The 59,360-nt window shown below is 42.4% G+C and overlaps 2 protein-coding genes across 4 annotated transcripts in view; both read right to left on the reverse strand.

The window, feature by feature from the left end:
* Positions 1-684: 684 nt before the first annotated feature.
* On the reverse strand, positions 685-29,717 carry SLC26A4 (solute carrier family 26 member 4). Of its 2 annotated transcripts, XM_048836320.2 has the most exons (20): positions 29,439-29,716; positions 27,538-27,677; positions 24,812-24,922; positions 24,171-24,355; positions 22,848-23,012; positions 22,503-22,655; positions 22,319-22,401; positions 20,318-20,465; positions 17,349-17,462; positions 16,645-16,722; positions 16,318-16,413; positions 14,623-14,729; positions 13,486-13,555; positions 13,017-13,109; positions 12,805-12,900; positions 7,470-7,697; positions 5,805-5,859; positions 5,315-5,460; positions 2,776-2,859; positions 685-1,943 (listed from the first exon to the last, which is right to left on the reverse strand). In XM_048836320.2, exons 1-20 carry the CDS (start codon positions 29,591-29,593, stop codon positions 1,920-1,922), a joined length of 2,331 nt encoding a protein of 776 aa, XP_048692277.1. In that variant the 5' UTR covers positions 29,594-29,716; the 3' UTR covers positions 685-1,919. The 2 variants fall into 2 exon arrangements, with proteins under 2 accessions (XP_048692277.1, XP_048692278.1); XM_048836321.2 differs by lacking the exon at positions 22,848-23,012 and having other exon boundaries at positions 29,439-29,717.
* An 8,078-nt stretch (positions 29,718-37,795) lies between these two features.
* LOC125630423 (B-cell receptor-associated protein 29) overlaps positions 37,796-59,360 on the reverse strand; it is a 56,031-nt gene continuing 34,466 nt past the window's right edge. For both annotated transcript variants that reach the window (XM_075124495.1, XM_048836346.2), the window contains exons 7-8: positions 43,241-43,341; positions 37,796-38,835 (exon numbers count right to left, since the gene is read on the reverse strand). In XM_075124495.1, coding sequence (XP_074980596.1) covers positions 38,797-38,835; positions 43,241-43,341 — 140 coding nt within the window. In that variant the 3' untranslated portion in view covers positions 37,796-38,796. The remainder of the gene's footprint in view (positions 38,836-43,240; positions 43,342-59,360) is intronic.

Genomic DNA, 59,360 nt, shown 5'->3' on the forward strand with positions numbered 1-59,360 from the left:
TCAACACCTTGCAGGACTGAGCCCTTTGTACTTTTGAAAGTAGTAGCCTATTTGACTGCCCTGAAAACCCCTTATTTATCCATAGGTTAAGTACAGCATCACACTGTTACACCAGTGTTTCAGCTCTGCCAGAAAAAGGGCCATCTCTGGGTAAAGGCCCAGTCCAACTGTCGGTGAAGTCACTGCGGATCTATCAACTGACTTTAATGGAGGTTCAATGCGGTTCTTAGAGATATAATCTCTTAGTGCTTGGCTTCCCATCTGAGTCTGCCAATTAATGCCAGTTGTGATGGTGGTAATATTCTGTGTGCAATGTGTGTGTGGTTGGTCCCAGTTGAAATTTTGTCTGATACAGTGAAATAAAATTTGTAATTAAAGTAATTTTAAATATAGAATCATAGAATATCAGGGTTGGAAGGGACCTCAGGAGGTCATCTAGTCCAACCCCCTGCTCAAAGCAGGAAATATGAGAAGATACTAAAATGATCACAAAGTTTAGACCATAAATGTGATGTAATCTAGAAACCTATGGTTTGTAAGGACTACGTATGGTTTTTATTGCATGTTTTTTCAACATTGTATATTGGTAGTTGCCACAAGGAATTTCAGTTTTAAAAACTAATTTATTTACAATTTAATTTAATTTTTAATGTAACAATTTGTGTAATTCTTCATCTAAACATATATTCATTACATGGGAACAATCATTTCTTACATAGCCAATATAAAGCCTTAAAAACCAAAGTTAAAATGTTTTCTTGTAATCCTAAATTTTGTGTAAATTATTGCACTGGGGATTGTAGCATAACTTTTAAAAGTCCACATTTTTTAGAAGAATAGAAGCAGTTTGTAGAGTATTAAAAGAATGAAACAGTTTATGCAGCTAATTCTTCATTAAACCAATGATACTGTTACATCCCATTTCAAAAACCAAACTAGATATTAAGTCAGATCTTTACTCCAGTTTTATAGCAGCCTATTCCACAAATTCCGTGAACTTCAATGGGACTATTTGTAGAGTAAGGGAGTGTTCAGTCTATCCATGTTTAATTTCAGTAATGATTATTAACCAGGAGTGCATGAGTTACTAAAAATAGCACTAATGAACCAAGACTCTTAAGTAATAATCCTTCTTACTGAGCCTTATCCATGTATATGATTAACATTTTATAGCAATATAGTAAACAATTTTGAGTGAATAAATTTCATCTGTACTCCATTTCTGTTATATAAGGGATTTTTTATATTGAGACTGTAATGCTGCAACAAACCCAGGAATTATTTTGAATGACTAATAGATAGATTTTAAAGACGTGTGTTGTTGAATGCAGCAGTGTTAACATCCTGGGAAACTAATTAAATGGGATTGCAGATCCTTTTGCAGGTCAGGGCCTAGGGCTACCATTGCCTATTGTTTCTCTTTTGTGAGGAATTTATTATTTGTATTACAGTAGCACCTTGAGGCCTACCATCAGGGTTGGAGCTCCATTGTGCTAGGCAGAATACAAACACATAAGAGACAGTTCCTGCCCTCAAGAAGAGTTTACAATCTCCTCAACCCCTGGGACTGGGTTACCATAAAGTAGCTATTTTTTCCTATATGCATTGATTATATGGGTTATATACACAGACCGACAAACCCTAAAGCTGGTTGCAATTTCTGTAATAGTTCTGATGATCTGCCTCCCATATCTTGCCAACATTGATACTATGAACAAATTTTTCTGATCAGACTTGACTATTTTAAGGATTACATGTCAACAGACAAAACTTGGAGATTTATAGAGCTCTGTAGAGTTCAGACAAAGAAATTAGTGTTTTCTTCAAGTGCAAAGACAAGTCCCAGTGCAGAAAATGCTTATATAGTATTGGTGCCTGAATATTGCCAGGGAGTCCAAGATATCCATAATAGTTTTCCTTCATGAAGCGAGTCTGCGCATGGCCTAATGAAATAAGTTTTGAAAGATGGGGAATTGTGAGAGGGAAATAGGTGATTAGTTCTGTGTACACACCATATTAAAAAAACAACAACAAATTTTGCATATATATTACTATACAACCAAGGGGTTCAGTCCTGGCTGACTGAGTCTGCCAGGAAATAATTTTAAAAGGCTGTAACCTGAAGCCATCTCTCTGGTTGGCAGCTTCATCACAGAAGTCAATCAGGGAGATGAAGTGAGCTTTGAGACCTGGAGATTACCACCTACACCCAGTAAACACTGGCTATCAAGCAGCTGGTTGAACCCTCACAAAACAGTCAGTCTTGAGTCAGGCTGTTTCTTTTTCAGTCCCTGAGGTAGCTTGAAAACGTTAGGGGTAAATTATGGCTTTTAAAACTGGCTGGTGCTTGGTGGATGGGGAGAGCAGTTTCAGGTAAAAGCATTAAGCCTTTGTAGGGTAGAAGCAGGCATAAAACCTTGAGGGTGCTGGAGGTAGGAATGTGTGAATACATGTGGCACCTGCTACACCTTCAAAAAAGATTCATTGTGACTTCCCTCACTAGCATTGACTGTTAGGTGCATAAGGAGGGCAGACTTTTGGCATCCCTCAACCCACTCTTTGGGTGTGCCACAGTCAATATTTTCCCTGGATCAGCCAGTCAGCTGCCAAAGGCTGTAGAGCTCACAAGGCTGTGGTGTTTTGGGTTTTTTTATATTTTTTTTATTTTTTCTTGGTTGGCCCCATATATCAGCACCACTCATATTGCTATAGTTCCGATAAAACAGCATACATCATAGACACATGCTTTATTTAATTAAAAGGATAGCTCCATACCTCCTCCTGAACATCAAGTTCATCATCAAGATTTCCTGTTTCTGTAAAATCTATTGGTTCCTTAGATTCCTGCATCAGTGAAATCTTAACAGAGAAGGTTAACAAGTATTGTGAACAAAATGAATGTTGCAACCATACCAATAAAGTTACTTGTAATTAACAAAATTATTCTTTTAGCTGTTGGGGTAGAGGCTTTTTATTTTGATGCTGAAGGCCCTTGGTTGTAATCCTGATGATGACTCACTGTCTATATATAGGTTTCAGAGTAACAGCCATGTTAGTCTGTATTCGCAAAAAGAAAAGGAGTACTTGTGGCACCTTAGAGACTAACCAATTTATTTGAGCATGAGCTTTCATGAGCTACAGCTCACTTCATCGGATGCATACCGTGGAAACTGCAGCAGACATTATCCATGTCCAGCACAAATCCAGGCTTTCTCACCCCCCCCCTTTTTTTTTTCCCGGGGACACACACACATACACAAACTCACTCTCCTGCTGGCAATAGCTCATCCAAACTGACCACTCTCCAAGTTTAAATCCAAGTTTAACCAAGAACGTCTGGGGGGGGGTTAGGAAAAAACAAGGGGAAATAGGCTACCTTGCATAATGACTTAGCCACTCCCAGTCTCTATTTAAGCCTAAATTAATAGTATCCAATTTGCAAATGAATTCCAATTCAGCAGTTTCTCGCTGGAGTCTGGATTTGAAGTTTTTTTGTTTTAAGATAGCGACCTTCAGGTCTGTGATTGCGTGACCAGAGAGATTGAAGTGTTCTCCGACTGGTTTATGAATGTTATAATTCTTGACATCTGATTTGTGTCCATTTATTCTTTTACGTAGAGACTGTCCAGTTTGACCAATGTACATGGCAGAGGGGCATTGCTGGCACATGATGGCATATATCACATTGGTGGATGTGCAGGTGAATGAGCCTCTGATAGTGTGGCTGATGTTATTAGGCCCTGTGATGGTGTCCCCTGAATAGATGTGTGGGCACAGTTGGCAACGGGCTTTGTTGCAAGGATAAGTTCCTGGGTTAGTGGTTCTGTTGTGTGGTATGTGGTTGTTGGTGAGTATTTGCTTCAGGTTGCGGGGCTGTCTGTAGGCAAGGACTGGCATCAAGGCAAGCCTGGATTTGTGCTGGACATGGCCCACCTTGATTACCATGCACATTGTAGGGAGAGTGGTCACTTTGGATGAGCTATTACCAACAGGAGAGTGAGTTTGTGTGTGTGGTTTTTGGAGGGGGGTGAGGGAGTGAGAGAACCTGGATTTATGCAGGAAATGGCCCACCTTGATTATCATGCACATTGTGTAGAGAGTTGTCACTTTGGATGGGCTACTATCAGCAGGAGAGTGAGTTTGTGGGGGGGGAGGGGGGAGGGTGAGAAAACCTGGATTTGTGCTGGAAATGGCCCAACTTGATGATCACTTTAGATAAGCTATTAGCAGCAGGACAGTGGGGTGGGAGGAGGTATTGTTTCATGATCTCTGTGTGTATATAATGTCTGCTGCAGTTTCCACGGTATGCATCCGATGAAGTGAGCTGTAGCTCATGAAAGCTCATGCTCAAATAAATTGGTTAGTCTCTAAGGTGCCACAAGTACTCCTTTTCTTTTTGTCTATATATATGCAGCCATAGGTTAGTTAAAATGGTATGAAGTCTTTTTTAAATACTGCAGAGTAACTCCTCCAGAATCTGATATGACCAGCAAAAATGACCAAAAATTCAGGGCCCCATACTGCTGTATTTGTGAGGAGAGTCACAAAATTTGAAGGCCCCCGGTGGAGTGTATGGCCAATCAAGGCTGCATATTTAAGATGGATGTAGGCAGAGCCGGTGCTAGGCATAAGCAGACTAAGCAATTGCTTAGGGCCCTGAGCAGCTCAAGGGGGGGCCCCCAATTAATTATTAGTGTGTTTAGGGGGGCCCAAAATATTCCTTCTTAGAGCCCCCAATGGGCTGGCACTGGATGGAGGTAGAGTTAGAACTTTAGGGCTTCCTTGTAATGTGTGGAGGATTTGAATCAATCTGTTCAGTGTTCTGAAGTTTCTCTTAGGAATTGCAGGGACCACTGGTTCACTATATGTTTGTGTTGTTGCAGAGGCGATGTGGGGCAGGGGCATGGGCATGTGGGGTCATATCACCCACACCCCCAATTTGTTGCTTGGTTGGACTGAGCATGCTCACATGGGCTGCTGAACCCAGTTGCCCTCACTCTGCCCCCCTCTGCCCCCACATCGGTAGGCACAGATCATCTCTGGCTGGGCCTAGCACAATGGGACCTCAACCTGCACTACTGCCATATAAATGATACATAGTAATTAATACTCCTCTAAACAGTTAGAAAAGATCTGCAGGCCATCAAATATATAACACAAGCTGTCCAGTTTATAAGCACCTTGTGTGAACATTTTTTGCTTTTTTTAAACAACTCTTCAACTAGTTCCTAAAGCTTTTTCCCTTTATCACAAATGGTGAAAACTATTTACAGCTAGTGTATGATGCAGAAAAATAATGATATATGGTCCTCACCTTTTCAAAAATAGGATCCTGGATGTCTCTGTGCATCATTTCATGCTGTATGTAAAGCACAGCATCATGGACAGTCAGGAAGAATATGTCTTTTCTGATGTTATCATCAAAGAAGCCACATTGTTCCAGCTTTGTTATAATGTTGTCTGAACAAAAAAACAAAGTTATAAAAGACTGATAAATTTGAAAATAATTGAAAAAATAAGTGTCAAAATAGAGATTAACAATTACCAACAATAAAATGTATAGACCTATAATTCTATCATAGTGGGTTCTCTCTACGTTAATTTCATTTCTCCCCAAGACTCCTTTGTATGCCTGCAGACATAGCCAGATGCAGTTTAACTATTTATTTGTTTAAAAGAGCAGTTCAGTTCACTTTTAACTCTATTCACTAAAAAAGTACTTCCACAGATACAATCCACAGATCCTTTATTATTTTTATTCTATCCTTCTTGGGGTGTATTAGTGATAATAGATATATGGTTACCTTGATGTGATGCAATGTATACAGTCACATCAATTCTCTCGAACTCTTTAACTATCTGGAAAAAAAAGGGGGTGGTTTGCAATAAACATTTTCTTATACACACACATTTAAGAAACAGTATTTGTATTCACAAAGATTAGTTACATTTTTCATTTTCCTTTAAGTATTTGCATCACAATCCCAAATCATGTGTTCTTTTATTCATAGGAACATAGGAATTGCCAGACCCAAATTCCATCTACTCCAGGATGCTGTCTGTCAGTGGCCAGACTTTGATTATGAAAGGCAAAGCTGACAGTGCCATCTATGATTATAGTTGCATGACACTATGGACATGCTCTGAGAATGAATTGGGGTTGTGCAGTACAGATGGTTGTCTGTGGCAGTGGTTCTCAAACAGAGGTCCGGGGCCCCTTGGAGGGGGCCATGAGAGGGATTCAGGGAGTCTGTCAAGCAGGGCCAGCATTGGACTCATTGGGGCCCAGAACAGAAAGCCGAAGCCCCACTGCATGGGTCTGAAGCCTGGAGCCCTGAGCCCTGTCATCCAGGGTTGAAGTCAAAGCCTGAGCAATAGTTTCATGGGGGGCCCCTGTCATGTGGGCCCCAGGCAATTGTCGTGTTTGCAACCCCCAATGCTGGTGTTGGCTTTTATATGCAGAAAAAACAGTTGTTGTGGCACACATGGGTCATGGAGTTTTTATAGCATACTGAGGGGGGCCTCAGAAAGAAAAAGGTCGAGAAGCTATGGTCTGTGGGACCCCTCCCTCATTTGTTGCAGAAGTTGAAAGATGCAGAGTGAATAAGGCAGAGGATTACCGGAGCAGAAAAGAATTTTTTGCGGGTAGTTACTAACTGTTTGTTCCTCATTTGCTGGATGTCCAACTTAATAACCTGGAATCTGAATTGCAGAAGTGCTGACCACTCAGGAACTGCAGTTGAAGTCAATGCTTCGAACATACCCAGTGCTATATAATGCTACATTCTCTGAAAAATCAGGTCCTATGTGTCACATATTGGTCACCCACAATTAGTGGATACTTTTCATCTTAATCTCTCTGTGCCTCAGCTCCCCATCTGTAAAATGGAGATAATACCCCTCATCTCACAGGGGTGTTGTGAACGTACATTGATTAACATTAGTGTACTCAGATACTATAGTAATGAGTGCTAAAGAAAAGTCCATGAGGAAGTTAATAATTTTGTCTTCATGGCAAGGTCTGAATAGTGTGCAGTAAATAAGGCATGAGGCCACACATTGAACAATGAGAATAAAACAAATTATTGAATAGCTTCTCTTTAAGTGAGCGCTGGGCATCCTGTGCACTGATTGAAGCAAGGGTCCCATGGAAAAATATTTGATCATGTAAATTAAAGATAGTAACAATGCATAGGCACCAGGAGGCCAAATTAAGGTTGCACAGGCATTCTAATGCTGGCATTTTCTAATATTTAAGTGCTTGTCTTTACAATCTTAATAATGTTTTTATTATAGTTTTTTTGTATCTAATTTATAAATAGACCAAAATCTACCTGTTGTTACAGAAATATTAAAGATATGTCACAAACCAACATACACTGGGAAACTCAAAGTTAATTTCAGCCAACCTGTCCCTAATTAACATACCAATGACTAATACTGGACAGGAAAAAAATAAAAAGACTTACCATTTTCATTGTTCTCACAGCTACAACATCCAAGAATGATACACCTCCAAAGTCAAAAATTAAACTGTGGATAGGCACTCTGGGGACATTCACTTTGACTGGGAGTTCTGAATTCCAGTCCACGTGGATCTCTACTTCTTTGGTTGGAATGTTAAGATCTTCAGGATCATCAAGATCTTCATCAGACTCAAAAGCTTCATTGGTAGCCCCAGAATCACTGATGCCATTCTAATCAGAACAGATAATATAAGAAATATATAACTTAATCGGGGACAAAGATTTTGGAATTTTTCCATATTAGCTTGTTTAAGCAATAATGGTAGAAGCATTTTTTCCTCATTTCTTCACATATGACTGATCCTGCACTAAATGACTTAAATGGAAACAAGATTGAGCCAATAATTAGCACTTCTCCCTGCATGCAGTGTATTTTCTTTCCTGTTTTGTTGTTGTTCATTAAGGGAGGAGAGCCATATGGGAAAACCACTGTCCAGAAAACAACTCATAGACTTTAAGGTCAGAAGGGACCATTATGATCATCTAGTCTGACCTCCTGCACAATGCAGGCCACAGAATCTCACCCACCCACTCCTGTAACAAACTCCTGACCTATGTCTGAACTATTGAAGTCCTCAACTCATGGTTTAAAGACTTCAAGGTGCAGAGAATCCTCCAGCAAGTGACCCCTGCCCCACACTGCAAAGGAAGGCAACCCCCCCCGCCCCAGGGCCTCTGCCAATCTGCCCTGGAGGAAAATTCCTTCCCGACCCCAAATATGGCGATCAGCTAAATCCTGAGCATGTGGGCAAGACTCACCAGCCACACACCCAGGAAAGAATTCTCTGTAGTAACTCAGATCCCAACACATCGAGTGTCCCATCACAGGCCATTGGGCATATTTACCGCTAACAGTCAAAGATCAATTAATTGCCAAAATTAGGCCATCCCATCATTCCATCCGCTCCATAAACTTATCAAGCTTAGTCTTGAAGCCAGATATGTCTTTTGCCTCCACTGCTCCCATTGGAAGGCTATTCCAGAACTTCACTCCTCTGTGGGTTGGAAACCTTCGTCTAATTTCAAGTCTAAACTTCCTGATGGCCAGTTTATATTCATATGATGGCCAGTTTATATCCAAGCTTCCACTTGAGAACCTCACCCTATAGAATCTTTAGGGTTGTTGTTTTTATTTTTGAATTATATTTATTACATTTGTTGCAATAACAATCCAAGGGTCAAGAGTTATTGTCACTTAACTGAACATTTCATCATATAAACTTGAAAGAAAACAAAAATCTAGCATCCTGCAGTATAATATCTGGCAAAAATTGACACTTAGTCCTAACCTTCAAATGTGGGGACTTCAATAGGACATCTACAGTCCACATTTGGACACTCATATAAGCACTTAATGATATAAATGGCTATTTTACACATAGCGTGATAAATGTTGCCCCATTTAAGCAGCTGTGGAATGCCCTGTTGGCAGGAAAACCAATGCAATTCTTCTGCATATAGGAGGCAAGATATAAGGAGCCTGTGTAAGGGATTTGCATTCTCGGTGCACCAGAATGCAGCTCTGAAGGGACTGCCAGTCTCTAACTTCGTAAAACAGGTGTAGGGATGAGAAGGAGGAGTAAAGGAAGGACCAGGTAATCCACTGCGTCCAGATCCACTGGCCTTTCTCTCCCCTCCCCAACATACTGTGGGCACAGCTGCCAATGGTCACTCCAACCTCAAGGCTACAGTAGCAGCCATGGAGGAGTTCTACTGTTGCCTGCATGCTGGAGGGAAAGGATTTCTTTTCCCCAGGCCCTGAAAATACTCAAGGGTAGAGTTCACTAGATGGGTCAAGTTCTGAAGACGAGGTTCAAACTGACACCTCATATTTGTGATTTGATTATCCTCTTCAGGTGCCCATGTTTGAACATACTGCCCGTTATCAGGAGAATTGTCCAGTGAGTTAAACATGTTATCAGCAGTTAATGGCTCCCCTCCCTAATGTGTACTAATTAGATGCATTTTGACTCTGAAGCAGCCATGATGTTCTATAAACGTTCCATGTTGCAATGGTTTATTATGGAGCATTGATCTTTATTGCACCTTGATACACCTCAAAGCATTTAGATGCAGCACTGGATGGTTACGGCTCTCTGTGGACCAAGAGGATCTCCTCTCCCTAGTGATCGTAGGTGTACATCCACTTACCAGACTTAACACTATGTGTACATTGCCCTTTCTGTGTAATCCTGGATCTCTCACACATTCACATCCCAGTGCCAGGGACTTCCCCTTCCCAGAATATCACCAAAAAGAGAGGTGAGTGAACAATACAGTCATATCACAGTGAATGATATCAGAGTGCACTATGCTACACAATTGTGCACCTTGAGCTTCTCAGTGATTATCTGAGGCTGGTGAATGGATACATATTCACAGGTCCTTTCCTACACCCACCTATATTTCACCCAAACATAGAGATTTCCAACTCTGTGGCATATGGTACCTGGTGCACAGCTCAAATAGTTTTTCTGAATGTGGAAGTATCTGGGCAACATAGGCTGGAAAAAGAATCTCCACTCTCCATTTCAGTATGTATCACAAACTAAATGATTACATCAAAACAAAGGGTCGAGCTTCTTGCCACTTGCATTATAATAAGAACATAAGCATTGCCATACTGGGTCAGACCAATGGTCCATCCAGCCCAGTATCCTGTCTTCCAACAGCGGCCAATGGCAGGTGCTTCAGAGGGAATGAACAGAAGAGATAATCATCAAGTCATCTATCCCCTGTCACCCATTCCCAGCTTCTGACAAACAGAGGCTAAGGACACTTCAGAGCAAGGTTTTGCATCCCTGTCCATCTGGGATAATAGTCACTGATGGACCTATCCTCCATGAATTTATCTAGTTCTTTTTTAACGCTGCTATAAGTCTTGGCCTTCACAAACATACTCTGGCAAAGAGTTCCACAGGTTGACTATGCATTGTGTGAAGAAATACTTCTTTTTCTTTGTTTTAAACCTGCTGCCTATTAATTTCATTTGCTGACTCCTAGTTCTCGTGTTATAAGGAGTAAATAACACTTCCTTATCTACTTTCTCCATACCAGTTATGATTTCTATAATTTATCATATGCCCCCGTAGTTGTCTCTTTTCAAGGGTGAAAAGTCCCAGTCTTAGTCATCTCTTCTCGTATATAAGCTGTTCCATACCCCTAATCAGTTTTGTTGCTCTTTTCTGTACCTTTTCCAATTCCAATATACCATTTTTGAGATGGGGCAACCAGACCTACATGTAGTATTCAAGATGTGGGCGTACCATGGATTTATATAGAGGCAATATGATAATTTCTGTCTTATTATCTATTCCTTTCTTAATGATTCCCACCATTCTGCAGAATTATTTTGTTTTGAACTGCTATTACAGCCAGAAGGTAGGGGGAGCTGCCTCCCTATGACTCACAGCCAGAGGGCTGCACCCCATGCTCCAAATCAGCAATACAGCAATGCCTACAGCGAGAGAAGGATATCTGGGACAAGAGAGGTGCCCACCCTTGCCCTAAGGGTGCATCTTAGAAGTACAATCAATGACATGGTGGAGAATGCAAGCATTCACTTCCTAAATCTGACACAAGGGTAAACTGGGGAAGATTGAAAGCCCATGCATGTTAGCTTTTTAGACTGCCACTGCACATTGAGTGGATGTTTTTATAGAACTATCCACAATGACTACAAGATCTCTCTCTTGAGTGGTAAGAGCTAATTTAGACCACATCATTTTATGTGTATAGTTGGGATTATGTTTTCCAGTGTGCATTACTTTGCATTTATCAACATTGAATTTCATCTGCCATTTTGTTGCCCAGTCACCCAGTTTTGTGAGATCCTTTTGTAACTCTTCGCAGTCCACTTTGGACTTAACTATCTTGAGTAGTTTTGTATCATCTGCAAATTTTATCACCTCACTGTTTACCCCTTTTTCCAGATCATTTATGAATACGTTGAATAGGACTGGTCCCAGTATAGACCCCTGGGGGACACTATAATTTATCTGTCTCCATTCTGAAAACTGACCATTTATTCCTACCCTTTGTTTCCTATCTTTCAACCAGTTACTGATCCATGAGAGGATCTTCCTCTTATCCCGTGACAGCTTACCTTGCTTAAGAGCCTTTCATAAGGGACCTTATCAAAGGTTTTCTGAAAATCTAAGTACACTATATCCACTGGATCACCCTTGTCCACAAGATTGTTGACCCCGTCAAAGAATTCTAGTAGATTGGTGAGGCATGATTTCCCTTTACAAAAACCATGTTGACTCTTCCCCAACAACTTCTGTTCATCTATGTGTCTGACAATTTTGTTCTTTACTATTGTTTCAACCAGTTTACCCGTACTGAAGTCAGGCTAACCGGCCTGTAATTGCCAGGATCACCTCTGAAGCCCTTTTTAAAAATTGGCATCACATTAGCTATCCTCCAGTCATTTGGTACAGAAGCTGATTTAAATGATAGATTACAAACTACAGTTAGTAATTTTGCAATTTCACATTTGAGTTCCTTCAGAACTTTTGGGTGAATACCATCTGGTCCTGGTGACTTATCACTGTTTAGTTTATCAATTTGTTCCAAAACCTCTTCTAATGACACCTCAATCAGGGACAGTTCCTCAGATTTGTCACCAAAAAAGAATGGCTTAGGTTTGGGAATCTCCCTCACATCCTCAGCCATGAAGACTGATGCAAGAATTCATTTAGTTTCTCCACAATGGCCTTATCTTCCTTGAGTGCTCTGTTTGCATCTCAATCATCCAGTGGCCCCACTGGCTGTTTAGCAGGCTTCTTGCTTCTGATGTACTTAAAAAAAATTTGCTGTTACTTTTTGAGTCTTTGGCTAGCTGGTCTTCAGATTCTTTTTTGACTTTCCTAATTATATTTTTATGCTATAGGGAGTCCATTAAGAAATATATCCACCTAGCCTTCTGAACATCTAACACAACCCAGTCTGCTGTCTTTTGGGTGAATGTTGCCACCTTCTGGGAACACAGCTAAACATTCTCTTTGCTACACCAGCATAGATTACCACTAAGTCTAGTTGCCTCCAGTGGCCTGATGCATGGTTTTCACCCCTACCTTCCCAAGTCCCATGTAGGGTCCATACTTCCTATAACAGTGATCTGTCAAAACTATCTCTTTTTTATTTTAAAAATAAAATACATGGAAGCTTATATCACATCACTGTGAACCAAAACAAAGCCAGCTTGCCTTATATAGACCTATTAGCCATGACAGTAACCCTTTAGCAAAGAGCAGAATAAAAAATTAAACTTTACCTTAGTTGCTTTTAATTTTCCCTTCTTGATCAGTTTCTGTATCATCCTCAGTGCTTTGAGCCTCTTGTTATGCACGCGAACTGCATCAAACCCCACCTATAGAAACCAGGACCAAGTTATCAAAATTATTTTTGTTTTATCTAGGCAAACAGCTGTAGAAATTCCAAAGCCAATTAAATAGCAAACCTCCAAAATCATCGTAGACTACTTACAGTGGATTTCAGGCTGCTTTTCAATCCATCTATATTAGCATAAAAAATAGGACTGGAAAATCTGAGAATCTTCACTCCTTCTGGTTCAACAACCTGTTGTCAAAATAATTTCAAGGTCAAGCATGTATATTACATTTATCTAATTAACAGCAGCACCCAAACTTAGCCTACTAGAGCATCAGTTTGATAACTTGCCAAGAATCCAAGTAGGCACTAATTTATATAAAAATGAGCTGATTGCTAGCTATCTTCACTTTTAATATAAAGTTTTAGCTCCCAGAAACTATAGTTCCCAGCATGCAATGTGGTCTGACCACTTGGCTCCAGATGGAAGTTTTTACGCCGAGACCCATTATCTTCAGGAGCTGTGCTTCCATATTAAACGTGAGAGCAGCTGCAAGGTAGAACTCTGTACTTCACTTTGGATTGCAGGCTGCCATTAGGAAAATAACCAGTCAGAAACACTTACCATTTTGTAGTCCTTGACGTTCTTGTAGAGGTCTGTGCCAGGAACGTTCCCAAGGCCACCCCAGGAGGGACTAACAGAAACAAAAACAAAACATGGTGTCAAATTAACATCCAGTTGAGGAACTTATAACATGGGATGACTTGTTACATATAACCTTTTACAGAATGGTGAGAATCAGCAAACTGAATAGCCCCAGCAGGAGGTTGCACAGGGAATTCCCTTGGATATAGCAGGTCCTTGCTTGGATGTGATGCACTTTGGTCTATGGTGGCTCAAGCAGTCAGTATGATATCATACTGACTGCACCACTTTTAACCACTTCCTGACAGCAAAGCTATGGACTGGCTTTGATGTCAGCTTTGCTTTCTGGATTCCAGGCAGAAGGAAAGGTGTTATCTTGTATATTCAGCCAGAAAACTGGGAGAGAGTTATGAGATGGCTGAGCAGTGGAGCAACATCCTGTGAAAGTCACCCATCACCTCTATTCAGTCTCACTTATTCATCCACATGTTTGCTCTCATCCATGCTAGGCAGTGAGGGGAACACCAGAGCCGTAGTCAACAGCTAAAATGTGAACCTTGGAATAGAATCTTAAAGCAGCAATAAAGTGGGGGCAGGGGGAATAGTCACACAGCACACATATGTCTGCACATGTCTTCTACTCTACAGATGCCTTATAATGACATCCAGAATAAGTAGCTGCTGAGAATGTTACTTGCCAAAATGTTGTCTGTCTCAACATGTGTCTGTCTCCCTCCCCACAATGTTCTATACTCAGTGAATAGTAATTGATAAAGTATAGCTACTCGTATAACTTCTTATACTTTATTTTGAATGCTTCCATCCCTTTTAAGATCTCTTATGGGTACCTAAATGACAGATGGCCAGGTAAAAAACAGAGTAGATCAATCACAAAAATGATGCATGCCTCGTTTACATCAATGTGACTACAACACAGTACCTTCTGGCTTTGGAATCTATGAACACTCTCATAGAAACAGAAGGGTAGATTTTCTTTCACTTCAAAATCATGGTCAATATGATTGATTTTCAGACATAAATTCTCTCCTTTTCTCTAAATTCCCTTACTTTTCATGGTATAGCACTGACAGGTCTTGCTGTTTCTGTGTTACTTACAACTGAACTCTCACCACAACTGTCAGTAATCCGAATACAAGGCCAGCAAGTAATCCCAAATCAAGACCCAGAATGATGGATGCCACACATGTGAAAATCCAGATCATCTAGAGAGGAAAGAACAAACACAGTGTCTCTGAATTAAAAAAGAAAATAGCTTCTGATCACAGAAGAAAATCACTGCACCAAATCACTGCACCAAATAATAACAGCAACAAAAGAATTTAAGCTTGAAGATGGTCAAAATACCCAAATTATGTGCTGACTTCTATATTAAACTCTTCCTTTATTTCCAAACTAGCTTTGCCCATCTTTGCTTCGTTTATTATTCGTATTTGGTGTTCAGGCAATAAATTATCAAGCTATTCTAATGTAATGAAGTCTAGCAGAAACTCAGTTATCCCTTGTACAGTTAAAGAGGATGCAGTTTCCCATTGTCTTTATTTCTCTCCAACAGCAGCTATTTTTGTTATTTTTACTCCAGGAATTTGAAGCAATGTATTTCCCCAAGAACCTAATTTGTTGTAGGAAGACAGTCTGCCCTCAGATGTGTAGTGGCAAAGGAGGGGTCCCACTTATTTCTGGGAGAAGGATCTGTACCACAAATGGGTAGTATTTCACATAAACCGGGTGGGGAAGGCGGGGGGACAAACATTTTGAAGTCTGTGCTGCCTACTTGAGCTAATTCCTGAACTCTTTACTCAGTCATAGCTCAGAAACTCCCATTGGACCCAACCCTGTGAGGTGCTGAGCACCATCAGCTCCCATTGAAGTCAATGAGGTTTTTACCCAAGAAAAGGACTAAGTAAAAATTGAGTAAGGACTTTGGGATTTGGCTACAGACAGGGCACTGTTCATAGGCATTCATGAGAAAATCTTTGCATATCAGAGATTATGTGCAGTTTGTGGCCTGCTCCACAGAAACTCCAATAAGAAATATGAGGGGTGCCTTGGGATGAGATTATAGGGGTCTGAGGGCACAGTCTAGATGTAATTGTGCATACGTCCCTTGACACACCAAGGGCCCCTATGCACACATTCCAGCACAGATAATTGCTGCTCCAAGCAAGAAAAAACATTTATTTGGTGAGGACTGTGATGCTATTGGTCCAGGCATGGTCCACACTAATGTTGTTGTTGCAGGCTATATGGGAACATTTGGGGACTGGTTATGCATTGGTTCAGAATCTGAATATAAGGGGCCAGATTCTCTCATTCAGCCAAACTGTGCTCAGCAAAAGACGAGAGTGGGGTGGTAAAAGTGACTTCAGGCTGTCTTAACATTAATCTGCAGCTCAGCTGAATGAACTAGAAGGCAGCTGTAAACTTTGCTAGTTGTTAACAGGAAGGGATGGCCAATACACAGAGATACCTGATCAAGCCCCCTTTCCTCTAGACACACCCCTTCCAATGGGAGACTCGGAATGAATGTGATAAAGAAGCTGCCACAAGTGCCTCCTATACGGGAGGAAATTTTCACTGGCTCGATCTGGTGGCTTTAGGGCAGTTTTGTGTTGGGAAACTAACACAAAACTGCGTTAATGGACCAGATAATCTGTCTTAAAGTCTTTTGGTGTTAACAACACAAAATTCTGTTTCTGTTAACAAACTGTGGAAGTTATGAGTAAATTGGGTGGGGTTAAAACAAAAAGACAACTAGACCCAAAACATGTAGGAAAAAAGTAAATGACTTACAGCATCAGCCTTATTCTGCCTCCACAGACGAGGAACATCAAACACCTGCATGAACATCCCTTTCAAGTTGGCAATGACAACAGCTGCCAACACAGACTGCAAAAAGAGATTGTGAAAACTGGGTTGTTCAGAAGAGAGAACACATTGTATGTTTTCGGTCTAGTTTTCTGGTTATTAAGTAAATTAAAATTGTACACTATGAGCCAGATAGTCCTCTGGTATAAATCAGCACAGTTCCACATGGAGCTGCTACTCCAATTTATACCAGCTGAGCATATGGCCTAAATGGTGCAGTGGTAAGAGTGCTAGATAGGAGAAGCATCATACCTTCTGTAAGGGCTCTAGCAGTTTCCCCAGAGCCACAATGGCAATCAGTACAATCCCTGCTGAGATTATGCTAGCAACCTGCAAAGAAGACAGTAGTGTTGATATGAAACAAGTATTTTTAGACTCTCTGCTATGTTTTCAAACTCACTGTGAATAATGCATATGTTGGTATATTTTATATTTCTTTGTAAACAAGGAGACCTGTTAAAATATTTATTATGTTTAAGCATACACGGCCAAATCCAGAAACAATTCAACTATATAAGGTGATTAAGTCTCATCGGTCCATGTAAATCACCACACACAAATTAGTACCTTGGGAAAGGTTGACTTTGTGTAAGGGAAGAGGGGAAAATCCACACCAGTTCCATATTTCTACCTGCTACTTGCCCTCTGAATGGCCCTACTATTAAATAAATAGTGTATAGTTGTTATGTAAAGTGTAACCCATACTAGGAAAGTCTTTGTGTCCCTCTAGTGGCTGGTCCACATAAGAAGTTTGTGAGTGTTACAGGTTCCGTTTGCAGTATTCCAGCCTTTAGCTTCATGTGTTTAGCACTACACAGCCTGCGTTCAAATCCCACTGTCAGTCCAACCAGGGTCATACACACAAGCATATTGGAGTTAACCCTATGTGAAGTCTGTGCCCTATGCAATATTAAACTGAAATATCTTTAAAATTAATAGTAAAATAAACCCATTACCTGGGTTTTCCCACCAGTGCTTTCCTGGACAGCAGTACGTGACAGAGCGGTGGTAGCAACAAAACAAGAGAAAGCTCCTGCAAACACATTGCTGATTCCATAGGCAATAAATTCCTAGAACAAGATTAGATGATGATGTAAATGTAGATTTGGAACTAGGGGTGCTGAGGTAGCAACAGCCCCTGGTTTGAAGTGGTTTCCATCATATACAGGGTTTAGAGTTTGGTTCAATGCCTCTCAGCACCCCTACTATAAAAGTTGTTCCAGCACCCCTGTTTGCACAGCAAAGATAATACTTCCTTATAGGAGCCTGTAAAGTGAGAAGTACAGTAGGCATGCAGAAAATACTGGATTCGTTACAACAGTTGCTGTTAAGTATTTTAGAGCTGATCTGCACACAGTTTTTTTTTACTGATTTAACTACATCATCTTAAAAACCAATATAGTTAAATTGGTGCAATCCCCTAGTGTGGACACAGTTGTACCAGTATAAAGATGCCTATGATGGTATAGCTTAATTCCATAAATTTACCAATATAAGCTATCTAAATATAAGCATTTTATACCAGTATAACGGCATCCATACATGGGGGTTGTACAGATTTAAATATATCAGTTTCTAAACCAATATAGTTACACTGGTACAAAAACTGTTTAGATGAGCCCTTAGTTTATGTAAAAGGTTTTGCTACCAGGGTAGGATCTTGAAGCCAGATCCTTAAATAGAACAGACCTAGATGATCCACATAGATTTCGACACAACTTTGCTCTGGAAGAAGATGCTAGAGATAGATCAGTGACTGTTACTATTGTTAAGTTTGAAAATCTATGAGTCTATTAAAACAAATTATCACTAGCCCTACCAAATTCACAGTCCATTTTGGTCAATTTCATGGCCATAGGATTTTAAAAATCATAAATTTCATGAGTTCAGCTATTTAAATAGGAAATTTCAGAGTGTTGTAATTGTAGGGGTCATGACCCAAGAAGGAGTTGGGGGGGTCACAAGGTTATTGTAGGGGGGGGTTACGGTGCTGCTACCCTTACTTCTGCACTATTGCTAGCAATGGCGCTGCCTTCAGAGCTGGGCAGCTGGAGAGCGGCGGCTGCTGGCCGGGAGCCCAGCTCTGAAGGCAGAGCCACCGCCAGCACCAGCGCAGAAGTAAGGATGGCATGGTTTGGTTTGGCCACCCTTACTTCTGCATTGCTGCTGGCAGGGCGCTGCCTTCAGAGCTGGGCACCTGGCCAACAGCCACCATTCTCTGGCCACCCAGCTCTGAAAGCAGCACAGAAGTAAGGTTGGCAATACTGCAACCCCCCTAAAATAACTTTGTGACCCCCCCCTGCAACTCCCTTTTGGGTCAGGACCCCCAATTTGAGAAACACTGGTCTCCCCTGTGAAATCTGTATAGTATAGGGTAAAAGCACACAAAACACCAAATTTCTCAGGGGGAGACCAGATTTCACAGTCCATTATGAGTTTTTCATGGCCATGAATTTGGTAAGGCCCTAATTATCACAGATGAAAGAAGGTAACTAATCCTCCCTCAAACCTTGTTTCATTGCCTGTTTTTATGCTGTTATTATTTTTCACTCATCTAATTTAAGTAGACTAGTAATCTAGCTTTCTTTCTAGGACTTTCTGTTGTTGAATGTTTGCCAGGTATAGTATTAGGACTAGAAGGAATATAATTTTGTTTGATTACCAATCATTCAGCTACTGTAATCGCTACCTAATGTCTTCTGGAACAGGGCAGTGCAGGTAGAATGTTGAAAACAGTACATGCAGCTGCACTACCCACTTAGCCTTATTAAACTGCAAGTGAGGACATGTTAGGCAACCATCATTTAAAGTGTTTCCCAATGTGAACATTGTGTATTATAGCTTCACGATACACAGTGTCCAACATAGAGAAGTCTCCTCTCATAATTCACATGCTTAGAGGGCCAATTTGGTTACTTAATAAATAAAAATATTTCTAAAATCAGATATATTGTAATTAGGGCATTATTCATTAGTTGTAAAGGACAGAGAGACCAGTTAAACAACATGCTTGGTTCATTTTTTGTAGCAAATATATTTTTCCCACATATTCAAAGGATGCAGTACATGTTCAGCATGGATAGAGGAGACAAAGGTAGCTCTAAGCCATTTCTTCATCTCCCTTGATCCTAGGAATAGAGACAGTTTGAGAAACCACAGGGTTTGTCTACACAGTTTGTATGACACTATAACTAACTTGGTTTAGAAATGGCTATAGTTAAAGCAATACAACCCCAACGTCGTAGTATGGATGAAGTTATAGTGGTATAAACTAGCACAGCTTACACCCATACATTTACAGGAGTAAGCTGTACGGACATAAGCACATTAATACCAGTATAACTGTGTCTACACTAAGGGATGTGCCAATTTAATAATACAGGCATAAAATCATACTCCCAACAGAAAGAGTTAAATTGGTACAAAAACTAAATGTAGGCCACGCCTAACTTATGCTGACTGGAGTGGTCTTCCAGGTACTGATTCACCAGCCCAGCATTGCCCCTCCCTACCACCAGCCACCTCAGAACACTCTCTATGCAGAGAAGTGGAAGCAGGCCACATAAAGTCAGTTATTCCAGCTTTACATTACCACAGAATTCCCCTACGTAATGGTTATCACAGCTGCCTCTTGAGAGCAGTTTTCAGTGCCTTGATGTCACTGGAACAACACAGAGGAGATTAACTAGGACTGAGGCTCTGGTTCAGTATCTTGGGTAGCTCACACCACTCTCATCTCTATGTATCACTGTATCACAGGACCATATCTTATCTGCTTTTTCAAATAGTTTAATTAATTTCACATAGGAGAGTTTCACTTGTGTCTGATAAATCTGTATAATTTCTTTTCCAGTTTGGACATATAAGCATCCTTCATGCCCAAATTACATTTAATTAGTTTTTAAATTAATTGGGTTTCATATACCTGGTTTCCATCAATAGAATAGTCATGTTTCGTTGCATAGACTTTTGCCACAGACACAGCAATAGCATAAGCGACCACAGCAATGGAAAATGCGGCTGCTATCATTTCTGAAAACATACTGACAGCTGGAGGCTCAGGAGGCAAAAACCTAATATTTAGGAAAATATATTTACATTATCAATTTTGATCAAATTCTGTGTTTACTAGATTTGTGAAGAAGCTTCAAAGCAGCAGGACATGTACACTACTGATAACGTGAACAATATTTCAAAAAACAAAAAGCTGGGAACACTTGCAAACCATACAACAAGGTTACCTTGTTCAATATGGCCCAAATCCTGATCCTATTGACAGGGCCAGCCTGAGGAAAAATGGCACGCCGGACGAACTTGTATTTTGGCGCCATTTTCCCTTAGGCATGGGGGTTGGTCAGACGGTGGAGCAGCTACCCATACTGTGACCCCTCCCCCATGTCTGGGGAGCTTTGGGGGCAGGAAGCAGGGGGCAGAGGTGCAGAGCTTCCTGCAGCTGTGGGAGGTTTCCAGAGATAGGTCTGACCTGGCTCAGAGAGAGGCCTGTGCAGAGGAAGAGGAAGTCTCCTCCCTCCACATCCTGGCCGAGACTAGCAACTGGAGTCCGGCACACAGTAAGAGTCCCCCGCTGGAGCACCCCCAGCCCTGCCCCTCCCCAGCTCTAGCCCCAGCACTCTGGGTTTAAAGGGGCCTTGGGATGGCTGGGGTATGTGGGGGGGGACTGACCACAGTGCCCCCTGACCACGGCGTCCTGGGCAGTCGCCCACAGTGTCATAGAATCATAGAATATTAGGGTTGGAAGAGACCTCAGGAAGTCATCTAGTCCAACCCCCTGCTCAAAGCAGCACCAACACCAGCCAAATCATCCCAGCCAGGGCTTTGTCAAGCCGAGCCTTAAAAACCTCTAAGGATGGAGATTCCACCACCTCCCTAGGTAACCCATTCCAGTGCTTCACCACCTTCCTAGTGAAATAGTTTTTCCTAATATCCAACCTAGACCTCCCCCACTGCAACTTGAGACCATTGTTCCTTGTTCTGTCATCTGCTACCACTGAGAACAGCCTAGCTCCATTCTCTTAGGTAGTTGAAGGCTGCTATCAAATCCCCTCTCACTCTTCTCTTCTGCAGACTAAATAACCCCAGTTCCCTCAGCCTCTCCTCATAAGTCATATGCCCCAGCCCATAAGGCCATCCCTGGCCATTGAAGTCAGTGACAAAACTCCCATTGGTTTCAAAATTTGGGGGACTAAATTTTGGCCTTGTGGTAACAAAGCGAAGAAGTATATTTTTGGATATGTTGGACAGTATATGATTAATAACACTATTACATTAACAATATTTCACATTTGTGTACTGAACACTTTTTATCTGAAGAGTCTCAAAGACCTTTACAAATATCAATTTATTAAGGCTTGCACACCAAACAGAATGTGAAGGTTATCACTGTAAAATGCTTAGATCTTCCAGGTAAAAGTCACTGCCAGTGCAACCCTTACTCTTGTGAGTATGCCAGGGGTACTTTTGACTGGGCTATTTGTATGAATAAGGACTACAATGGGACCACTCACATAAGTATGGGTTTTCAAGATTGAGTTCTATATAAATGTCAAATATTATTATTAAAAACACTTAGCATTTATACAGCATTTTCCATACTCACATACTCACTTTACAAACATTAATTGATTATTATTAATAATAATACCTAGCTCTTATATAACATTTTCATCCGTAGATCTCAAAGTGCTTTACAAAGGAGGGTAAGTATTATTATTCCCATTGTACAGTGAGGGGGACACTTACCAAAGGCCATGGAGGGAATTAGTGACAGAGCCAGGACTAGAATTCAGGAAATGTTTGGCTGTGAATCAAACTGTGTCTCTCTCTCATTCTCACTATTATTCTTTTACTAGTCTCATTAATAGCCATTGAAAATATTAGCTGTGTCTCAGAAGACAAGAGCACTCACCCTCTAGGAATGGATTTAACAATGCCTGCATTGTACTTTTTTTCCAGGTCAGCAGCATATGAGATCCCTGTGGCTACTATTGTCTGGAATCAAATAAAACAATGGTTTTAATACTGAAACATTGCTCTGATCTTCTTGCAATCAGCCCAGTCTGCTGTGTTTCTTATTAGGGTACTTTGCTTACCACAATTACTTCTATAGGAATCGGAACAGGGATCTTGTGTTTGAATCGATCATTTATTTCTTTAACTACCATACACACAAAAATGGTCAGTAGCCCAGCAATGAGATCTGCAATGTTGGTGGTACCAATTCTTTGAAATATTTCGATGAGGGTCTGAAAAAAATAAAAGACAATTCAAAACACTTTGAAGCCACTTAAATAGAATGATAAAATAGCCCATACAGAGAAGCAGACACAAAACCTCAGAGAAGGTCATGGACTACTTGTCCCATATGCTCATTTTTACTGGCCTGAGGAATCTGATTATGGATGTGAAACAAAAGCAAATCAGCAGGGCATACTTACATATATTATGGAAAGGATCCCATTATAATTTTTGGTTGAAACATTTAAGACTATTTTCAGTTGTGAAACAAAAACTTGAAAAGCAGCTGCAGTTGTGAATCCTCCAACCAGGGGATCTGCTAGGTACCTCACAATGAAACCAATCTGTAGGGCTCCAAACACAAGCTGGAAAAATCACCAGGGAATAACAGTTTGCTAAACAGTTAAAAGGTGCAACAACGATGTTACAAAATACTCAGGATTCAGTCCCACACAGTATGCTGGCTGAGAACAGGTCAAATTGTGATATCCTTACTCACATTGACTAGCACCTTATACCATAAGCAGTCCCACTGAAGTAAATCAGGTTAGCTGTGGAGTAAAGTACTACTCAGTGTGAGTAATGGTATCACACATAACCTGGCCCTGTGTGTGAATCTGAAAAGTCTGAAACTACTTTATTAAGCAAAACTTGAAGGGCCTCATAGTGTAGCCACTCTGAGAGCTGCTGATTTCAATATGAGTACTGTGCACAGAGCAGCTGCAGAATCTGTTCCTAAGTTCTTCAGTAGGGAAGTGGACAAAAGAACAACTTTGGTATATCACTACGGGACAGCAAGATTTATATGGTGCCTTGGACTCCTTCCTTTGCATGACAGTTGCTGTGGATTTCTTCCCTATCCACGATGTCCATCTGTGTCCTATGTAGTTCATATTCTCACCCACTTTTACCTTATCTGGTGTCTACTTATGCATTTTCTATGTTAGACATGCCTTGTTCTTTGTGTATTGACCAGGAATCATTGGACCATCTTCCCTCACACCAACCAGCATACCTTCCAGGGAGACAAAGGAAGAACTGCAGAGCTGTGTAGGGGCCCTCCTTCCTTATGATCCAAGATCTATGCTGTTGGAACTTGGTTTCCCTACAGCTGTCTCAGGCTTTTTGCAGGCACTCAACTACGATTCTGTCCACTTCACTCCCAGCCGTGCTGTCACAAACCTTTTCCCATGAAGCATAGGTGCTGGAACTAAGAGTTCTAGGGGTGCTGCCACACCCGCTGGCTTGAAGTGGTTTCGATCATATACAGGGTTTACAATTTGGTTCAGTGGCTCTCAGCACCCCCACTATAAAAATTGTTCCAGCACTCCTGCCATGAAGCGGGAAATGTATTGAATTCTCTGTCATTTGAAAGCTATGTAAATTTCAGGGTGACTTTCCCCCCTCCTGTGTGTTTTACCATGAGAAGGGAGCCCTAATAAGCTATTTCAAGCTGCATTTTTGCCAGTTATTTAATAAAGTAAAAGCAACATCAATTTGAATCTTTGAGGTAGTTATGTTACCTGTATAATTCCAACCAGAAATGTGAGGGTACTGGCAATCACTACTCTCTGTGCATCTCGGGACGCAGTGTCTATCAGTGTTTTGTTAAGCCCTGTAGCATTACTGCTCATTATGTGGAACTTGTCATCAGGTGCCATGCTCAGCACAACAGATCCCACCATCAAACTGACCACAGGGAACGGTCCTGTAAAGATGAACAGTATAAAGCATGACTTTACACACATCACAAAATCCAAGTGTTTGCAAGATAAAATAAGCAGTTCTGCATTAGAGAACTAGTTAAAACATTTTTATGGTGACAAAATGCTTGTTCATTAAATAATCTAGAATGCACTTCTCTGTGCCCGCCAGGGTCTTGCTTCCATCTGGTGCCAGGCAGAACACAGGACTGATGAACTTCAGCACAAAGTAAGCAGAAAAGCTGTGTATGGGAACAAGTAAAGTTCAGCATTATGCATAGCCCTCTGTACGGAGCCAAAATACTTTTTAAGCCCCACAAACCTGCCAACATGAACGCTCAATACAGTGAATATGGTTAACAAAATGACTGCTTCACACTGCATATTAATACTCATGCCAGACATAAACATTGTGGAAAAAAGATAATTGACTAAAACTGATATTAAACAGATGCAGTTACCAACTGAGAGGTGCCTTGATGTTCCCAAGAAGAAATATGTCAGGAGGGGAAAAAACGCAGAGTAGAGACCATATCCAAGAGGAACTGCAACCAGTAAAGCAAATGCCAAACCTGTAATCATATATAATCATCATTTTAGTTACAAATCTCACAACAGACTAATCTCTGGTCAAGTAATGGGTCAAATTTTCAGGAAGGCAGCTTCCTTTCAGCCAGGCACAATTTGAAAATACATTTTGCATCTGTAATTCAGTTGTGGGCACAAATTGTGAACTTGTGCCTCAACATTTTTGAGAGAGCCAACCAGGTAGTTACCGGTGTAAGTATTAAGTGTTACATCAGCCATTTTTGTTTTCACAAAATACAGGAACAAATTTTAAGGGCTCTGCGAGATTCAGACAAGGGAACTTTGCAAGTGAAAGCAACTGATCTACCTTTCCATGGGTAAATTTGTGCCAAAAAAGTCTCAATTATGGCTGGAATTTTCAAACATGGATGCCCATTTACTCATCACCTCTGAAAATCAGGCCATTTTTATTTAGATATCTAAATATGGATGTAGATGTCTAACCGTAGGCACCCACATTTGAAAATTTTGCTCCTTACCAATAAAATGACCAATTAGTAACAACGGCTATGATGGGGCCCCGAAGAGCAGAAAAGCAGCTTTGCAAGATGCTTTTCCATGTATAGCCACGTTGCCTTCCTCTGCATATCTGTTTGACCTATCAGCTACATTGATAAAGTGGCAGGAGAAATAAGGAGATGTGGAGAAGTGTTATAACCCTTCCCACCCCTAGAACAGTGAAGCATCCCCAGCAAAATGTGCAGAAATTTAATGCTGTTTCAGGCAGCACTAACTGCCACTACAGAGTCTGTGAGTCCCCTCTCAGAGGTACCACAAAGTGCTACCAGGACTTCAGGACAAATAACAGTCTGGTGGGAAGGCTGAAGAGCAGCACACATGAAGAATCATGGAATCTGTCTGGTTTGGGGACCAAGGCACCTGGGGATCCCTGGCATCTGCTTAATTTTTTGGCTCCGTTTTTTTGTTCCACCTCCTGGCTACTATGAACCCAACCAGCTAGGGCTGGGGATTATATGAAGAGTATGTAGCTCTAACCAAGCCACAGAATTTTTGTATTAACTAATCTCTATGCACATTTGTGCCAGAAGGAAGCATGTGAGTCCAAAAATGTATTTAAACAGTATATTTTAAAATAAATTGTATTGCTGGATTCTAACTTTAAGAAGTTTGTGTGTGTGTGTGTGAGAGAGAGGGGGGGGGGGGAGAATGTTCTTGTAATTAAAGCACTGCTACTGCCTGGCCGGTTATGAGAAGATTTTTCCAGCTCTGCCATACAGTTCCTGTGTGACCTTAGGCAAGTCATCTCATATTATCTGTGTCTCAGTTCTCTAGCTGTAAAATGGGGCTGATTCTACTTCCTTTCTCCCAACCTTTGTCCAGCTAGCCTATTTAAATGGCAAGCTTTTGGGGGCAGGGAGTGTTTCTGTCTATGGTTATATAATGTCTGCCACTATCAGACCCTAATCTTGTTTGGGGCCATTAGGTGCAGCTGTAATACACAGATACTCGACCCACTGAGGGGCAGAAGGGGGGCAACAGAGCTGTGAAGGCAGCTGACCTTATCATCTGCACAGGATGGGGGAGATTTGCATGCAGGTCTAGATGAAGGGACAATCTAGCCCAAAAGAATTACTATACTGGAACAGACCAGTAGCCCATCTAGTCCTGTCTTTGAAAGTGGCCAGTATCAGAAGATCCAGGGATGAGAATGGGGCTCTTACTTACCTCCTTCTGGTGTTCTTCACAACTGCCTAGTCATGATTAATCTAACTAATGCTTAGTCATCTGTATGTATACATCACCACCTCTCTGTTTATCTACTTTCTCTATCATTAATAAATGTATTAAACAAAACTAGCTGAACATTGCAAACTATGTTCTGTGAATATCCATTCCGATTTTTAAAGTTTGGCCAGGTTCATACCCCTTTTGTTTTAGTTTATTACAAACATTTGAGCAATCAAGCTTTACTGGCACAAATGTTAACAGAAAGTTGTATTCATGAGTTTACATTTGGATAGACAAGTGTTTGGGGCGCTGAGCCAATTGGGGAACAGAAATAATACTAGTGACTTATCTGACCAATCACAAATAACTGAGTAACACAATTCAATTTTTAAATGTTCACCTTAGGTCCATAGAGTTAAAAAAAATCAAAAAGATACTGGTCAAATATAATTGAATAACAACTTCAAGGAAATTGCAATCTGCTAGCCCGTATTGCATAAACAGAAAAAGTAGGCTAAATTAAGGAAATCAGTGATTTATTATGAAATATTAATTTGTATGCAATATAAAATAACATTAGTCCTCATGGATTTTAATCATGGTTAACACTGAAGCACTGATTAGAAAGGAGAAAAGGAGGACTTGTGGCACCTTAGAGACTAGCCAATTTATTTGAGCATAAGCTTTCGTGAGCTACAGCTCACTTCATCGGATGCTCACGAAAACTTATGCTCAAATAAATTGATTAGTTTCTAAGGTGCCACAAGTCCTCCTTTTCTTTTTGTGAATACAGACTAACACGGCTGCTACTCTGAAACCTGATTAGAAAGGGTCAGACATAGTTATGGGAATGCCAATATAGTACATCCAGTTTCTCCTTAATAACAGATAAAATCTTCCTGGACCTTACCTTGTAAAGTAGCTACAAGCCCCGTACTGACACCAGAGATGATATCACTAACTATCCATTCCTTTACTCTGTACTTAGGTAGCCATTCCAGGATGGGGAGAAAGGACTTGGTTATCTGAAAGGCCTTTTTTCTTGAACAGCTGCCAAAAAAACAACAACCTCCAGATAATTAAATTGTCAACCTACCCCTGTGAAATCATAACTGGAAAGTGGAAAAAAAAATCCTACAAAGAGATCTCAGTAGGTGATATTTAGCCAAAAGAAGATTGGTAATATTTTGTAGAAATTGTCTGAATGCTGTTTACAATTTACTGATTTTATAGTGCCAAATTTTGCTCTCAAGTTAAGAGTTACCCCAGGTTTTGTCCATAATGCTTAGCATTTACGACTGAAAATGGTGACAGTGGCCAGCAAGTTTCACCCATCATAACATTTAAAATATTTCATTTGCAAAACCAATAGTTGGTATTTGGTGATGCATAGTAACCAAAGTGGACTTTCTCAACAGAGATTTTGTATCAATGGGTGAGTTACCACAGCATTTAGTTTTTTGTTCATGTTTCTAAAAATAAAAACATGATCTACTTTGAAAATAATTTTGAATGGGTCGGTCACCTTTCCAAACAAAATATTGGATTATTCTCAGAGGGTCGGAGTCTGTCATTCTCACTCATGCTGGCTAGTACCTTCCTCTGTGTGTAGTCCCATTGGTATCAAAGTATTACCTGAGGAGTAAAATGCTACTCACCATGAGTAAAGGTGTCCCTATATGCCCCTGAATGTTAAAAGAAGGAAGGATTATCAATGTTTACATTATTTTAGGCTATTTTCTTATTACTCAGTTCGTTTCAGGCAGAGCAATATGTGTTTTTAGCAGTAATTTTGTTTTTGATCAATTTTTTTTGCTACAAGATGGAAAGTTGACTCTTCAGTTGGATCCAGTTTATTCTGATCCTGTGATATGATTGTTTGTGTGTATAAACGACTACTCTCGAAAGAAAAAGGATTCCGTCTGCCTCGGACTATAAAATGCAATCAAATTGTAATTGCAACATTTTATAGGTAAGGCCAAGATGACTTCGAGGAACAAAGAATAATGGTTGAGCAACTCTATGCAATCAAAGGAACTCCAGAGGCTAGACGCGGCAGTCCTAAATGTATCTTCTAATAAGGACAGTGCTGGGCCAAATTCGACTCCGTTCTATTTAGATTCTGCACCCGTTCCCATGATATCTGAGCGCCTGCATTGACTTCGACAGAGTCACTCTGGATTTACACAGCGCTGAATCTGGCGTTTTAACAAGACGGAAACCACCTAAATGTTACTTGCGTGGTTTACGTCAAATAAAACTCAAGATTTCAACTGGTCACAAAAACAATGGAAGGAGAAGAAGGAATCAGTGAAGCAGGGAAGGGGAGAGAGCCAAGCACGCGTGAAAACTCCCCCTGTTCTGGACAGAGCTGATCTCCCAGCTCGGAGACTAGCAGACACCGAACGAAGTGCGCAGCAGGGCCAGGCTGGAGTCTGTTGTACCTGGGCTTGCGCTTCGCACACGCCGGGAGCTCAGAGCGATGTCAGTCCCGCCGCCGATCACTCCCAGGGCGGCCCTGGATCTGTGTCCCCAGCCCGGGCGACACGACCCGCGCCAGGCGCTGGGGCTGCCCGGGAGCAGCCGAGCCTTTCGCCTCCTTTCCCTCTGCTCCTCCGCTCCCAGACAGTCGCTCGGCTCCGCGGACCCCCGCGCCCCCTTAGTGCTGCCCAGACACAGCCTGGGCCGCCAGGCAGGTGCCCCCGCGCTCCCCAAAGTCTCCGCGGGACTCCCTGCCCGCACTGGGTCCCCTCCCTCCCCACTCCCGGGGCCCAGCTCCCCGGCTCCCCTGGCCGTCGGTCCTGCTCTCACCTGCAGGCTCCCTGGACTCGCTCGCGCAGGGTCGGCTGCAGGTGCGCTCTCTTCTTGTTCTCCTCCTCAAAGGCCGGCTCGCTGTATATGGGCCGGGCCACCACGTAGCGGCCCAGGTCCGGCATGGGCCCGGCCTGCCGGCCGCCTGCTGCCATGGCCCTGCCTGCGCGGGAGAGAGCGGAGCACCATCAGCGCCGCCCGCGGCCACCCCGGGGACCCACCTGCCGGGCTTCGCGCAGCCCGCCACCCACCCAGCCCGGCACCAGAGCGCCCTCCTGAGCGCAGCCTGCGCCCACCGAGCGCCCGGCGTCCAGCGAGCGCGCACTGCGAAAGAGCTCAGCCTGCACCCAGTGACGAGCCCCCTGCATCGCGAGGGAGCCCTCCCTGCGAACCCAGGAGAACAGCGAGCCCCCTGCGCCTTCTAGTACGGAGCTCCCCCCCCCCCCCCGGGAGCGCACCGTGAGCCCAGCGAGCGAGTCACGCTGCACCCCACTGCCCAGTCACCCCAAGCCCTGCCGCCCGTAGAGCCCCTGCCCAGCCCAGCGCTGTCCGGGTCCTGAAATCACCAGCCGCAGGAACCGCAGAGCCCCAGGCCAGGATCCCCCCTCTTCCCGCTGGCCCTCGGGCTCCCAGCTCACTGAGCCCGGTGTCCCTGGGCTGAGGGCAGCCGCTGCGGGCCGCACCTGCACCGGCTCCTAAGCCCCAGCACTGGGCAGGGCAGCCGGCCCAGACGCAGCATTTATAGGGCCAGCCGCCGCAAGACTCTTTATTTATGGGGAAACAGAGACACCCGGCTCCAGCCTGAACGAGGATCCGCCTGCCCTCCCCCTTCTCCCCTTCGCAAGCCCTGCCCCGGACCCTGCTGCTTCCACTGGCATCCTCCCACTCCAGGGCACGGGGGATGGAGCGAGAGGCCTCAAGGACAAGCTGCTCACCGTGGGGAGCTCCCGGCCTGCGCTGCCAGCAGCCCACCCGGGACATCCCGCATGCAGGGGAGGGGGAAGCTGAGGGCATCGGGTTATTCCTATTAGTGAATTAGCTGGGAAATGGGGAAACCTACACCTAGAAGGAGGGAGCTGTCTGCCTGTCTCTCTGTCTGTCTGTCTACTGCATCCTCTGTCTCCCCATCCGCACAGCCAGGGGGTGGCAGCTACTCCAGGGACTGCCTCTAGTAAGCAATTCCCTGCGCCGCTTCGACGTGTCCCCGGTGTGTCCTTGTTCGCCCCTCGCCTACACTCACCTTCCCTTGCTGGGCAGTGTAAGGGCTCCCGGCCCGGTTGTCGGAGTCACACATGCTGCATATACACAGTGGGCTAAACACTGCCCCGTGGCCGCCAAAGTGGGCGGGGGCGGGGGGGGGACGGCTCGGTTAGCCGCTCCCGGGGTCGCTCATCTTAAAAAACACCCCCTAGTCTATTCCCCAGCTGTGGCGTTCCTGCCAAGTCCAGTGTTCAAGGCTTTGGGAATCTAGCAACTGCATAAGCGCTCGGTGCCGCCCGCCTACCAGGACCATTAGGGGTCTCGAGGTCAGCAAGCCGGTGGGTGTATCGCCCCGAGCAGATTAGCCCATACGCTGGTGTCAGCGGCACGCGCCAGCTGCCACAGAAGCCACATCGGCAGGAAGGAGCAGTGAATATAAACGTAGATCCAGTGCCCAGCTCAGAGCACTTGTGGAGCCAGAGCCCTGCTGCTGGGGGAGGAGATGCATGGCGTGAACGGTGGCTGTACAGCCTAGGCAAGAGGGCTTATGCCAGCCGAAGCTGGGCCTGTATAGTCATAGTATTTAAGGTCAGAAGGGACCTCCAGATCAGCTGGGCTGACCTTCTGTATATCACAGGCCACCAACAAAACCCCGTAGCCTAGAGCCCTGTGGCGGGGAGGGAGGTAATGAGTTCATCTACAGTCCATATCTTGTGCTCTTCCCATGCTCCCATCCGCACTCCTATCCCTGCACGCCTTCTCCGTGGTGCTGAGTATTGCCAGCCATACCAGCAGCTCCCTCATCTGCAGCCTGAGGCCCCGACTCAGCAAAGATTTTAAGCATGTGACTGAAGCAGTCAGCTTCCAAAGCGTGTGTCACATATCGCTAGGGACAATAACCACACACAAGAATCTGGATAACAGTCAATGCGATATAACTAAGGAGTCCTTTCCCTGGACACTTGCAGTAGCTTTTAACTTTTTAAGGGGAACTGGTCTGGTGAATTTGATACAGCTTCCAGAATGGAATAATGGACCGTGAAATACAGAATTGCAATTCGAGTCAGTTTAACATTATTTACTAAAAGGATATAGGAACACCACGTGCGGTCAAAGACTTTCTGAGTAGACTTAGAAACCACTCATGATAAAAAATGAAGTAGAACGAAAACAGATTTAAAGGTTCACTTCAATAAGCTACCGCGGTCAAACACAATTATTAATCTTTTTAGGTGCTAGAATGAGGGCCATGCAGATTTAGTGATCACATAAAGCGTACTGGACTCCAGGTGAATTATTAAATGACGGTTATAGTAATAACGAGGAGTCGGGTGGCACCCTTTTTTACCCAGGAAAGCTTATGCTCAAATAAACCTTAGTCATTAAGGTGCTACCGGACTCCTCGTTGTTTTTGTGGCTACAGACTAACAGGGCTACCCCTCTGGTTATAGTAATAGGAACTGGAATAATCATTAAAAACAACACAGATTTCCTTAGTTTATACCATCCTACATAAGCTCAATTTTTGTCACTGTATGTTGTGTACGATCTCATCCAAATACCCACGAAACTGAGAGCGTTCTTTGATATCTACGTAACTGGGATCTCAGCAGAGGATGGTATCAAAGCCACTGATTTAGTTAAAAGAAAAAGGAGTACTTGTGGCACCTTAGAGACTAACCAATTTATTTGAACATAAGCTTTCCTGAGCTACAGCTCACTTCATCGGATGCATCGGATGAAGTGCGCTGTAGCTCAGGAAAGCTTATGCTCAAATAAATTGGTTCGTCTCTAAGGTGCCACAAGTACTCCTTTTCTTTTTGCGAATACAGACGAACACGGCTGTTACTCTGAAACCTGATTTAGTTAAGGATGTCCTGTAACACTGGAAGAATTTTGGAGAAGAATCGGGAAGACTCACCTGAGCTAACATTAATTAGGGCCAAAATCATAGGGAGACTAATTCAGCCCTGATCCACAGCCCAAGCAACCCCAGGGATTTCGCGGAAATGTGCATGAGGTATAAACCAGGAATTAATTTAGCCCTGATTGTCCACGGTGTTCAAACGTCTTGAGGAGATGCTCTGAACTTTGCAGGATCGCACATTGAAGGGACAGTGAGATTGAGGACAGTAGATGTGAAAAATAAAACCCCACCTGTGTTGCAAATAAAAGTATTTGAAAAAAATGAGTTGAGGAATGAAAAATACAAAACAAAAAACGCCACCCTAATTCAAAATGATCCTCTCCCCCTCCCCCAGACTGAGGTAGGCGAATATGGAGGAGGTGAATGATGAAACCTGGCACACGTGAGGACCTTCCTTCCTTCCTCCGCTTCACAGAGCACCTTCTATCAAGCGTGGCACCTACCGCTGGCAGCTGGGAGGGGGTTTTCGTTTGTTACTTGAAACCTACATAACTTCCCTTTCAAACCCTCTTCTTTATTTTTTTTGTTTTGTTTAACTTTCCGTTACTGTTCCTTAGTTAGAAGATTGTTAGGTTCTCGTTCGGTTTGTTAACGCCTAGTGACTAAGTTATGGGTAATGAAACAAAAGGGATACAAGTGGTAAAAGTGGTACGTGTGCACTGGAAAGGGATTCCTTTCATACGGCATTTCTAATCATTCAGCGCTTAGTCCTGTCTCTTAGATGCAGCTCTGCACTGGGAGTGGCGCCGAGTGGCACTACCCCAGGGAAGTTTAGGAACGGAGTGTTAGATCAAGATACATCCTTTCCCCCCCGCCCCCCAATACTTTGCACTTTGTGATACGCCTTCACAGTATTTTGAACATAGGGCCACACATTTCCTGGCTGCTGCTTGGGTCCCTGGTGGGAAAAGTAAAAAAAAAAAAAAAAAAAAAAAAAAAAGCCTCCCCTGTTTTAGTGACCCTCATGCTGGAGCTCTGCACAGTGGCAGGTGATAGGGATTTACCGGCCCTGCCTAGCACCCAGGGGTGCACGTCACTCCTAACGGGATGGGAAAGACGCAGGGTCATGTTCCCCCCAGCACTGGTTAGCAGAGCTGAAAGGAGACAAAGGGGGGAACTCATGGAGTTCCCCTAAAGGCTAGGACCCTTGCATGCCAGGGAATTCCTGGAGTTAGCTCTCCCTGTCCCTCAACTTATTACCCAGTTTCTCCAGCTGTGGAGTTCCTGCCAAGTCTAACGTTCAAGACTTTGAGAAGCTAGTATGTGAATAAGCCAGGGGCGGCCAACCTGTGGCTCCGATCCACATGTGGCTCTTCAGAAGTTAATATGCGGCTCCTTGTATAGGCACCGACTCTGGGTCTGGAGCTATAGGTGCCAATGTTCCAATGTGCAGGGGGGGGGGTGCTCACTGCTAGACCCCTGGCTCTGCCAGAGGCCCTGCTCCGACTCCATCCCTTCCCGCCCCCTCCCCTGAGCCGGCCATGCCCTGGCTCCTCCCCCGGCAGAGCCTCCTGCACGCCAGGAAACAGCTGATTGGGAGGTGCAGGGAGGGAGACGCTGATCAGCGGGTCTGCTGGTGGGCGGAAGAGGCTGGGAGCCGGGGAGCTGATAGTATGTTACAGTGGCTCTTTGGGAATGTACATTGGTAAATTTTGGCTCCTTCTCAGGCTCAGGTTGGCCACCCCTGGTATAAGACCTTGGTGCTGCTAACACACCAGGACCATTAGGGGAGTGGAGGTGAGCAAGCCAGTGGGTTTGGGGGTGTATACTCCTGGAACTCCCAGGCATGCAGAGACACCAGCCTTTGGGGGGAGCAATGTGTCATCCCCCTCCTTTGTGTCCATTCAGTTACGCTAAAAAGTGCACGCAGGAGGGAGCAACATAACCCTGCCTCTTTTCTGTCCCTTTGGGAGTGACATGCACCAGTGGAGGGGGCAGTAAGTCCCTATCATCTGCCATTGTGCAGGGCTCCAGCATGAGGGACACAAAAGCAGGGGAAGCTTTTTTTCCCTCCTTTTCCCATCACACACCCATGCAGCCATCAGTAAATGTTTGGCCCTATGTTCAAAACGCTTTGATGGTGTAACAGAGTGCTTACGTATTATTAGAGCAGAATCTATCTTGCCCACTTTGGACTCAAATTTTCCCAGAGTGATTTCTGTTAACATGCACAGGGTTAAACTGATTGCTAAATCTGAGATCAGGAAGCAATTTTGACTCAATCCATGTCAGCATGTACTAGTTTAACTATAAAGTACCAAACAGAGAATCTGTGAGGAGCATCTGAGCTTCTCTCACAGGATCAAGACCTTGCAAATATTTGTCAATTTGGGTTCTTCCATTCTTTGTCTACATTGCTAAATTGGGACTTTAATTTTGAATATCACTAATATTTCTACTGATGGCCACAGTCCTGCAGGCTATAGGTATTGTGAGATAACCGAACAGAGTACTTTTTCCCCAAAGTGCAAAAAAACCCAATGTGAAGCAGTTGTAAAATGTTTTTTAAAAATAAGATTTAGCAAACACTGGCATTTGTAAACCTGCTATAATATTTGTAATGTGCTTTTAACCCTCTTTCCAAATAAGCGTGGTTATATTTTGAAAGCATGGAAAATTGCTTTAACTTTATGTAGACAAATAATATGGCAAGTGTGGAACACTTGAGTTCAAAGGTTAATAAGCATCAGATGTAATATGAAAACAAATACTTGTGAGCAATGCTTAATGAGCAAAGAACAGCTAGACTCAGTCGGACCAATGGTCCAGCTACCCCAGTATGGGGTCTCTAACTGCGGCCAATGCCAGATACTTCAACAGGAATGAACAGAACTGAACTGATCCATCCCTTGTCCAGTCCCAGCCTCTGGCAGTTGGAGGTTCCGCGATAGCTGGATCAGGGGTTCACCCCTGAGCATCTTGGCTAATAGCCATTGATGGCCCTATTCTCCATGAATTGACCTAATTCCTTTTTGAACCCAGTTGTCACAATGACTTAACATGAAGGCTGGAATCTAACAGATCTGACTGTCATGCATTTTGATAAAGTACCATTAATGGAATATCTTTAAGACAGAAACAAGAGATGGAGGCAAAGTAGAGAGTCTGAAAATTAGGGGTTGCTTAAAATCTGCATTTACTGAAACACGTTCCCTATACTGATAAGTATGGCTACTGTCCTGTTCTCCTCCAGTTCTTTTCAAGACTGGCTTCTACAAGTATTCCTATGTCAGCCAGTATATAATTGCTAGGCTGAGGGGCAAGTTTATGTAATTATAAAACTTTTAAAGAGAATGATTTACAGCCAGTCTGTGTCTGTATATAAAATTGGACATACAATGGTCCCACTCTCCTCTTCACCTTAAACAAACGATATTCTAAGAATTCTAACCTAAATGGTAGTGCAGAGTTGCTCTGCACTGTTAATCTAAATTACAGTTGCATTTCACTGCAAGAGTACTTTATTCCTTTCTATAGCATGTCAAAACTTTGGGATCCCTCACAATGCTAGGTACTATTTCAGGTGGAGCAGACAGGGAACTTTAACTACTTATGTTTCTAACACTTTCATAAGCACCAGTTTTCAGTTCCTTATGTTTTTGCCAAACTTTTTAAAGATTTTAAATCTGGGTGTCTGCTTTAGGCATTTTTTTAATTTCAGCTGTTTTTGTTCAGTTGTTTCTGAAAATGAGAGTAGGGAAAAATAGGTACTGTACACGGGCAATGGTAAATTCTGGTATTTTCAAACTGTTAGGTACTTGATTTTATACTTTTAAGGTTCTTTGAAATGTAGGTTTTTGTATGTTAATATTAAGGTTGTGTCCAAGCCATATTTACTGTATAGACAAGCTGATAACATAAAAGCATTTAGTTGGAGCCATAAAAGTTTTAGGCTCTAATCCTAAAAGTTGAGCTGCATGGATTGACCGTTGTGGCTGCACAGAGCCCCAATTCCCTCTAGATTATCTTGCAAGATTGGGGCCTTACTTTCTAAAATTTTATCAGAAAAAACACTCAACAAACAAAGAAATCTGATGAGGTTCAACAAGGACAAGTGCAGAGTCCTGCACTTAGGACGGAAGAATCCCAGGCACCGCTACAGACTAGGGACTGAACGGCTAGGCAGCAGTTCTGCAGAAAAGGACCTAGGGGTTACAGTGGACGAGAAGCTGGATATGAGTCAAAAGTGTGTCCTTGCAGCAAGAAGGCCAATGGCATTTTGGGATGTATAAGTAGGGGCATTGCCAGCAGATCGAGGGATGTGATCGTTCCCCTCTATTCGACATTGGTGAGGCCTCATCTGGAGTACTGTGTCCAGTTTTGGGCCCCACATTAGAAGAAAGATGTGGAAAAATTGGAAAACATCCAGCGGAGGGCAACAAAAATGAATAGGGGACTGGAACACATGACTTATGAGGAGAGGCTGAGGGAACTGGGATTATTTAGTCTGCAGAAGAGAAGAATGCGGGGGGGGGGGGGATTTGAAAGCTGCTTTCAACTACCTGAAAGGTGGTTCCAAAGAGGATGGATCTAGACTATTCTCAGTGATAGCGGATGACAGGACAAGGAGTAATGTTCTCAAGTTGCAGTGGGGGAGATTTAGGTTGGATATTAGGAAAAACTTTTTCACTAGGAGGGTGGTGAAACACTGGAATGCGTTACCTAGGGAGGTGGTGGAATCTCCTTCCTTAGAAGTTTTTAAGGTCAGGCTTGACAAAGCCCTGGCTGGGATGATTTAGTTGGGGATTGGTCCTGTTCTGAGCAGGGGGTTGGACTAGATGACCTCCTGAGGTCCCTTCCAACCCTGATATTCTATGATTCTAGGATATATTTTCATTTTCATTTTTTGCCTGAATTTCAAAAAATGTTTTAAATTTCTATATAGAAAAAAAATTCCTCCTACCCCCCCAAGCATATGCCACTAACTTCCCTGCTAGGCTGAATAACTTTGCTGAGCACATACTTGCTTGTATGACATGTTGTGTTCAGATGGTCTGTTCTGAACTTTTGGATTAACATTAATTTTTGAACCCTCTGGTCTGTATTAATTTAAAAACACTATTATCAGCATCAAACATACATATTTATTGGACAAGGCAAGTGAAATAGTAATGTTATGAAAATGTTGTTTTGTTCTTCATGTGGGTAATTATAAACTCTGATTTTCAGGTTTTAATAGAGACAGTTTATCAGATAAAATGGACATTTTCCACAAACACACTGAAACTCATAAGCTTAAACAATCCCTTTAATATAATCATCATATCCAACTTTTAAGTACAAAATTTGAATCACTAATGAAAAAATTACTCAATTTAGCTGTCAGATGCAAAAGAACAGATAATGTATATTTAATTTGAGGTATTGTAGAATTACTCCTTAAACCATGAACTGCTTTTCATCAGTATAAGTAAATTATACATGAACGTTCTTTAAAGAATTTTACACTTTGCAAAGCAAGAAAGCACAGCGGCACGCACACACACACACAAAGTAAACAATAGATTTAAATCCTTGTACAAATGAATCAGGGAACAATAAAAACCCCACCAATACTATTTTTTATGACAAAAAATTCTGAAGTACTCCAAAATAACAACCCAAAGGCATGCAAAATGGATAATTGTGAAACACACCCATCTGTGTGGCACAATGGGAAAAAAACAAACTAGTGTGAGGTGGATTTAGAAATCTAACTTCCATATTTTTACTGATTGTCAATCAAATCCTTCTACATAAATAGAATGGAAAATGAAGAATATTTAGCCTTATTTAACCCATAAGTAATCAAATTTCATAGGACTGCTGGCAAAAAAGGGTTAAAGTCACCATGTTTTCATGGTTTAGTGTGATTTACAAAACCACTCATATGTTACAAGCAATTGGTGTTATTGTGCATCATCCTTTTACCATTTTTGAGGGCAAAAGGATAGAGATCATCTGAGTTTTTAGTGCAGATGGAAAATTTCCATTATATGCTTACATTTTTCCTCACAAGAACTGAAATATGAACTTCAAGGCATATCCCTTATATCACTTAGTATTCTCATTGCAACACGGAATATATTTGGCAACCAAGAGCGATAAGTAGAATCTGAGTAGTGAACTACAGTGCATTTGATTTTCTTAAGAAAATCAAACCTTGTGCCATCTACTTCAGGAGGTTAAAGAGAAGAACAAGAGACTTCACACTGATGCAGTTATATCTAAGCAGTCTTTCCTGAATTGCTTCTACAGGTCTTTCTTATCCTCCTCTTCATCTAGGAGGTCCTGCAAACAAAGAGACAGACATGTCAGAAAGAAGCAAATGAACAATCTTTGCATTTGGCAAGATTAGTAACTGATGTCTCAGGATGAATATCCTAATGTTAAATCCTGAAAGGACAAGAGATACTGGGCTCTCTCTGTGGCCACACAAGTTCAGAATGCATCAGAAACACTATGGTTCTACTGCATGAGGAGAACCAAGAAGATGAGGAATGGCACAGTTGGACTTCACATCCCAGAGCTAAGATCCCTGGAGTTCTCTCCACAGGGACTTCGGGAGGGGTTGTGGGTGGGCGAGCTGGCCAGGAGATTTAGCCAGTACACTGTACAGACCTACTAACTACAACCATACGCCGCAAAAGGCCAGTAGGCTGCAGCTATTACTATAGCTCAGGGGTGGCCAAACTCACTGACCCTCCGAGCCAGAGATGACAATCTTCAGAAGTTTGAGAACTGGGGTGTGTCTGCTGGGGCTTGGGGATTCAACCCTGCTCCTGCTGAAGTCCTAAGCCCTGGCAGGCGCGCCCCGTGAGGCTGAAACCCCGAGAACCCCTCCCTGCTGTGCAGAAGCAGCCCCAAGCCCCACACCCTGCTGCAGGGCAGAAGCCCTGAGTTCCTCCTAACCCCAGTCTGGTAGGCAGAGGATGGGGGGCAAGGGGGGGGGGGCTCTGCGAGCTGCACTTTAACTGTAAAAGAGCCACATGCGGCTCACGAGCTGCAGTTTGGCCACTCCTGCTACAGCTCATAAGCTGCAGTATGGATGCAGCTATGTAGGTGGTTGGGGTCTGGCTTCTGGGTTGAGGGGAAAAGTCTGTCTTCCTCAACACTCATGTTGATTTCCTATATATAAGAAAGGGCTTGTCTTCACTATTAGGGAGATTGATGCTGCTGCAATCGATGTAGTGGGTGTCAATTTAGCGGGTCTAGTGAAGACCTGCTAAATCGATGGCTGAGCGCTCTCCGGTCGACCCCTCCAAGAAGAGTAAGGTAAATCGACTGGAGAGCATCTCCCATCAATGCAGCGCAGTGAAGACACCAGGATAAGTCAACCTAAGCTACATCAACTCCAGCTACATTATTCACGTACATGGAGTAATGTAACTTAGGTTGACTTACCCTGGTAGTGAAGACAAGCCCATAGAGATTTTAGCTTAAGTGCAGCAATTGTCAAAAGTGACCAAAAACACCAAAACTACATGTGGAGTTCCATATTCTCTTCATTTTGAGAAATAAAGTTTGTTCATTTAGCAAATCAAAGGTTTATAAACAGCAAAACAAAACCCCACAATAGACTGCAATCTCTTCCTGAAAGCCATCTGTATTCTTTCTGGAGGCTACATCACCACCCATAATGAAGATTCTACACTTAGAACTTGGTGGGCAATTTTGTTGATGTAGGAGTCAATAGAATTCTGCTCTCTCCAGTACAGCACTGCTGGAGTCTAGTTCCAGTGGCACAAACAAGTTGCTTAATACAATTAACAGAAACAAAATGACGTTTTCTCCAGTAAACATACATGATGGACCTAGAGGGCGCTAATGTGGGTGGTGACATTTTACAGAGTTACTTCTCTAACTGAAGCTGTACTTTAGAATAGTTGCAGAATTCTCTCAGCTTCTCAGAACTTAAGAGTTTGATTTTTTTTTAGGTCAAGGCTGAGTATTGGCAGGGGTTCACGTGAGTTAGCAATGTCTGTGAAATTGTATATGACCATATCTTTCTCAGAGTGAGTATATGTTAATATAGAACTAATAAGGTATTACTTGTCCTGAGCCGGGAGGAAGAAAAGAGGCAAATATGCTCAATGCTTAGTTGAAGGAGAGGTGAGGGGAGAGGCGAAAAGCAATCTTGTACACAAAAAAACTATATTAAAGTAACAATAAGGTTGCAAAGTCAAACACTCAAAAAGTTAGGAACAACAGAATTAAGGTTGCCTGTGCAACCTTAATTTGGCTCCCTTGTGTGCATGCACATTATGACATGGGGTTTCCTTACATGATCACATCTACTATTTCTTCCAAAGAGCCAGTGCTCAGGATGGACAGTCAATGTGCACCTATTTGATATTTTGCTTTTATCCTCATTCAATATGTTCTTTTAACAGTTGTGTTTGTGCGTGCAATTTCTTTCCTTTTTTTTTTTTTAAAAAAAGGACAACCAAAAACAAATTCCACCATGTGGCATCATATGGACACCCACATGGTTCATCAGCAGGGTTGGAACCTTTAGATCCACCACACACATCTCTGTCACTTGAGCTAATGGAGTAACTGATAGGAGTACTAGGATGTCATCCTCAATGTGGATCAGCATGAGTGTGGGGGAATGAGACACACACTTTGCCAGGGGCGTTCACAGATATTGCTGATGACAGAGGAATGGTGAGACTCAGGAATCTTGGTTTCCATTCTTGGCTTTGGAAGAGACTATACTGTAGGGAGCATTAAGACTTTTCTGCCTGTTCTCTCCTGCCCCCCTCCCCAAACTTGACTCCTTCAGCCTCATCCTCTTCAACGTGTCACAATCCTGTCTCTTTCCCACCCCTGGGCTCCTTGTCCAAGTCCAACTCTCCACTTCTCAGGCTTCTCATCCCAGTCTCCTAGTTCAGCCTCCCCCTGCTATCTCCCCATCCAAATCCTAGGGCAGGTCTACACTACAGGGCTAAATTGACCCAAGTTATGCAATTCCAGCTATGTGAATAATGTAGCTGGAGTTGATGTACCTTAGGTCGACTTAGTACGATGTCCACACCACGTGGGGTTGATGGGAGAAACTTTCCAGTCGTCTTACTTTATGCTTCTTGTTCCAGTGGAGTACCGGAGTCGACAGGAGAGCTATCGGTGGTCAATTTAGTGGGACTTCACTAGACCTGCTAAATCGACCGCCAGTGGATCAATCGCTGTGCATCGATTCCCTGATAAGTGGGGACAGGCCCCCAGTCTCCTCTCCTTACTCAGTCTTATTGCCCAACCAGTCTCCCCAGCTTCATCATTTTCTCTCTCCCCACCCTCAGTTTTATCAGATACCTTGCACCACTCTACTCCTTTCCCTCCCTCCCCCACTCCTTTTTGCTGCTCTTGTCCTCTCTGTATTTTAAGTCAAGTAGCTTCCTCTTCATGCTCCCTGTGCAGCAGCAAAACTGTTTCTGGGTCTGCGTGCCACTGACGGCACAGGAGACACTAGCTCCCTGTATTCAGTTCTAGTGCCCAGCCTGAGGCAGCACGGAGCTGCAATTACAGAGAAAATCCAGCTTCTGCCCTAAAGCTCTGGGCTGGAATATATTCAGTCACTCTGGGGGTTGCATATGCATAGTCTAGTCAGTACAGGTTCTCCGAGGGGCTGGAGCATGCTCAGGAAAGACAGAATCTTCAGATGTTTTAGCTGTCATGTGAATATTTTTTAAATATTTAAATAGTTTGTAATTTAGTAAAATTTGCACCAATTTTTCCCAACAGCACAGGTACATTCCTGACACAAAGGCCATCGGCTGCCAAATTTCCAGTTACTGCTCCAAAGCACAGGGGCACTAGAGCGTCTCAAAGAAAAGCTCACCAGAATTTTGTTAATACCGTAAAACAATGTATTTTCCACAACTTTGTTCTTGGAAACAGCTGAACAATTTTGGCTGAAAAACTTTAAGAAAAAAATTGATCCCGAGGCAGACACCTGGAATGGAAAATTTCATCCCATATAATTAAAGTTTGACAATTTTTAATCAACTGAAAATAGGGTCTTACATGGGAAGGGTCTGGCAATCTTAACAGGCAGTGCTACCAGCCCTAACTATGTTTTTATAGTATTTCAATGCCTCTGAACCCTTAAGCCCAATAAAAATCCATGAAATGATTTTTTAAAGTGTTATTCAGCTTTTGCCAGTTAGGCTGCCTGTTAACATCTTGCACATCACTTAGTTTGAACAGAATGTTTAGATTGACCTGTTTGTAGTCTCTTGCTTCCTGGTTCTTGAGCATTAACAATGCTGCAGCATTTGGATTGCAAACATCATAGAGGAATGTTTAAAACCATAAAACAAAAACTAACCCCAAACCCTCCCTCTCACTGTAATTTCCATTACCTTCTTGAAGCTTTCAGGCTCAGTCCTTGAGTGAAGGACTTCACATGAATCCTGAACTCAGCCCCCAAGCTACAGCACATCAACCTAGAAATCTGATGATGCCACCTTTCCTTACCTCAGAAAAATACTACCCAACTTTGCCATAAGATTCCTGCAAGAAGGCAGAATTCTACTAGGTATTTTTATTACCTTCAGGGAGTAATTTCCATTGTAACATATACTGAAGGGTTTGATAAATTCTCTTGCTCTTGGAAAAGAAACATCCAACTTGTGTAATTTTGTTAGTACAATTTCAGAACATTCTGCTCATGCAGTGAACCACAACCACCTACCTGCAGCCGTTCATGTTCTTTCATAAGGCGATCATATTCTCTTTTAAGGCCTTCAGATTGCTTTTTAACTGCAGTCACTTCATTTGTTGCCTTGGAAAGGGCTATAAGATATAGAAGTGAATTTATCAAAACACTTTAGTCACTGCATTTTGATATGAAGAAACATCTATGCAATAATACTACAGCTGTCCAAGAGTAAAGTTTCAATTCTGTCTTTAACAGCATGTGCACCAGATATATATGTCCCAATTCTGATCTCGCATTGGTCTATGTCTATTGACTTCAAAAACGAAGGGTCTGAATCTGATCTCACATTGCTGTAAATATGAAGTATTGCCATTGTACTTTAAACAATCACAGGTAAGTAGATATTTGGTACTTAAGTAGTTTGTGAGTTATTACCTGAAGAAAACGAAATTCAAAATTATTACACTAGGAAGTTTCAGAAGAAGTTCATATTGTTTAATATATTGTATGAGTTTCCATTCCCTTTCCTTTATAGATTTGGTTAGAAAAGAAATATACTTATAAACAGTTGATGACCTTATAAAGAATTGCACCATCTACTGAACTGTATGATTGTCTAATTCTCATTGTGATCACCTTTATGTCTTACATTACGTTTAGTTTGTGTGTCCAAACCTGGACAGTGTGAAATGATTTTAGTCAATGATTTCATAATTTGGGGCAGCTATTTTGGAGATTTGTTGTTACATTCAACCAAGATGTGTCAGAATGTAGGAAAGGGCTAGGGAGCTATATTCACTCTCTCTCACATCATTCTACAACCAGAAGCCTATTTGTACCAAGCCTTCTCAAGAATATGGAGAGGTGACTTCCTGTTAGTTTTCCAACAAGTATACGATTTTTTCTGTCCCCCCATTTTAGGAGCATAAAAATAGTTGCAATTGCCTTTGCCTATTAGAGCTGCCATTACTGCCCAAGACAATTTCCCAGTCACCTATTTGCTCTTTAGTTCACCTGTTTCATTCTGGCGAACTGTCACTATAGTGTCAAATAGTGCTATAAGAGGGTTTAAGATCTGTTTGAATGTAATTTCTATTGGAGACAGCGTGTTTTGCATGCCTATCCAGTTTTCCGTGTGCAGAAATGTCTTATTTAGTGGTACCTAGAAGTCAAGTTGTTCAAATAATTTAAATGTTTGGTACTTGAGAAGATGTTCTATGTTTTGCAGTATCTTTTCTGTCCATTTGCTTTTTGGAGTAAAATCTAATTTGTCATATAATTCACTTAACTTTGATAAGAAAATATGCATTTTACATATAGTCAGATTTCACCAATCATTTTTCATTTGTAAAAGAATGGCATTCTGAAGTGTCTCAAACTGATTTTTTTAAAGTGTAGGCCAGTTTGATTTATATTTCTGTTCCCAGAATTAGGGACTGCGTATCTACTGGAGGTTCCATTGTGCAGTAAGATTTGATTACTATAGGATATCCCAAGTTCAGACAAATGTGACACGTTTCAGGTGATGAGAGTTTGAATTATTTTAAATACATAATGGATTTATGCTCATTAAAGTAACCAGCCTGATAATATACACCACCATTTGTCTACCCAGATGTTACATCAAGCATCTTATATTTGCAAGCCTTACTTTTGCAAGTAGTCTAGCCCTATTGACCTTAATTGGACTACTTAGCAAATAAGTGTTGCAAGACCAGGTGCGATATTCCTCAGCAACATATTCATTTTAGTAATGTGTTAGACCTTTCCTAAGCAAAAACGTTACCAAGTAACTAAAGTGATGTGACATTCCTATGTGCTGTGGCAGATAGCTCCAAAACCTTTTGACATAAGAACATAACTCAGGAATGAAATGGGATTTCAGGAGGGCAAAGCAGTTTTGTCCATGGAATTCAAAAACATTTTAATTAGGAATGAAACAATCCCCCCTGCCCCTCTTCTCTATGGGAGCTCCAAGCTCCTTTTTAGTACTGCTGTATATCGCACAACACTTGAGGCCCTTCAATATAGCCATCAACCTTATGGCCAAGAAGTGCTGAACAGGACTTTTTAAAGCTCATCAACAAGGCCAAAAATGCCATTGTTGGGTGATAAAGAGCACTCCTTTCCCACTCTTCTACACCTACAAATTAAATTGGCCTAGCTACATTGCTCAGGGCTATGAAAAATTTTGTTCCCTGTGTGACATAGTTAGATTTGCCTAACTTGCATATGCGAACGGAAGAATTCTTCCATTGACCTAGCTATCGCCTCTCCAAAAGGTGGATTATCCATATCAAAAGAAAAAAAAAACCAACACTTCCATCAATTTAGGAAGCATCTACGCTACAGCTGCATCGCCATAGCTGTCCTATTATAGTTGCTGTAGTGTAGACATGGCGTTAACGTGCTGCCTGTATAGCTACCTATGCTAGGAGGTACAAGAGACAGACTCCAAATTAGATCACCCACATTGCAATATAGGCTATTAACTATTAGCCTAAGAGGTTAACCCACAAAGCTATTTTTAAAAGCAAGTCTAATTGTAACAAAATGTAAAAGGTGACTTTTTAAAAAAAAATTACCTTTGTTGCTTGCCTTCCCTCAACCCTTGTCAGTGTCCTTAGACTATGGGCTCAAGATAGTGACCATTTCTTTAGTCCCCAGAACACGCCTAGCAAATTGCAGATGCAATCATAAACCAAGATGCTGTTCTCAGCAGACTTTGAACAAAGCATAAGTGCTTAATAAAGAGAAGGAACAGGGGAACTAGTCTGAAACAGGGGCAATACTTATTTTGCTATTACCTTGACTGCTCCTCTGTTGAAATCATCATCCATGCCTCATTTCTTTATGCCTCACTTCTGGAATTTCCTTTTCTATGCCTTCCCAAGACCCAGGTCTCCAGACTCCAGCATATGAAGAAAGATACTATATACCTTCACATATACCCGAAGGTGGATGACTGCAACATCCACATTTTTTAGACATTCCATTGGGTCTTCATTTGACAATCTAGTTCAAAATCAACCTTATTTTTTAAATTTTCCATGGGCTTTCTTTTTTTAAACGTTCCATAGCCTTACCTCATAGACCTGGGATGAAATGCTGTCTGCACTGAAGTCAATGGCAAAACTCCAACTGACTGCAATGGAGCCAGGATTTCACTCCTTGTGTCTCTATATTCCTCCTTTCACTCCCCCTCTCTGCTAGTCTTGCACTGGCCTCCTCTCGTCCTTTAATACCATCTTGCTAGTATTAATGTAAGAATCTTCTCCTCCACAACTCCCATAATTTGGAACAGCCAGCCATTCTGCACATCTGACAAGTGAACTCTCCATTATATTTACAATCTTTGCTGAAATTCTCTTCTTTTCTTATATTACTTAACTTTCTCTTCTGCTACTGAAATATCTGACACTCACACACGTGGGAATCAAATCAATAAGTGTTACTCTTTATAAGTTTTTAATATTTACATTGCAAATAAAATGTAAACACATGTTCTCTTTTCCCTCTTCACTTTGAGGTTCCTCTCTATGCTGTATAGAAAACTAAAAAGGAAACATACTCCAGGATTTAATAGTTTTTCTTCATACTTAGGGATTTCACAATCTAATGCCATTGCACTATTTTTCATACAATATTTTGGTAACTTGATCTAATAGTAGCTACTGGGCTGTTTCACAAGAAGCTGAACACTGCTTTGGTTGTAACTAAAAACACCCATATCTCTAAACATGAACAAAATATCTAAAGATATCTGTAGATCAACAAAGCAAACAACTCATTGCATCGTCTCAATGTTTTGACCACAACGGACTCATGACAGGAATACCTCACCGAATCCTAGCCGAAGGAAAGCAAAGGCCAAGCTGTCCCTTCCCCCTCTGTGGGGAAATGACGAAAACCCCATTGATCCCTGCTGTGGACTACAGAATGAGTTGATCTCTGCTGTTCCTGGTGCAAGTGCTGGAGGAACCAACTAGGGGCAGAGCTCTTCTTGACCTGCTGCTCACAAACCAGGAAGAATTAGTAGGGGGATGCAAAAGTGGATGGGAACCCTGGAAGGCAGTGATCATGAGATGGTTGCGTTCAGGATCCTGACACAGGGAAGAAAGGAGAGCAGCAAAATACGGACCCTGGACTTCAGAAAAGCAGACTTTGACTCCCTCTGGGAACTGATGGGCAGGATCCCCTGGGAGAAAAACAGGAGGGGGAAAGGAGTACAGGAGAGTTGGCTGTATTTTAAAGAATCCTTATTGAGGTTACAGCGACAAACCGTCCGGACGTGTAGAAAGTCTAGTAAATATGGCAGGCGACCAGTTTGGCTTCACAGTGAAATCCTTGCTGATCTTAAACACAAAAAAGCAGCTTACAAGAAGTGGAAGATTGGACAGGGAAGAGTATAAAAATATTGCTCGGGCATGCAGGAGTGAAATCAGGAAGGCCAAATCACACTTGGAGTTGCAGCTAGCAAGAGGTGTTAGGAGTAACAAGAAGGGTTTCTTCAGGTATGTTATCAACAAGAAGAAAGTCAAGGAAAGTGTGGGCCCCTTACTGAATGAGGGAGGCAACCTAGTGACAGAGGATGTGGAAAAAGCTAATGTACTCAATGCTTTTTTTGCCTCTGTCTTCACAAACAAGGTCAGCTCCCAGACTACTGCACTGGGCAGCACAGCTTGGGAAGGAGGTGGCCAGGCCTCTGTGGAGAAAGAAGTGGTTCGGGACTATTTAGAAAAGCTGGACAAGCACAAGTCCATGGGGCCGGATGCGCTGCATCCGAGAGTGCTAAAGGAGTTGGCGGATGTGATTGCAGAGCCATTGGCCATTATCTTTGAAAACTCATGGTGATCGGGTGAAGTCCCGGACAACTGGAAAAAGGCTAATGTAGTGCCCATCTTTAAAAAAGAGAAGAAGGAGGATCCTGGGAACTGCAGGCCAGTCAGCCTCACCTCCGTCCCTGGAAAAATCATGGAGCAGGTCCTCAAGGAATCAATTCTGAAGCACTCAGAGGAGAGGAAAGTGATCAGGAACAGTTAGCATGGATTCACCAAGGGCACGTCATGCCTGACTAATCTAATTGCCTTCTATGACGAGATAACTGGCTGTGTGGATGAGGGGAAAGCAGAGGACCTGTTGTTCCTTGACTTTAGCAAAGCTTTTGACACGGTCTCCCACAGTATTCTTGCCAGCAAGTTAAAGAAGTATGGGCTGGATGAATGGACTATAAGGTGGATAGAAAGCTGGCTAGATTGTTGGGCTCAACAGGTAGTGATCAATGGCTCCATGTCTAGTTGGCAGCTGGTATCAAGTGGAGTGCCCGAAGGGTTGATCCTCAGGCTGGTTTTATTCAATATCTTCATAAATGATCTAGAGGATGGTGTGGATTGCACCCTCAGCAAGTTTGCAGATGACACTAAACTGGGAGGAGAGGTAGATACGCTGGAGGGTAAGGACAGGACACAGAGGGACCTAGACAAACTAGAGGATTGGGCCAAAAGAAATCTGATGAGGTTCAACAAGGACAAGTGCAGAGTCCTGCACTTAGGACGGAAGAATCCCAGGCACCGCTACAGACTAGGGACTGAATGGCTAGGCAGCAGTTCTGCAGAAAAGGACCTAGGGGTTACAGTGGACGAGAAGCTGGATATGAGTCAACAGCGTGCCGTTGTTGCTAAGAAGGCCAATGGTATTTTGGGATGTATAAGTAGGGGCACTGCCAGCAGATCGAGGGACACGATCGTTCCCCTCTATTAGACATTGGTGAGGCCTCATCTGGAGTACTGTGTCCAGTTTTGGGCCCCACATTAGAAGAAAGATGTGGAAAAATTGGAAAACATCCAGCGGAGGGCAACAAAAATGATTAGGGGACTGGAACACATGACTTATGAGGAGAGGCTGAGGGAACTGGGATTATTTAGTCTGCGGAAGAGAAGAATGCGGGGGGGATTTGAAAGCTGCTTTCAACTACCTGAAAGGTGGTTCCAAAGAGGATGGATCTAGACTATTCTCAGTGGTAGCGGATGACAGGACAAGGAGTAATGTTCTCAAGTTGCAGTGGGGGAGATTTAGGTTGGATATTAGGAAAAACTTTTTCACTAGGAGGGTGGTGAAACACTGGAATGCGTTACCACTGGAATCTCCTTCCTTAGAAGTTTTTAAGGTCAGGCTTGACAAAGCCCTGGCTGGGATGATTTAGTTGAGGATTGGTCCTGCTTTGAGCAGGGGGTTGGACTAGATGACCTCCTGAGGTCCCTACCAACCCTGATATTCTATGATTCTATGAGAAGAATTGTGCTGCCTTTGCAGAGTTATTTCCCCACCACCTTTTCTGAACACCTCCCTGTGAGCCACACATTGCCGTCCAATCAACCCTATGGTAAATCCCCACCTATAGTAATGATGTCTGAATCATTAACTTAGCTGCACTGGACATGCTCATGTTCTACAATATGAATCTTATGACAACATCAGTGAACAAATACATTTAACCAGAATAATGTAGAAAATGTGCACAATGTAGCTAAGATTACACTGTTATTTTACATGCTAGGATTGTGTTACAAGCTTTTCCAAGGTATTTTTTTAAAGGGAAAAAGCCCCCCCAAAAATCCTTTTAGCGACATAAAGGCACTTAGAATCTGTGCATCTATAAGAACAGAAGGGACCATAATCTACTCTGACTTCCTGTCTAAATACAGGCCATAGAACTTCCCCACAATAATTCTTAGAACATATCTTTTAGAAAAGCATCCAAACTTGATTTTTAAATGACCAGCATATGCCTTGGTAAATTCTTCCAATAGTTAATTACTCTTACCATTAAAAATATAAGCCTTATTTCCTGTCTGAATCTGTCCAGGTACAACTTCCAGCCACTGGATCATGTTATACCTTTCTCTGCTTGATTGAAGAACCCCCTATTAAATATCTGTTCTTCACGTATGTATTTATAATGTGTAATCAAGTTACCCCTTCACCTCTTCTTTATCAAGCAAAACAGATGGAGCTCCTTCACACTATCACTATAAAGCAGGTTTTCTAATCCTTTATTGTTCTTGTGGCTCTTCTCTGAACGTACTCCAATTTATCAACATATTTCTTGAATTGTTGATAGCAGAACTGGACACAATATTCCAGCAAGGTCGCACCAGTGCCAAATTCAGAGGTAAAATAACCTCTCTATTCCTACTCAAGATTCTCCCAGGATCACATTAGCTCTTTTGGCCATAGTATAACACTGGGAGTTCATTTTCACCTGATTATTCATCACAACCTCCAAATCTTTTTCAGAATCACTGATTCCTAGGATAGATTTCCCCATCCTGTAAGTATGGTCTTCATTCTTTGTTAACAGATGCATAGATTTAAGCTATATTAAAAGTTTGCTTGTGCCCAGTTTACCAAATGATCCAGACTGCTTTGTACCAGTGACTTGTCCTCTTCATTATTTAAAACTCCCCTGACCTTTGTGTTATCGGCAAACTATCAGTGATGATTTTATGTCTTCTTCCAGGTCATTGACAAAAATGTTAAATCGAAGAAAGAACTAACCTTTATGGAAGCAAACCTGTTCAATGATGATTCCTTGTTTACTGGTCTCAAAATTTAACTATCAGCCAGTTTTCAATCTATTTAATGTGTGCTAATTTTATATCATTCTAGTTTTTTAATCAAAATGTTATGCAGTACCAAGTCAAATGCCTTACACAAGCCTAAGTATATTACGTCAACACTATTACCTTTATCAACCAAACTTGTAACCTCATCAAAACCAAATATTAAGTTAGTTTGATCGGATCTATTTTCCATAAACCATGTTGATTTGAATTAATTACATTACCTTCCTTTAGTTCTTTACTAATTGAGTCCTGTACCAGCTGCTCCATTATCTTGACTGGGATTGATGTCAGGCTGACAGATCTATAATTACCTAGGTCATCCTGTTCACCTTTTAAAAAATTGGCAAACTAGCTGACTTCCAGTCTTCTGGAACTTCCCCAGTGTTCCAAGACTTACTGAAAATCAACGTTAACAGTCCAGAGAGCTCCTCAGCCAGTTCTTTTAAAACTCTTGAACGCAAGTTACCTGGACCTGCTGATTTTAAAGTATCTGACTTTAGTAGCTTCTGTTTAACATCCTCCAGAGATATTAGTGAAATGGAAAGTGTGTTTCACCATATGAGGAGACCGTATCATCTGTTTTACTCCAAATAAATAACAGAAATATTTACTGAAGACCTCTACATTTTCTGCATTATTGCTGATAATTCTACCATTGCCATTTAGTAATGGACCAATACCATTGTCAGGATTCTTTTTGTTCCTATTATATTTTAAAAATTCCTTATTGTCCTTATGAACTTATGAAAATACTTATGTTTCACTGGTGACCAACCACATGCATTGAAAAGTGTAGATTTAAGAACATGTTCAGCACCTCCAACTCTCAAAGTCTCTGTCCCCAAATCCCAGCCTTAAAAACTCAAATGGGCAAGGGTAGGATGCTCTTGCCTGGGCCACAGAAGAGGACTGGAATTGTTCTAAGAGGGCTTCTCCACCCTAATAACTGGAAAGGCTGCAGTGTTCCTATGACATACTCCTCTCCGCAGAGGTGGCGGATCAGCTCATCACAACAATTCTTAGACTCTTCCCCTGCCCAAACTATTAATCCTTTACTAGGGAAATGGCTTTGCTACCAGATAATTCATGCAGCAATTAAATCAGTGTTGGTTGCAAGGTAATTTTTTTTAAAATTGTTAATACTTTGCACTTATATAGTTTGAAAGAGTATGTGAAGGGCCACTTTCTTTAGAGGATCTCAACGTGTATTTGCAAAACATTTTCCAGGAAGGGAAAATAAGGCACAGATAGGCTAAGTGATTTGTCCAAGATAACAGCAAGCCAGTTGTAGAGCTGGGAGTAATATTTAGATCTCCTGACTCTCAGTACTGTGCTCTAAATCAGAACACATCCTTCAGAAATGTTAATTCTTCATTAAAAACTAATTCACTTGGCTCCCCTCCCCCCAGCATTTTCACTGTTTTTATGTTGAGTGAGCAATTCCAAGCAATGGGATAAAATGTTTATCAAATTCAAATCAAGTTTCTCCCTTGCAGAGGGACTTCATAACATCTTAACATGGTACTTAAGTAGATTGGCAGGGCCTGCAAAAGCCCTCCTCACAAGGGTTAATGATATCCCTTTGAAAAACTATAACCAGAAATACTCAGCTATAACATGTACTACATTGTATGGGATGCCTCTTAATAAAGTTTTATGGTCTAGAGGTTAAAGCAAAAGGATGGGAGCATGGTGGGCTTGTCTTGTATACCTAGCTCTGCCAATAGCTCAACATGTGACCTGACCTGGTCACTTAACCTTCTTGTATCTCAATTTCCCCATTTGTAGATGGAAACCGATGTTTACTCACTTTTGTAAAATGTTTTGAGATCCTGTGAAGGTTTTCATGTAAAGGGCATTTTCACACATCCCTTCAGCCTGGTTCTAACCCACACCCAGAGATGACCTGTGCCTGCCGACAGCATGGGTGGGAAGACAGAGTGAGGGCAGCCAGCTTCAGCAGTATTACTGAGCGTGCTTAGTACAAGCCAAACAGCAAATCTGGGGGGGACCCCACATTCTCCCCCCCCCCGTGTCGTCTCTGCCCCCACCTCTTTAAAACAAAAACCTACATAATGCCCAAACTGAACTCTCACTGGTAGTGATAAAATTTATCAAATGCTTTCATGTGTCCCCATTTCTTGTTCATACCTTTCAAATCTTGAACAATCTTGCATCAATTTATTTTAAATTAAAAAAAAAAATTAATGATTGTAATATTATAGGTCTTGAAATGGTGTGTGTATTTTAAAACTAGATTGGCCAAAACCATCCCTTACCTCCTCCCATAAAACCCAGAGAACTAGCAACACAATGTTCTTGTTACAATTATTTTGTACACAAATCAAATCTGTTTAAAGGATCCAGGATCCTGTTTCAACAGCATCTTTTTCCTTCCCCCCGCCCCACATCAGCCTCTGAGAACTATTCTGAATTCTTTTTAGTTCTGCGTGTGCGTGCGTGCGTAAATATGATGTGTTTAAAAGCACCTGAAGGTATGTCTACATGGCAGCCAGGAGGTGAGATTCTCAGCGTGGGCAGACAGACTTGCGCTAGCTCACCTTGAGCTAGTGTGTTAAAAACGTCTGTGTGGAGATTGCAATACTGGAGGCAGCTTGGGCTGTCTGAGTTTGGACCCAGGGGGTCAGGCTGGCTTGAACTCAGGCTGCCAGCCCAAGTCTCAGCCAGTGCTGCAACATCCCCACTGCTACTTTTAGCACACTAGCTTGAACTAAGTTAGCACGAGTCCCAGGTGCAGTGTAGACATACCCGAAATCTCATTTTCAAAAGTGACTTAAACTTAAGCTTCGAAGTACCAAATGCACTTTTGAAAATTTTATGCATCAAGTTCAAAATTCTCTCCCCACACATACTTTAAACGTTTTGCAAAACATGAATGCCACATTAAACAACGAAAGAGACAGATGTTATCCCCTTTGCTTATTGTGGCTGGAAGGCTGACAGGAAAAAAGAGACATGTCAGTGGGGTTCTGTGTCCTCTTATTTTGGATTTCTTATTCTGTGTAGTGGAACAGCTTTGATATGGATGGAGTCTAGTATGGAAGAAGGGTCATATGTAATGAAAATATATAGGAATGGAAGAGCAGAAGGGTTGTCATGCTCTCAGATACAGGCAGAACATTTGGTGCAAGTCATATGGAGTTGAGCATTATAATGAGATGTTCACATACTACTGCGGAATTTGGCAGGGATCTGTTCTGCTGCAATGCTTAATTAATACTTGTCAATCCGTATAACAATTTTGTTATGTGTAAATAAAGCTGTAGCTTTTACTAGATATTAGTGCAGTGCCCGCAGAAGGCCAGGTGAGTTGAGGAGGAAAAGGAGTAGGTCAATTCTGCTGTACTTCCCTCAGAAAAGGTACCATCGTCATGAACAACAAATACTTCACATTTCAATAGCTCCCTAAAGTACAGGATCCATAAGTGAGAAAGGATGGATAAGACAAATGCCTGGTTAATATACAGAGAGACAAGGTAGAGGAGGTTAATATATAGTCATTTAAATGTATTCAACTAGGCAAGACTTTTCTAATCCATTCATGAAAAGGATAGCTAAGAGAAGGAAAGTCCTGCAAATTAAACTCAGACCAGTTTATTTCATTGCGGGTTTTTAAGACAATTTATGGCACTAGCAAAATAGTGTATTATGTTGTTTCAGTATGTAGGGTTATTATGTTTACTATTGATTGAAATTTAGGAAACTAAAACACACCAAAGAAACTTCACAATTTCAGAAATAGCCTTGAGACGTGCCCCTGCAAATTTGTATGCACAAGTTTTCCATAAGTAAACTTGTCTACATGCAGAAGGTAATAAGTACAGTGCTAGCAGACAAGTTAAGAGCCCTTGAGAATTTAGATGAAAATTTTCCTATTATAAGCAATTATAGTCTTGAAATGTATCTATGTGCAAAGGAGAAATATTTTCTTATTTCTGGATTTTTTTTTTGCTTTATACAGAAAATCATACCAGAAGACAGTCAGTCACTCATGATCATCAGGTCTACATCACCACTACTAAATCCTGCCAGCATTCAGTCATTTTAAGATAGTAGTGAAACAGTCTTCATAATATGCATGTGCATCTATAAACTGCCATCTCAGAATTTCTCTCTAAGGACATGTAATTACATGTCCAGGTATGCTAAAAATGGACTTAGGCTCTGAAAGTCCTAGCTAACCCACTGCTGGGTGCCTGTAAAGCCCTCAGTATGTGGGTCTGCAATAAAGAAAAATAAAAGCCCCCTTCCCTTCACTTCCATAGCATTGCTAAAAAAGAGGCCTAAATGGGGATAGGAGAACCAGAACAAAACACAACAAAAACCTGTCTGAAATTGTTGTTAGTTCCTCTCCAACTTTTTCTCAGATTTAGGTAACCCCTTATCTAGAATTCTGGCCTTGTCTTCTCTAGGAAAAATGGTGTGTTCTAAACTGACGCACCAGTTTGTAGTTTTAACATGATTAAGAGACTGCTCCTCAGAGGGCCTCCAAAAAACACCCCCTCAGTATTTGGATCCCAGTAGAAAATTCAAAAAGATCTCACATTAAACCAAAACCATAACAGTTCACCTTTCCCATAAAGTTAGTGTGTTGATCTGGATACAAAATTCTATTATTAAAATGTCAAACAGAAGGATTTTAGTTCTAAATGCAACTCTGACTGGAACTTTAAGTATGGCAGCACTAGGGTGCCTTAATATACTGCCACTTTTTAACGCAAATGAACCACTCACAGGATTCCATCCTTATGTACAAAGTGTTTCAAGACCAGCTTCATATTACAGCAAGAGATGTCTGGAATCGCTTGGTGTAATATGCTGTGTACACAGTTTATTTGCCATTCAAAGAGCAAAAACATAGTCTTTTAAAGCAGTCAAACCATACCGGATTTTACCAAAATAAGGATAGGAAAAACCATAAAGGGTTTTTCCATTAATTTTGTTTGTGGTTTAGGTCTGTCATGATTAGGTAAAAGGAAACTTCAAAGAGACATTACTTTGCAACTATGCAAATACAAAGGAAGAAATAGAAGGTTTTTCAAAGATTTTTCAGTCATACGTGCTCACCAAAGCGCAACACAGATAAGAAAGATCAAAGTTGAGATTATTAAAAATAACGCACTGAAAAACTTGTTTTAATGCACTGGTCTTACTTTTAAAAACCATGAAGTTTCACATTCCACTGCTCAGTTTTAAGGAAGTTATATTCTGAAATTTTACAAGACATACCTCAATAACTTGATATAAAAATTGAAATAAATATAGCCTGGATCAAACATGTGGGGTGTGCCCACATTAGCTTTTACATTCATGTTGAGCACCTCAAGTTAAGTAGCAATTAACCAATTCAAGGTTAAGAAAAAAAAAATCTAGTGTAGACACATCCTGGCAGGATGACCTTTATTATTTGTATTATTGTAGTGCCTAGGAGTCTCCCCATGGTTAACAACCATATTTTAACCCTGTGCATATGACAGGGTCAGAAACTGATTCCTCACAATACAACTTCTTAAATTGAATTTGTGGAGACTTATTTTTGGTGCACTTTAGCTGAACGACATCCCCCAAAACCCACACAGGGACTGCAGCTGAGATGGCATGTGATAAACCTACTTTCACCCCAGCTTTCTATTACATTCCTGGCTAAAAAGCTTATCGTATATATTAAGGCTATACCCTGCCAATATAAATACACATGTGCATTTACATTCTCCTTTCAATGAGCTTGTCACTTCAAAGGAAGCCTTTCTTCCCTTTCTGTAAGGAAACAGCAGGGGAGGGAGAACCCACAATCAAACCTGCCTGGCAGGGAAAAGGGTAAAGGAGACCCCCTCCATTCAAAATAATGGATTCTTGATGTATTAATGCACCAAGCCCAACTAAAAACAGCTGTTCTGCAGTTTTAATTTGTCTTTAGGTTTAGAACTGACAACTTATGATTCATTAAGCATTTGGAGTTTCTATTCTTGCAGTCTAGTAGCAGAGGCACACTACTCTAGCCAGGGCACTGACCACTCTGTGATCTCATGAGAACTGCTACCTTATAGTGACAGCATTCTGTATATCGTCAAGGAAAAACATTTTTGGACTAGATTGTGTCGATTTGATCTTCGCAAGGTCACAAGTGATGTTATCTAAAACATTAATTTCAGATGGGCGGGTGTTCATAAATGTCACACACCTTGAAAGATCCAAATAGGACATCTTCAAACAGGTAAAATCTGCTTTTATCTCAGTGTCAATTAACCAAGAAAGCAGTTCTGACAGCCTAAACCTTAAACATGGTAGCTGATAACATATGGTGTCATGCTTCAAAGCACATCATCCCCCCATTTAAAAAAAAAAGAAGAAAAGAAAAGAAAAAGCTAATGTCTCTACAGTTGAGAGAGAGAGAGAGAGAGAGAGTCAGAATTCCAGTAAAGGCTTACCTTGTATCTGTGGTTTAAAAGATACACTGTACCGAATAAACTTTTCATATACCATCCATTTTTTGGAATGAGGAGGAAGATTATACATAGGCTTGGAAGCATAAGATTTGTATCAGTAAATATAAGTTAATGTCAATTTAACTGAACACACACAAACTAATGAAAAATGTTTCCATCAATGCTAATCAAAATGTATAGATAGGCAAAGAAAGAAAAATGCTGCTTGAGAACTTAAGGATATTTTGATTGTATATTTTGACATCTGATATTGACAATTTGTATTTTAAAAGTTATAAAAATAACTTTTTGAATCTTGTAGTAATGTAGTGTGGTTCCCTGCCACCCTGGAGAGAGGACACCCTCTGGACATCAGATTGGATGGAGTCAGGGAGCTCTGAGCCCGCCCCCTAGAGGGTCAGGCATGGCACCGGAAGTATAAAGGCCCGACCCCAGAGCTCACTGAAAGGGCAGCCACCAGGGAGGCCAGACGCCTCCGGCCTAGCTCGCAACTGGGAAACCCCAGCAGCCTGCAATAAACCCAAGGACTGGCCCAACCTGCCCCATGCCAGCTACCCGGAGGACTTGCCGAGCTTGCCCTTGCCAGCTATCCCGAGGAACCCATGGTGCTGGACCCCAATGAGGACACCACCCTGACCCAGGTACCTCAAGAGGGGGAGTCTGGAAGTAACCGGTAGCAGCTGACCCTAGTCTGGCTGCAGCACTGCCAGAACCCATGTCATTGTGTTGCTGAGTCAGTGGGGATCCTGGCCGCAGCAGGTCTTCTGCTGCTGCTAGGGCCACAGTGGAGTGGGAGGGCCTGAGTCCCCCCTGCCACCCAACTTGCTGGTGTCAGTCTCCCCCCTCTCAAGCCCTTCAGAGCCAAGGGCCTGAACTTACTGTTATATGCTGTTGTTGCTCAGCCCCTGCCTGAGCGCCTGACTCTCTATTGCTCCGCCCTGACCTAGGGCCTGGGCTTGCTGTTATATACTGTGGTTACTCAACCCCTGCCTGAGGGCCTGAGCGCCTGACTCACCATTGCCCTGCCCTGACCTAGGTCCTGGGCTTACTGTGTTTAGTTCTGCCCTCACAAGGGCTGCAGAGGAAGACTCCTGCAGCCGAATTATGTCCCCACAAGACATCTTCCCGAATTTAGTGAGGCGGTGTGGTTCCCCGCTGCCCCGGAGAGAGACGAGCCCCAGCTAACCTCTCTACATGTGGTGGAGAATGTGGGCATGATCCCTCGACTGCTGTGAGAAAGGGTCTGGGGGGAGGGTGAACGTACCCCTGAAAAAGCCATGGATATGGACAAACTCATCAAGCTCCTGACCGAGAGCCAGCAGCGACAGCAGGTGGCCCAGCTCCAGCAGCTGAGAGGACAGCAACAGCAGCTGATTCGGGACCTGGGGGTTTAGAACCAGGAACAACAGCGGCAATGCCTGCAGCAGCTGACGATAGTACTGCCTCGCCCCACGGCGCCCCAGCCGCAGCTGCGTCACCCCGCACCATTGCACTGGTGCGGCTGACTAAGATGGGACCCGATGACAACTCTGAAGCCTTTTTGGTAGTTTTTGAAAGAGTGGCGCTGGTTTCGGGTGGGCTCCTGACCAAACGGGCCACTCTCTTGGCCCCATAGTTAACCAGGACAGCCCAAACAGTGTACAGTTGGCTGTCTATGGAGGATGCAAGGGACTATAGCAAGGTAAAAGCAGCAATCCCGGACGCCTTGGATGTCAGCCCGGAAACCTTTCGGCAGTGGTTCTGGAGCCAAACCTACCCCACAGGCACCAGATTCTGGTTGGTGGCCCAAGAGTTGAAGGAAGCATGTAAGCGGTGACTACAGCCGGAGAGGAGGACCATGGACGAGGTCACAGAACAAATTATTTTAGAACAGTTAGTCTACATCTTCCTGGCACGAGGAAGGGTCTGGATGCTTCGCCATCAGCCAGCAATGCTAGCCGCTGCCTTGATGGAAGACTTCCTCGTGGCCGAAGCGCTGGTGGGGCCAGCTACCAGAGCCCACCCCCCAGGGCCAGAGTGCCCTAATCCTGAAAAGAAAGGGGGCTCAGACCAAAGTTCGGA

This window comes from Caretta caretta, chromosome 1 (genome assembly GCF_965140235.1).
Source record: "Caretta caretta isolate rCarCar2 chromosome 1, rCarCar1.hap1, whole genome shotgun sequence".
NCBI classification, from domain to species: domain Eukaryota; kingdom Metazoa; phylum Chordata; order Testudines; family Cheloniidae; genus Caretta; species Caretta caretta.

Bases quoted from the DNA above. Each gene is read 5' to 3' on its own strand.
- SLC26A4 (XM_048836320.2), bottom strand. From the start codon at position 29,593: ATGGCAGCAGGCGGCCGGCAGGCCGGGCCCATGCCGGACCTGGGCCGC. The intron at 16,414-16,644 runs GTATGATGCTTC...CTCTTTTTGCAG, and splicing joins TGCTAGAGCCCTTACAGAAG to TCTGTGTTGGCAGCTGTTGT. The intron at 5,860-7,469 runs GTAAGTCTTTTT...TTTTTTTTCCAG, and splicing joins CTGTGAGAACAATGAAAATG to ATAGTTAAAGAGTTCGAGAG.